Source organism: Oncorhynchus gorbuscha, linkage group LG05 (assembly GCF_021184085.1).
Source record: "Oncorhynchus gorbuscha isolate QuinsamMale2020 ecotype Even-year linkage group LG05, OgorEven_v1.0, whole genome shotgun sequence".
Lineage (NCBI taxonomy): Eukaryota > Metazoa > Chordata > Actinopteri > Salmoniformes > Salmonidae > Oncorhynchus > Oncorhynchus gorbuscha.
In genome coordinates, this window is record NC_060177.1 from 13,768,960 (window position 1) to 13,841,048 (window position 72,089).

The window sequence follows — 72,089 nt, forward strand, 5'->3', positions numbered from 1 at the left end:
ACAGTGAAAATCTCTATTCCCAGAGTTTGAGGCCTAACTATGACCCATGAGGAGAAGTCACAGGAACATAGTTGCAATATGAGACACGGTACAGAAAACAACAGGGGACATGTAGCGTCGAAGCGTTGAGGCAACACTGATGATTGTAATCCACTGAGTGCACTGCAGACTTACGAGCTGAAGCCTTGCCAAGTCCAAGTCACAGTGTCCAGTCTGTTGGGATATCTCATGACCACAGGCTGCACCGGGACCCCAGGGACGAAGGCACCTGACGGGGAGAGAGGGACAAAGTGAGACCCTACTGACCTCCAGCACCAGCACTGACTACTATTCTAACTTACTGAGCACACACACACACACACAACCTTTTTGTGAAAACACAGGAGCACAGACAGCCTACTAATTGGACAGAGTGCAGCCGATGACAACTCATTTACCCACAGCACACGTCCTACCAATAACAAGACCTGAAGCTGGATTCATCTAACCCTGATCAATATACCAATCAGCACTGTAAGGAAGCCACTAGTATTAGGTATGTTGGTTTGGCTATTGGCACTGTAGTAGAACAAAGTAATTCAGTTGGATGCAAATGTCCATGCAAAACCTGTAACATGCCATAGAGTGTAATTGATGGTCTTGTATGCTGTTATTTGCATTGATTATTAGATGCATTCTCAGGTTTACAGCTTTAGGATTGAACCATAGCAATTGCTACTGTATAATTCCCTCAGATCCTAATAGCCTAGTTCTTGGTATTGAGTGAAGATGATCAGTCAGTCATTTCCTTCTGAAGTTAATTATCACATCGTGCAATCTATTAAATGTCGCTATGACTACTGTTCTGTTTCAGGAAGTAATGGATTCACTCAGGCCCCTTCACTCTGGAGATGCCCATTGAGTGTGCATCAGGTGACTGACCACACAATGAGGCAGATAGCATGTAGCATACTGGGAGTAAATGAAGAGGTGTTGTGTCAAAACAACTATAACAGTGTTACTTCCGTCCCGCTCCTCACCCCAGCCTGGGCTTGAACCAGGAACCCTCTGCACACATCGACAACAGTCACTCTCGGAGCATCATTACCTATCGCTCCACAAAAGCCACAGCCCTTGCAGCGCAAAAGAAACAACTACTTCAAGGTCTCAGAGCAGGTGAAGTCAGTGATTGAAACTCTACTGGCGTGCACAGCTAACTAGCTAGTCATTTCCCACCGGTTACACAAGCACCCCAGAAAGAAGCTAAATGAACACCATTCTGCAACCGCATGATGGCCCTATCTCTGCCATTAGTTTACGAGTGAATTTGCATTAAGTAAATGACACCACTAGTGTGGATGGTACTGTGTGTCTCTCCCAGCAGACTCTCTGTCCCCACTATAAACAAATGACAACCAGCCTGTTAAGTGGGAATACAACATGGACATTGTAGGGTCCCACATGATTTTCAAACCCTATCAACAGTACACTGTTTGGTATAATATTGATACCTTGGATCCACACCTAGGTGTTTCTACTTCTATTTAAAAACAAGCATGGTAGTGAAGTTCAACCTACCTTGTTTGAAAGTGATGAGACATGAGCGATTTGTACAAGTCCCCTCAGGGAAGACCAGGATCTGGAACATAAATAACTAAATGTTTCTTTTAGGAAAGGGAGATACCTAGTCAGTTGTACAACTGAAATGTATCTCCTGCATTTAACCTAATCCCTCTGAATCAGAGAGATGCGGGGGGTTGCCTTAATCAAATCCACGTCTTCGTTGCCCAGGGAACAGTGGGTTAACTGCCTTGCTCAGTGGCAGAACGACAGATTTTTACCTTGTCAGCTCGCTGATTTGATCCAGCAACCTTTCGGTTACTGGCCCAATGCTCTAACCACTAAGTTACCACCACTGACAATGTAGATGGATCTAGTCCAGTGTTTCATTCTATGCTGAATGAAGCAGACTTTCTGTCACAAAGAAGAAGCCGCAGAAATTGTGTTTGAAGGATATGTCATGTGAGAGGAAGTTGACAAGCTAGACAAGACATGATACATTATGATAAAAAATATCAAATGGCCGTGTGCATGTGTGTGTGTGTGCATGTGTGTGTGTGTGTTTTTAACTATACTTGTGGGGAACAGAAGTCCCCCACATGAATAGTAAAAAAAAAAAAAGGACCCCAGTTGGTTAGGCCCCATCAAATGGTATTTATGGGGGGTTTAGGGTTAAGGTCAGAATTAGTGTTAGAATTAGGTTGAGGGTTAGGAGCTAGGGTTAGAGTTAGGGGTTAGGGAAAATAGGATTTTGAATGGGACGGAATTGTGAGGCCCCACAAGGTTATTCAAAACTGTGTGTGTGTTTATGCATGCTACAGACCTGTGGCCAGCGGCCTCCAGACTTGGCTCTGCTGTCTATCTCCATAATGGTGTTCTTACGGGAGTCTGGGTCCTGTCTGGAGACCAGCACCGGCTGGAGACACCGGACAAACCCTGGATGGAGAAAGGAAAGACACATCAGATAAACTCACACAATAGTGCTGAGCAATTAGTGTTTTTTAGCGTTTCGAATACGATTATTTTTTAAAAGATTAAATGCACTATGCATTATGTGGGTTGAATGCTGTTACACATAATAAAACAATTAATAAAAGTATCATGATGGTAGTGACTGTCCATTACTGCTTATCACTTAACCATCATTTATTCACATTACTTTACATTAATTTAATAAAATATTGCAGTTGTGTATATTACATCTGTTTTATTTGATGACTTTATTATTATTATTATTATTGTTTCATCTCTATAGAGTTGCTACATATGCTGTCTGACAATATCACTATTTTTTTGTAGTTCTTCAAAGTAAATAAGGCATACTTTATGACTGCTGAATACCAACTATTGATCCCTAAGATCATGTATTTTTAGTTAGAGATACTGCACAAAGCAACATCTGCTCTCTAAATCACCTCACGATCTCGCATTCTTCTGTCTTCCGTTGCAGGTGTAAAAAAACACAGACTGGACAAGCAGATGCGCAATAGATTATGGTCATTGTAGTTAATTACCATGTTTTATGCACTAAACTAGGTATAATATTGGCCTGTTGGAAACTACAACATCACACAGTTCAGGCTGGAGCTGATTTATCTCTAGAGAATGTGTGCAATATACGCATTGAGCTCACAGAATAAATGGATGTTTTTAATGGAAATTAAATAATTGAACCACTGTTGGTCAATTAGTTGTTTAAAAATGTCAGTTAATCACTCAGCACTAACACACACCATTAGAGGCTGGAGGCCTGTAACCCTGGAGAGAGGAAACAACACATCAGATAAACACTAACCGATATTAAATCTGCAAACAGAAGCAGCACAAACACCCACACTTATCGTTGACAGACCCACACACACTTACCGTTGACAGACACACACACACACACACTTACTGCTGACTCACAAACACACACTTACTGCTGACTCACAAACACACACTTACTGCTGACTCACAAACACACACTTACTGCTGACTCACAAACACACACTTACTGCTGACTCACAAACACACACTTACTGCTGACTCACAAACACACACTTACTGCTGACTCACAAACACACACTTACTGCTGATTCACAAACACACACTTACTGCTGACTCACAAACACACACTTACTGCTGACTCACAAACACACACTTACTGCTGACTCACAAACACACACTTACTGCTGACTCACAAACACACACTTACTGCTGACTCACAAACACACACTTACTGCTGATTCACAAACACACACTTACTGCTGATTCACAAACACACACTTACTGCTGATTCACAAACACACACTTACTGCTGACTCACAAACACACACTTACTGCTGACTCACAAACACACACTTACTGCTGACTCACAAACACACACTTACTGCTGACTCACAAACACACACTTACTGCTGACTCACAAACACACACTTACTGCTGACTCACAAACACACACTTACTGCTGACTCACAAACACACACTTACTGCTGACTCACAAACACACACTTACTGCTGACTCACAAACACACACTTACTGCTGACTCACAAACACACACTTACTGCTGACTCACAAACACACACTTACTGCTGACTCACAAACACACACTTACTGCTGACTCACAAACACACACTTACTGCTGACTCACAAACACACACTTACTGCTGACTCACAAACACACACTTACTGCTGACTCACAAACACACACTTACTGCTGACTCACAAACACACACTTACTGCTGACTCACAAACACACACTTACTGCTGACTCACAAACACACACTTACTGCTAATTCACAAACACACACTTACTGCTAATTCACAAACACACACTTACTGCTGATTCACAAACACACACTTACTGCTGATTCACAAACACACACTTACTGCTGATTCACAAACACACACTCTAAACAAAAAAATCCCTCTACTAAAAAACAACAGAGAGAAACAACACTCACTGCCGAATATAGGAGTGGCGAGGTTCTCAGTGCGGGACACAGTGGAGGGCAGGCCTGCTACGATGCACACAATGCCATCAAAGAAGGTGGAGTGTGGGGCCACAGCCAGAATGGGGGCCTCTGCACTGCTCACCTGTTGGCCCTTCACCACCACCCTGAAGCCCATGAAGAAGTAGTAGGACCTCCCCAGGAATGCCATCACACGCCGACACATGAACCTGGGGAACCAGAGAGTCAAACAACAGAGATTTAGCATGAAACTATACAGATTAAACTAACAGTTGTATACTGTCAGGAATATTCACCTAGAGACACTGAACATGGATACATATAGCCTACATCTGAATGGACCAATATTACAGTCAACATAGATCTGTGTGTTGTCAGGACCTCAGCTTAGCCTTTTGATGGTCAGTAGTACTGTACTAAGTTGGTGCTCCATGTTCATCAGCTAGTTAGTGTTATCAACTATCAAATAAAACAGACCTGAACACGAGCGATAAACAACCAGCAGCTGCATGTGTAACAGTATAACTTTAGACCGTCCCCTCGCCCATGCCCGGGCGCGAACCAGGGACCCTCTGCACACATCAACAACAGTCACCCTGTAAGCATCGTTACCCATCGCTCCACAAAAGCTGCGGCCCTTGCAGAGCAAGGGGAACCACTACTTCAAGGTCTCAGAGCAAGTGATGTCACCGATTGAAACACTATTTAGCGCGCACCGCTAACTAAGCTAGCCGTTTCCCATTCGTTACACATGTAGCTGTGGTCATATCAACACATACAATCAAAGAGAGAGGGAAGTGGGCTGCTTTTGAGTCACAGAAGAACACATTTGGCCTCATGCAACATATCTCTATGACCCCCTCCATTCTGAGGAAATAAAGAGGTAGATAGTGTTTCGTTCGATACAGACAAGATCTAATGAAGACTGCTTCAGCTACACACAAACTGGACAGTTTTATCTCCATCTCTGCATTCAAAGACTCAGTCACTTACACTTACTGACACTTGTGGCTGCTTTGCATCATGTATTGTTGTCTCCTCCTTTTTGCCCTTTTGTGCCGTTTTCTTTGCCTAATAATGTTTGTACCGCGTTTGTGCTGCTACCAGGTCATGCTGCTGCCATGTTGTGTCGCTATCGTGTTGTTGTCATGTTGCGTTACTACCATGCTGCATTGTCATGTGTTGCTGTCTTAGGTCTCTCTTTATTTAGTGTTGTGGGGTCTCTCTTCTCATGAGGTGTTTTGTCCTACTTTTGTATTTTATATCCCAGCCCCTGTCCCTGCAGGAGGCCTTTTGCCTCTTGGTAGGCCGTCATTTTAAATAAGAATCTGCTCTTAGCTGACTTGTTTTGTTAAATAAAAACAAATAAATAAACACACAAAAAGGGCTTATGTAGGCTACATTCCTTTTAACAGCTTGACAGTTTCATTTTTAGTTGAGGATGAACAAGGATTAGTGTGAAATTGCATAGTTCTTACTCCTTCGTCCTTCCTGCATTTCTCAATGTGTGAAAATCCCACAGCTCTTGATGTATAGGGGCAATTCCATGGTAACAGAGTGATGCCGAGACAGATTTTTCACTTTAAAATCTAGGTCAAACAACAACAAAGACTGCAAAGTCAAAGTTGCACTATGCAGGAATCTCTATGCCATTTCCTGGTTGCTAAAACAAATATCTAGCCTAATTTCAGTTTATGTGACAAAATAAGCTAGTTGTGTGGTTTGTTTACAGTGAAAATATGTATATTTTTGGGCAACGGTCCAAATTCACATAGAAATATGAGTTATAGATCTATCATTCTACATGAAAGCAAGTATAGGAATCGGTATAGTGTAGAGGATAATTATACCATCGAAACCTCTGTGAAATATAGTTTCCATAATCAAAATAATTGTTTTTTCAGCTGTTTGAAAGTTGTGTACAAAACCGAAAGTAAAACACTCAAAAACAAAAATTAACAGGAAGCATGGAAATAGTGCACACAGAGCAGATTTACCTATATGCACAATGACTACTTTGAACAATTTACGCAGAAAATTTAACAAAAACACACAGTGCACATGCAACATTTGTTAAAAGAATGATGGTTTGTGCTGTTTGTGCAGTTCTGTTAATGTGGAAGTGCCCCTACGCATCAAGAGCTGTGGGATTTTCACACATTGAGAAACGCAGGAAGGAGGGAGGATTTGATTTGATTTGATAACAACTACGTAATTTCACGCTAGTTTAACTCTTGTTCATCCTCAACTAAAAACTAAATGTCAAGCTGTTAAGGACTGTAGCCTACATCAGCTCGTTCTGTGTAGCTGAAGCTGTCTTCATTAGATTGTCTGTATTGTCCAAAACACCAGCTAGCTCATCTTCTTTCCTTTCTCAAAACTCTGTTACCGTGTTACTGCCCATAGGCCTAACTACTTAAGTCAGAAACAACAATGCTCTGTACATCCTCTGGAACTAATGATTAAAGTACTCATAGTGGATGCATAGTTGAAATATAGTTATACATACAGACCAGTAGTGGCACAATATGGTGTTTTGCAGTATATTTACCGTCTCCATCCGGTCATGGGTGCCACTGCTCCTTTGAGAGGGTGCATGAATGTTGTTATGACAGCAACAGGCCATGTTACCATGAGAACCAGAGTCAGGAAGATGGCACGGATAGGTACCAGGAAGATTCCCCGGAATACACACTGCAAAAAGAGAGAAAAAACATCACACACACACACACCAGTTTTTTTTTTTACAGATCTACAACGTGTTAAGGTTACTGACTTCATGCCACTGAAAGGACTTTAAAGAGCCATTTTTAAACCAACATATATACATTTCCTAACCAACATATATAATGCGCAACGATACAACCATCGACCAAGCGATACGCACGTTAGACTTTTCATTCTAGAAATGCACATGGTTGGAGGCATTTCTAGAAGGGTACACAAATGCCTCCATTGTTTGTGTTACACAATAACAAGGCATTACAAAAGGATTGTCAGGGTTTCATCGGTTTAGATTAGCTATGTACCTGTACTGTATGCTATAGTCACGCACCACCAGACACACACACACAGCCGAGGAGCTATAAGAGGACAACTACCCGGCTGCGCTCATCGGTGGGTAGTGGAGTAGAACTGTTTACGTTTGAATACCAACCCCAGTTCCGTGACCGATAAATTAATGAGTTATTCGATTTATTTTACATTTTATACTCACTTTGATAATGTCAGTCTTTGGCAATTTCACCTCCTGCACAAAAGGATTAAGGACGGCCGGAAGAAACAGGGATTGCTGCCTGGGTAGCGCGAACACTCTCCGGGGAGTCATTCTTCTCGCTCGGGTCGCGGTATGGCGTCAATAAGCTTTAGAATTGCACAGTAGTTCTGCAATCACCCCACTTCCTCGATTCGAATGTTGCGATAACATCGGTCACAACAACCGTAGAGTGAGGACGAGAGTCATCTGGCACTCTGCCTCCGATTACTTTTAGGCCCCACCTACTGCACTGGGTTTACGTGGGATTGTAACCTTTTGCCTGGTGAGCAGTGGTGGGGTGAAACCACAAATAAAATTACTTGACACATTGGAAAGAATTTACACAATAACAGAGCAAACTAGAATCCGTTTTGAGCCTAAACAGAGTACACCGTGGCAGAATAACTGACCACTTTGACTGACCTAAAATGAAGGAAATCTTTGACTATACACGCTGTACGGACTCACGGAGCGTAGCATTGCTGCTTTTGAGAAAGGCCGCCGAAGGCAGACCTCTCAAGAGAAGACAAGCTATGTGCACACAAAATGAGTTGGAAACTGAGCTGCACTTCCTAACCTCCAAATGTATGACCATATTAGACACATATTTCCCTCAGATGGCACCGACACACAAAGAATTCGAAAACAGTGTGCCATCACAGCAGCAGGATTTGTGACCTGTTGCCACAAGGACAACCAGTGAAGAACAAACACCATTTTAAATACAACCTATATTTATGTTGATTTATTTTCCATTTTGTACTTTAACTATTTGCACACCATGCCAATAAAGCCCCTTACATTGACATTGATTGACTGAAATAAATGGTGTTGAATTACAAAATGTATAATTTTGAAGCAACTTTACAAGATTAGGGTTGCATTCAATAGACTAGATATAGGGCCTAAAGAAAAGAAAACACAGACATACCCATAGAAGAATAAGAAGTTATTGGGGTTTATTTTCACAGTTTAGCAATTGGGGTGAAATTGTTGTGTTCATTTGTATGAAATGAACTAAGTCATATCTCAAGTCAAAAGGCATACATACTATGGCTGCGTGATGTGCTCTGCTCCATAATAAAAACCACAACAAAGCGTTTTTCAGACCTTCATCCATCCACAAGATGTCCCCTGTTAGTCACATATTGCATTTACATTGACCACAGAGGTACTGTATGTAAGGGCCCTCAGAACGGCTCAACAAGGACCTGAATACAAATGTACAGTATGAAGTGTACTTGAGAAAAAAATGTTTTAGAACTACACCTATTTATAAACTATTCATTTGCTGATTACAAATTGTGTGCTAGTAGGCTACAGAAAGGCATTGTCATATCTAGTGCTTTTGTCTCTCTCTCACACACAATGTATTGACCATCCATCTTTATTATTTTACAGACAGAGAATGACACATTGCACAAAACATAAAAAAGCATACAAATCAAAACAAAATGACTAGTATCAAAACAACAAGATTATTACACAATACTTCTGTGGTACTTCTCTTGTCATGACTCCATCATGCAACAACAAACCAGATAGTCTCTAGGCAGTCCGTGCCTTTCATCTCCCTGTACCATCAGTGAAACAATAGACAGATCCTACAAAATGGAGAATTTGGTCTCCATATTTGTGCAGTATCCCTGTATAGTCTAATACAAAGTGCTAGCCCTATTTGAAGAATAAGGTGTGTCTATAAGTACTTACTTCTGAAAATAGTCTGAAAAAAATGTAGAAAAACTGCATATCAAATATAGGATCATGCAATTAAGCATTTTCTATAAGCACCATTATCTGTCCAGACATATTGTGCAAATTCATATTTTCAAATGTATTCCACAACACTGAAATTACTATTGACTATTTCACATTCTATTGCAGTATCATGTAGTCTCTAGATTGCAGACATAGCAGTAAATATAGACAGCATTCATTCTCCAGATGATGCAATACTGCTCAGGTGAAGGTACATTTATATAGGAGAATATCTTCCAGTACAACACTGCCTGTCTCTATGTAGTGTGGACATACCAGATGTCTGAGTTTCTAATAACAAACAACGGGGCAAAGAGATCAAAGTAAATCTGCATCATCATAACATAGAAACTGATAATATCACACAGTAATATAATACAAAATCCTGATGCCTATGTTCAGCCTGTGTAGATGGTCCCACGGTGTGTTAGAGGGTGTCTTTAGTTTCTAGGCTAGGGTGCAGGATAGGCTGGTTGGACAGGGATGGGGGAATCAGTCTGCTGAGAGCTTAGCCAACGTCTATGCGTCTCACTGTTGCTTAGTGACAACCCAGCCAGTCCTTTGTGATCTCGCCCAGTTTGACGATCTTCAGGCTACTGTCATCCATTTTGAAGTAGTGGGCACCTTTGAAGAAGTAGGTGTAATCTGGAAAACACAAACATTATTATGAGAGACAAGGTACATCAAAATCATCACATTCAGTGCATCAAATATACATCTAATTTCACCTTGAGCAAGCCACGAGGCCTTACACACTAGAAGGGAAAATGTGAGATATTTTACACTATGTCCCCTAGAAGCTTAGAAGCCAGAGGAAGAGGACATGATGATGTCACTCGTCTCCTCAGTAAAAACACCCAATCAGGAATCAGCGGTGGAGGAGCTCAGGCTAATTAGAATGAAGACAGAGGTACCTCTGTGAAGCAGCACAGGCTGGCTCTATCTAACACGGTTTCTTAGTCGGGAAGCGCGGTGTGTGATGTATAGTATATGTGTGTCAGAAGCAAGGGTATAAAAAACCCTGGTTAACTGCCATAGACTTAAGATTTACCTCCTGTGTTATACTACTCTCACTGCTTGCTCTCTACTCTCTCTCTCCTCCCGCCTCTACTCTCTCTCTCCTCCCGCCTCTACTCTCTCTCTCCTCCCGCCTCTACTCTCTCTCCTCCCGCCTCTACTCTCTCTCCTCCCGCCTCTACTCTCTCTCTCCTCCCGCCTCTACTCTCTCTCCTCCCGCCTCTACTCTCTCTCCTCCCGCCTCTACTCTCTCTCCTCCCGCCTCTACTCTCTCTCCTCCCGCCTCTACTCTCTCTCCTCCTGCCTCTACTCTATCTCCTCCTGCCTCTACTCTCTCTCCTTGCTCTCTATCCTCCTGCTTCTGCTCTCTCTCCTCCTGCCTCTACTCTCTCTCCTTGCTCTCTATCCTCCTGCTTCTGCTCTCTCTCCCCTCCTGCTTCTGCCCCCTCTCCTTGCCCTCTCTCCTCTTGTCCCTACTCTCCCTCATTGCTCTCTCCTCCTGCCTCTCCTCCTGCCTCTACTCTCTCTCCTTGCTCTCTATCCTCCTGCTTCTGCTCTCTCTCCCCTCCTGCTTCTGCCCCCTCTCCTTGCCCTCTCTCCTCTTGTCCCTACTCTCCCTCATTGCTCTCTCCTCCTGCCTCTACTCCTGCCTCTACTCTCTCTCCTTGCTCTCTCTCCTCCTGCCTATCGGGCGTGCAATGATGTGCAGTGCAATGATGTCAGAGGGAATGAAACAGTTTTGGTTGTTTTAAGTAACGTCTTGTTGTTGTTGTAATATCTAAACAGACGTGGCAGTTTCACCACTAAGGATTCCAGCTTTAAGGCCAGGTGCCAGTTCATAATGAGAGGACTGGCTGGGTCAGGTTGGGTTCTAACTGCCAGGAATGTAAGCCTGCAGCCAGTGGTGTGTCAGTACAGCTCAGACTGAAGCAGGAAGCAGTGCTCCCTCCATGTTCACACAGGCCCCAGCTACCTCTCCAGTTGACATCTCTCTCTCCATTTCTCTCTTCAGTAGATATCCCACTGGGCACACACTGGTTGAAGCAACATTGTTTCCACATCAGTTCAATGAAATTACATTGAACCAAAGTGGAATAGACGTTGAATTGACGTCTGTGTCCAGTGGGTATCTCTCTATACCCCCCCCCTCTCTGTCTCCCCCTCTCTCTCCCTCTCTACCCCCTGCTCTGTGTGTGTGGTGATGTCACTCTAAGTGATGTTCAATAAAGTATCTATTCAACAGTATTGTATTCTAGTATGCTTACCGATGCCATTCAGACTAAAGGCAGAGTCAATGCCGTCTGGGATTCCGTTCCAGGAGTCAGCGATGAGCTTGGGGAAGCCAGGGTCCATCTTTTTCTTGGCTTCATTGTACCTGGAGGGGCATGATAACACAGAGGCCATGATATCAATGTTTAGTCATGAGTACATGATACTATGTTAGTCTGTTAGGTACGAGAAAATTGGGACGTTTTGGTTGACAAATCACAGCAGTCATGCAAGAGTTAAGTACATACAGCAACAGTATCTTACATTATCCCTGTATTAGGTAAGAGCAGAGTGAGCTGTTTTAACAGTCCATTGGAAGCTAAGGTCTCTCATTAAAAGCAGACATGGCTCAGCACAGCAACACATCAACACACAGTGACGTCTATAGAATTCGATTTTAAAGTAATTCTAATTCTTTAGCGATGTCATCGCTACAATCCTGAGTGGATCAGACACAGGCTTTGGTAGGGGTTGTGTTGTGGTGACTCACCTCCAGAACTGGTCTCCAGCGAACAGGTAGGTCTTCTGGCTCTTTCCAAAGGAGAAGGCTGCGTCAATGCCTTTCAGGTCTGTGGGCAGGCCTATAGAGGAGATTCTCTTGGGGTAGCCTTTCTCTATCTGGTCTGCATTGAAGATCCACATCTCATTGCCTATATGAGAGAGAGGAGGGGAGAGATGACAAATGAGCACAGGTCAAGATGCTCACAGGGAAGGGTTTGTGAGGATAGAGTTTCTCTAAACTCTTACCTTTTCATTAGCCACAGAGAGACAATGATCATAGGAGTTGGCAAGACAGCACAAACAGATCTGGGGCCATGCTAAAACATTTGATCATATCTTGTGGTTAGGGAGGACTGGATAAATGATTGAGGAAATGTGACTCATGGCTTTACAATTAAAGGGCTGGATGGAAAATAAATGGTTCTGTTCTACAAGGCCAAGCATTCATCTTCTTAAATAGAGACACTATGTTCTGGAAGAGCTCTGATTTCATGGAGCTTTTCTAAAGGAGAATAGCATGCTTCTACAATGCATGGCATGTATTATAAACCACTAATAACTACTTACAGTACTAATGTCCAAAATGTCCAAACCACATACTAGCAATATACTTGACTGAAATACTAAAAGACACACTTATGATTCTCCTAATGGTGAACTTCTTAGAAATAGGATGTTATTTACTGGAAATTGTCACAGCCGTTTAACGGTGATAGAGAGAGGAAACAGCCATTAAAATGTCATTGTGTGTTTTTCTGATCAAGTCAATAAGCACAAGAATGAAATGCATATATGCAAGTGTGCAGTCCTGGATTGTTCTCCTGGGTAACAACAGTGAATGACAACTAATCTACATACTATCCCATTCATACATACCAAAAAAACTCTATGTATGTATTAGGGTTGAATGGCGGGAAACAGGTTACTGAGATTTACCACACCCCTTTCCCGGGATAAATACAGTAACTGAGAAACCGGTTACTGAGATTTACCACTCCCCTTTCCCGGGATAAATACAGTAACTGAGAAACCGGTTACTGAGATTTACCACTCCCCTTTCCCGGGATAAATACAGTAACTGAGAAACCGGTTACTGAGATTTACCACTCCCCTTTCCCGGGATAAATACAGTAACTGAGAAACCGGTTACTGAGATTTACCACTCCCCTTTCCCGGGATAAATACAGTAACTGAGAAACCGGTTACTGAGATTTACCACTCCCCTTTCCCGGGATAAATACAGTAACTGAGAAACCGGTCACTGAGATTTACCACTCCCCTTTCCAGGGATAAATACAGTAACAGAAACCGGTTACTGAGATTTACCACTCCCCTTTCCCGGGATAAACACAGTAACTGAGAAACCGGTTACTGAGATTTACCACTCCCCTTTCCCGGGATAAATACAGTAACTGAGAAACCGGTTACTGAGATTTACCACTCCCCTTTCCCGGGATAAATACAGTAACTGAGAAACCGGTTACTGAGATTTACCACTCCCCTTTCCCGGGATAAATACAGTAACTGAGAAACCAGTAAATTATAATAAATTATTTAGATAAACAGTAACTGTGAAATGGTTACTGAGATTTAATCCCCTTTCCCAGGATAAATACAGTAACTGAAATCTGGTTACTGAGATTTACCACTCCCCTTTCCCGGGATAAATACAGTAACTGAGAAACCGGTTACTGAGATTTACCACTCCCATTCTAAATACAGTAAATGAGAAACCGGTTACTGAGATTTACCATCCCCTTTCCCGGGATAAATACAGTAACTGAGAAACCGGTTACTGAGATTTACCACTCCCAGCCCATAAATACAGTAACTGAGAAACCGGTTACTGAGATTTACCACTTCCCTTTCACGGGATAAATACAGTAACTGAGAAACCAGTAAATTATAATAAATTATTTAGATAAACAGCATGGCGTGAAATGGAATTGTTAAATGATTAGCAATTTCTAAATCTGGCTATTCTACGGCCTCTGCATGATGAATCAACGCTCAGGGTGGGGACAGACAGCCCATCTCAGGGTGGGGACAGACAGCCCATCTCAGGGTGGGGACAGACAGCCCATCTCAGGGTGGGGACAGACAGCCCATCTCAGGGTGGGGACAGACAGCCCATCTCAGGGTGGGGACAGACAGCCCATCTCAGGGTGGGGACAGACAGCCCATCTCAGGGTGGGGACAGACAGCCCATCTCAGGGTGGGGACAGACAGCCCATCTCAGGGTGGGGACAGACAGCCCATCTCAGGGTGGGGACAGACAGCCCATCTCAGGGTGGGGACAGACAGCCCATCTCAGGGTGGGGACAGACAGCCCATCTCAGGGTGGGGACAGACAGCCCATCTGAGAGTGGGGACAGACAGCCCATCTCAGTTTGGAGCGTAGTTCACTGTGCATATAGACCTATCATCTCATCATGGTAACTTTTCTTCTTGTGACAGGTGGGCCTACATTTGCTACAGCATAGTCTATGCTCAGTAATAGAACGAATGAATGCACCTCTAATTTACCCATCTCCATCTGGTTTCCAGGGGTCGCCTTGTTTTTTAACTGTAAAGATAGAACATGTTTTGTATTGCAGCTGCAGAGTTTTAAATCAGTGCCCGCGCAGTCTCTCTCTCTCCATCAACTCCATTCAAAATAGATCATCCTGTTCTAGATTGACATACAGCCCTATATATAGATGTCCTCACCTACCGCTATCAGGTAATACATTCAATAAGGTATTAACCTTATATTTAGCCAATTAATGATGGGTTATGCATAATAGGCTTATAACTTATAGCCTCTGTCTCTTGTGCAATACCCAAGCACCAAGCACCTTAGCTCTTGGAGTCCCATGCAGGAAAAGCCAGACTAGAATAGCTTGCTGGACAATAGACAATTATACCAGTAGACTATTAGAGGAGGGACACAAGCTCTTGTTTGCTGAATGTTAAATACAGCAGCCAATAGAACTCAGGTAGTTTGAAAGAAGAGTGAACTCACGATGGTGGTAGGTTATAACAGTTATTTATTCAGACCCATAACCATTCAGTCTTCATGAAGAGAAGTGAAAGCTGTCTGCATCTAATTCTGGTCCTATATTATTCAAGGATATCATAAGAATGATGAAGATAAGGACATCAAAACTAATTTAATTTAACTGTTGAAAGCGAGAAAGAAATGAAGCGTCAGCCTACTAATTGTACAAATTCCAAAATTAAAACCACATTTCTAGGCTATACTTTAAATTTGTAGGCCGCATGTGATGCTTCAGAATTGCATGTTCTATTCTGCTTTATCATGGTTTGAATGGTGTGTAATTCCAGCCCATATAATACAGTATAATACAATATAGTACAGTAATACTGTTCACACTCAAAAATATTAGCCTACGGGAGATAGTTTCATTTATCTACCAAAGAGAGCATATAGCTAGCTACAACTATGGGCATTTATTGGATAACGGCACAATTATTTGGGCTTTTTTGGGTTTGGGTTCATTAAATGTGGTTAATGTAGGGCTCATAAAATGTATTTAATATATGTCTCATTACATGTATTTAATATATGTCTCATTAAATGTATTTAATATATGGCTCGTCAGGCTCAGGTAGCATCAGGTTTTAAGCTCTAATCAAATCCAGACATATTTATATTCCTTATAATGCTTTTCAATGACACTTCTGGTTTTAGCCAAATTACCGGGTTACCCGGGAGAAAAGTGATTTATTCTAGGGATGGAACATTTGTAAAATACAGGGAAAATATTCAACCCTATTATGTATGTAATGTATGTACGTATGTACAGTGCATTCGGAAAGTATTCAGACCCTTTGACTTTTTTCACATTTTGATACGTTACAGCCTTATTCTAAAATTGATCAAATTGTGTTTTTTCCTTAACAATCTACACACAATACCCCATAATCACAAAGCAAAAACAGGACATTCAGAGACTTGTCCTGAAGCCACTCATGCGTTGTCTTGGCTGTGTGCTTAGGGTCGTTGTCCTGTTTGAAGGGGACCCTTCGTCCCAGTCTGAGGTCCTGAGCACTCTGGGGCAGGTTTCCATCAAGGATCTCTCTGTACTTTGCTTCATTCAACTTTGACTCGATCCTGACTAGTCTCCCAGTCCCTGCCACTGACAAACATCCTCACAGCATGATGCTGCCACCACCATGCTTCACCGTAGGGATGGTGCCAGGTTTCCTCCAGATGTGACGCTTGGCATTCAGACCAAAGAGTTCAATCTTGGTTTCATCAGAACAGTGAATCTTGTTTCTCATGGTCTGAGAGTCTTTAGGTGCCTTTTGGCAAACTTCAAGCGGGGTATCGTGTGGCTTTTACTGAGGAGTGGCTTCCGTCGGGCCACTCTACCATAAAGGCCTGATTGGTGGAGTGCTGCAGAGATGGTTGTTCTTCTGGAAGGTTCTCCCATCTCCACAGAGGAACTCTAGAGCTCTGTCAGAGTGACCATCGAGTTCTTGGTCACCTCCCTGACCAAGGCCCTTCTCCTCCATTGCTCAGTTTGGCCAGGCAGCCAGCTCTAGGAAGAGTCTTGGTGGTTCCAAACTTCTTCCATTTAAGAATTATTGAGGCCACTGTGTTCTTGGGGACCTTCAATGCTGCATAATTGTTTTGGTACCCTTCCCCAGATCTGTGCCTTGACACAATCCTGTCTTGGAGCTCTATGGACAATGCCTTCGACATCATGGCTTGCTTTTTGCTCTGACATGCACTGTCAACTGTGGGACCTTAAATAGACAGGTATCTGTCTTTCCAAATCATGTCCGAAATGGCACAGTGATGCCGAAACGTTGGTGATTTACCCAATAAATGACTGGGAGTTTATATATGGAGTGTGTGACTCTCTTTATTTTGATAGTTTATTTGCCGTTAGTCAGCACCACCACACAAAAATAAAATGATGGGTGTGTGTGTGCCAGCTCATGTTTTTCAATCAATTGAATTTACCACAGATGGACTCCAATCAAGTTGTAGAAACATCTCAAGGATGATCAATATAAACAGGATGCACCTGAGCTTAATTTTGAGTCTCATAGAAAGGGTCTGAATACTTTTATTTTTAATACATTTCCTCCAAAATCTAAAAACCTGTTTTCTCTTTGTCATTATGGGGTATTGTGTGTTTAAAAAAAACTATTTTAGAATAAAACTGTAGCGTTACAAAATTTGGAAAAGTCTGAATACTTTCTGAAGGCACTGCATCTCAACAGTGGATGACACAACTCAGTCTCAAATACATACATTACCTGCAAAGAACACAGTCTTCTCCTCCAGTGGGTTCTCATAGGCAGCGTCGATGGTGACCGGGAGCTCAGGCCAGTAGGTGGCTACCAGCATGGGACCTGAAGGCTTGCCCCGGAAGTTGGTTGACCTGAATATGAACCTGATAGAGAGAGCAGAGAGAGAAGTTACCTACTGGTTCAAATCATGTAAGAGGGGGTTGATGAAGGGAGAGTAGAGGGCAGTGGGGAAGAGAGGAGAGGGGGGAAGGGGATAGGGGAGATGGAATAAAAGAAGCGAGGAAGGGGAGAGGAATGAGGGAAAGAGAGAGGGGAGAGGAGGGAAGAGGGGAAGAGAGAGGGGAGAGGGGAAAGAGGGAAAGAGAGAGGGGAGAGGAGGGAAAGAGAGAGGGGAGAGGAGGGAAAGAGAGAGGGGAGAGGAAGGAAGAGAGAGGGGAGAGGAGGGAAAGAGATAGGGGAGAGGAGGGAAAGAGATAGGGGAGAAGGGAAAGAGGGAAAGAGAGAGGGGAGAAGAGAAAGAGGAGAGAGGGCAGAGGAGGGAAAGAGAGAGGGCAGAGGAGGGAAAGAGGGAGGGCAGAGGAGGGAAGAGAGAGGGCAGAGGAGGGAAAGAGAGAGGGCAGAGGAGGGAAGAGAGAGGGCAGAGGAGAAAGAGGGAAAGAGAGGGCAGAGGAGAAAGAGGGAAAGAGAGGGCAGAGGAGAAAGAGGGAAAGAGAGGGGAAAGAGGAAAGAGAGAGGGGAGAGAGGAAAGAGAGAGGGGAGAGAGGAAAGAGGGGAGAGAGGAAAGAGAGGGGGAGAGAGGAAAGAGAGGGGGAGAGGAAAGAGAGGGGGAGAGAGGAAAGAGAGAGGGGAGAGAGGAAAGAGAGAGGGGAGAGAGGAAAGAGAGAGGGGAGAGAGGAAAGAGAGAGGGGAGAGAGGAAAGAGGGAAGAGGAGAAAGAGGGAAAGAGAGGGGAGAGGAGGGAAAGGGAGAGGGGAGAGAGGAAAGAGAGAGGGGTTCTGCTCACACTGCCCTACCCTGTGCTCTGACTTCTTTCTCCCCTCTCTCTCCAGATGAAATCTCGCGTCTTGTGACGGCCGGCCGCCCAACAACCTGCCCGCTTGACCCTATCCCCTGCTCTCTTCTCCAGACCATTTCCGGAGACCTTCTCCCTTACCTCACCTCGCTCATCAACTCATCCCTGACCGCTGGCTACGTCCCTTCCGTCTTCAAGAGAGCGAGAGTTGCACCCCTTCTGAAAAAACCTACACTCGATCCCTCCGATGTCAACAATTACAGACCAGTATCCCTCCTTTCTTTTCTCTCCAAAACTCTTGAACGTGCCGTCCTTGGCCAGCTCTCCCGCTATCTCTCTCTGAATGACCTTCTTGATCCAAATCAGTCAGGTTTCAAGACTAGTCATTCAACTGAGACTGCTCTCCTCTGTATCACGGAGGCGCTCCGCACTGCTAAAGCTAACTCGCTCTCCTCTGCTCTCATCCTTCTAGATCTATCGGCTGCCTTCGATACTGTGAACCATCAGATCCTCCTCTCCACCCTCTCCGAGTTGGGCATCTCCGGCGCGGCCCACGCTTGGATTGCGTCCTACCTGACAGGTCGCTCCTACCAGGTGGCGTGGCGAGAATCTGTCTCCTCACCACGCGCTCTCACCACTGGTGTCCCCCAGGGCTCTGTTCTAGGCCCTCTCCTATTCTCGCTATACACCAAGTCGCTGTTGGCTGGGCTCCCTGCCTGTGCCATTAAACCCCTTCAACTCATCCAGAACGCCGCAGCCCGTCTGGTGTTCAACCTTCCCAAGTTCTCTCACGTCACCCCGCTCCTCCGTTCTCTCCACTGGCTTCCAGTTGAAGCTCGCATCCGCTACAAGACCATGGTGCTTGCCTACGGAGCTGTGAGGGGAACGGCACCTCAGTACCTCCAGGCTCTGATCAGGCCCTACACCCAAACAAGGGCACTGCGTTCATCTACCTCTGGCCTGCTCGCCTCCCTACCACTGAGGAAGTACAGCTCCCGCTCAGCCCAGTCAAAACTGTTCGCTGCTCTGGCCCCCCAATGGTGGAACAAACTCCCTCACGACGCCAGGACAGCGGAGTCAATCACCACCTTCCGGAGACACCTGAAACCCCACCTCTTTAGGGAATACCTAGGATAGGATGGGTGTTCCCTCTCACCCCCCCCCCCCTTTAAGATTTAGATGCACTATTGTAAAGTGACTGTTCCACTGGATGTCATAAGGTGAATGCACCAATTTGTAAGTCGCTCTGGATAAGAGCGTCTGCTAAATGACCTAAATGTAATGTAAATGTAATGTAAATGTAGGGGAGAGAGGAAAGAGAGGGGAGAGTGGAAAGAGAGAGGGGAGAGGAGGGAAAGAGGAGGGGAGAGGAGAAAGAGGGAAAGAGAGGGCAGAGGAGAAAGAGGGAAAGAGAGGAGAGAAAGAGGGAAAGAGAGGAGAAAGAGGGAAAGAGAGGGGAGATGAGGGAAAGAGAGGGGAGATGAGGGAAAGAGAGGGTAGAGAGGGGAAAGAGAGAGGGGAGAGGGGAAAGAGGGAAAGAGAGGAGAGAGAGAGAGAAAGAGAGAGGGGAGAGGAGGGAAAGTGAGGGTAGAGAGGGGGAGGGGGAAGAGGAGGGAAGAGAGATGGGAGAGGAAGGAAGAGAGAGGGGAGAGGGAGGAAGGGAGGGGAAGAGGGAAGAGGGGGAAGAGGAGGGAGAGAGGGAGAGAGGGAGGGAAGAGAGAGGGAGAGGAGGGAAGAGAGAGGGGAGAGGAAGGAAGAGAGAGGGGAGAGAGAGGAAGGAAGAGAGGGGGAGAGGAGGGAAAGAGAGAGGGAGAGAGGAGGGAAAGGGAAGAGAGAGGAGGGAAAGAGAGAGGGGGAAGAGAAAGAGGAGAGGAAGGGAAAGAGAGAGGCAGAGGGAGAGGAGGGAAAGAGGAGAGGGGGAGGGAAGAGAGGGAGAGAGAGGAGGGAGAGGAGGGAAGAGAGAGGGAGAGGGAGGGAAAGAGGGGAGAGGAAAGAGAGAGGGAGAAGAGAGAGAAAGAGGGGGGAGAGGAGGGAAAGAGAGGGGAGAGGAGGGAAAGAGAGAGGGAGGAAAGAGAGGGGAGAGGAGGGAAAGAGAGAGGGGAGAGGGAGGGAGAGAGGGGAGAGGAGAAAGAGGGAAAGGAAGAGAGAGGAGAGAAAGAGAGGGGGAGAGGAGGGAAGAGAGAAAGAGAGGGGAGAGGAGGGAAAGTGAGAGGGGTCCTTCTGAGCTCAGTTGGTAGAGGGGCGAGGGAGAGAGGGTAGGGGTTCGAGGGAGAGGAACGGAAGGTATGCAGACTGTAAGGGAAGGATAAAAGGGAGAAATGGGGAGAGGAGGGAAAGAGAGAGGGAGAGGAGGGAAGAGAGAGGGGAGAGGGAAAGAGAGAGGGGAGAGGAGAAAGAGGGAAAGAGAGGAGAGAGGAGAGAAAGAAAGAGGGGAAGAGAGAGGGAAAGAGAGAGAGAGAGGGGAAAGAGAGAGGGGAGGGGAAAGAGAGGGGAGAGGAGAGAGGGGAGAGAGAGAGAGAGGAGAGGGGGAGAGCAGGGAGAGGGGAAGAGAGAGGGGAGAGGAAGGAAGAGAGGGTGGGTTCGATCCCGGGACCAGAGGGGAGAGGGAAAGAGAGAGGGGAGAGGGGGATGACTGTAGGTCGCTTTGGATAAAAGAGGGCTAAATGGGGAAAGATAGATAAAAGAGAGAGGAGGGCAGAGAGGGAGAGAGAGGGGAGAGGGAAAGAGAGAGGGGGAGAGGAGAAAGAGAAGGACAGAAGAGAAAGAGAGGCGAAAGTAGAGGGGAAGAGAGAGGGAGGAGTGAGTGAGAGGGAGTTTCAGAGAGAGGGGAGAGGAGCCAAAGAGCCTGATTCAGAGCAGGGGTTCTCGAGGGGGAGAGGGGGAAGAAGAGGGAGAAGACCCGGCCCAGAGAGAACAGGCAGGGAAAGATGAGGAACAACAGCAGCAGCAGCTCAACAAGTCTTGTCCAGATTTCCAACAGGCAGCTGCATGAACAACAGCAGCAGCAGCTCCACAAGTCTTGTCCAGAGGGGGAAAGAGGAGGGGCAGAGGAGGGAAAGAGAGAGGGGGGAGGGAGAGGGGAAAGAGAGGAACAGGAGGAGAGGGAGGAAAGAGAGAGGGGAGAGGAGGGAAAGAGAGAGGGGAGAGGGAAAGAGAAGGGGAGGCAGCTGCATGAGCAACAAAACAGCAGGGGAGAGGAGAAAGAGAAGGAGAGTTCCAACAGGCAGCTGTGAGAGGGGAAAGAGCAGCAGGGGGGGGAAACAAGTCTTGTCCATTGACCTAGTTTTCAAAGAGAGAGGGGAGATAGATAAAGCCTGTTAATGGTTATAAAATGCTCTGAGATATGGACAAAGTGAAGGACATAAGAGATCTGGTTCAAAGTATTCAAGGACCGAGGGGGCAGTTGAGAGGGAGTTTCAGCAGCCCAGGCAAAACAGACCAACCTTGCCCTGATTTCAGGAAGACAATCTGTCCTCGAATTGTGAGATTACAGGAAATACAGCAGGTCACAGAGATTTCATCTTGTCCAGATTTCCAACAGGCAGCTGCATGACTTCCTGCAAAGATGTAGCAGCAGCAGCTCAGACAAACCTAGCTAGTCTTGTCCAGATTTCCAACAGGCAGCTGCATGAACAACAGCAGCAGCAGCTCCACAAGTCTTGCCCAGATTTCCAACAGGCAGCTGCATGAGCAACAACAACAGCAGCAGCTCCACAAGTCTTGCCCAGATTTCCAACAGGCAGCTGCATGAGCAACAACAGCAGCAGCAGCTCCACAAGTCTTGTCCATTGACCTATTTTTCAAAGAGCCAGATATTTCTCAGATAGATAAAGCCTGTTAATGGTTATAAAATGCTCTGCAGATATGGACAAAGTAGTCATATGATGATCTGCTATAGCAATCTATTCAAGGTTGAGGTATGTTGAATTAGCCCCACAAAACAGGCCAACCTGACCCTGAATCAGACAGGAAGACAATTCATGTCCACCTCGAATTGTGAGATTACAGGAAATACTATATCTGGGTCACAGAGATTTCATCATTACACTCACTCCTTTCACATTCTGGATGCATATGTAATACACTTCCTGCATAAGATGTAGCCAGAGAGGTTAGAGAAACCTAGCTAGCAGGGCTGTCTGTGTTCAGTGTCTCGATCCCATACAGGTCCACCTCATCACCGGCCGAATAGGGCGGATGCTACCTACCCCAGCGTAGTCTGGGTTTGGCTGATGTAGGCCGTCATTGTAAATAATAATTTGTTCTTAACTGACTTGCCTAGTTAAATAAAGGTTAAATAAAAAAATCACTAGGCCAGTGACAGTGAACAGTAGGTTCAGTTCAGTGGATTATTCTGCAGACTTCCCACCCAGCCCTGTGCTGAGCCATTGACTGTAAATAAAGTGCTGAGCACACAGTGAAGTTAGACCACCAGCATGTCTTACTCATCCTTCATGTCCAGATCTGCTTTCCATCAACATGCTGAGACAGGAGAGATTAGAGAGAGGATGCTACCTACACCAGAGAGATTAGAGAGAGGATTCTACCTACACCAGAGAGAATAGAGAAAGGATTCTACCTACACCAGAGAGATTAGAGAGAGGACTCTACCTACACCAGAGAGATTAGAGAGAGGATTCTACCTACACCAGATATTTGAGAGAGGTTTCTACCTACACCAGAGAGAATAGAGAGAGGATTCTACCTACACCAGAGAGATTAGAGAGAGGATTCTACCTACACCAGAGAGATTCTGAGAGAGAGATTTCTACCTACACCAGAGAGATTAGAGAGAGGATTCTACCTACACCAGAGAGATTAGAGAGAGGATTCTACCTACACCAGAGAGATTAGAGAGAGGATTCTACCTACACCAGAGAGATTAGAGAGAGGATTCTACCTACACCAGAGGATTAGAGAGAGGATTCTACCTACACCAGAGAGATTAGAGAGAGGATTCTACCAACACCAGAGAGATAAGAGAGAGGATTCTACCTACACCAGAGAGATTAGAGAGAGGATTCTACCTACACCAGAGAGATTACAAAGAGGATTCTACCTACACCAGAGAGATTAGAGAGAGGATTCTACCTACACCAGAGAGATTAGAGAGAGGATTCTACCTACACCAGAGAGAATAGAGAGAGATTACAAAGAGGATTCTACCTACACCAGAGAGAATAGAGAGAGGATTCTACCTACACCAGAGAGATTCTACCTACACCAGAGAGATTGAGAGATGAGAGAGAGGATTCTACCTACACCAGAGAGATTAGAGAGAGGATTCTACCTACACCAGAGAGAATAGAGAGAGGATTCTACCTACACCAGAGAGAATAGAGAGATGATTATACTTACACCAGAGAGATGAGAGAGAGGATTCTACCTACACCAGAGAGATAAGAGAGAGGTAAGTCGCTCTGGATAAGAGCGTCTGCTAAATGACTTAAATGTAAATGGATTCAAACCCACACCAACACGTTTAAACTGATATACACTGTGTCCAGTCACCAGTCTCCAGACTCCAGACATTACATTGACCCACTAGACTGGTGACTGCCCTCCAGACATTACATTGACCCACTAGACTGGTGACTGCCCTCCAGACATTACATTGACCCACTAGACTGGTGACTGCCCTCCAGACATTACATTGACCCACTAGACTGGTGACTACTGTCCAGACATTACATTGACCCACTAGACTGGTGACTGCCCTCCAGACATTACATTGGCCCACTAGACTGGTGACTGCCCTCCAGACATTACATTGGCCCACTAGACTGGTGACTGCCCTCCAGACATTACATTGGCCCATTAGACTGGGGACTGCCCTCCAGACATTACATTGGCCCATTAGACTGGGGACTGCCCCAGATACTGAATCTCTCCTCTCCTCACTCGCTCTTTCTCTCTATATTGAATCTCTCCTCACTCTTTCTCTCTATATTGAATCTCTCCTCACCTCTTTCTCTCTATATTGAATCTCTTCTCACTCTCTCTATACTGAATCTCTCCTCACTCTCTATATTTCTCTCTATATTGAATCTCTCCTCACTCTCTCTATATTGAATCTCTCCTCACTCTCTCTTTCTTTCTATATTGAATCTCTCCTCACTCTCTCTATATTGAATCTCTCACTCTCTCTCTATATTGAATCTCTCCTCACTCTTTCTCTCTATATTGAATCTCTCCTCACTCTCTATATTGAATCTCTTCTATATTGAATCTCTCCTCACTCTCTCTTTCTCTCTATATTGAATCTCTCCTCACTCTCTCTATATTGAATCTCTCTATATTGAATCTCTCCTCACTCTCCTCTCTCTATATTGAATCTCTCTATATTGAATCTCTCCTCACTCTCTCTATATTGAATCTCTCCTCACTCTCTCTATATTGAATCTCTCCTCATATCTCTCTCACTATATTGAATCTCTCCTCTCTCTCTCTCTATACTGAATCTCTCTCACTCTCTCTATATTGAATCTCTCCTCACTCACTCTCTCCTCACTCTCTCTATACTGAATCTCTCCTCACTCTTTCTCTCTATATTGAATCTCTCCTCACTCTCTCTTTCTTTCTATATTGAATCTCTCCTCTCTCTATATATGAATCTCTCCTCACTCTCTTTCTCTCTATACTGAATCTCTCCTCACTCTTCTCTTTCTCTTCTATACTGAATCTCTCCTCACTCTTTCTCTATATTGAATCTCTCCTCACTCTCTCTTTCTCTCTATACTGAATCTCTTTCTCTCTCTCTCCTCATATTGAATCTCTTCACTCTTTCTCTCCTCACTCTCTCTCCTCTCTCTTCTCTCTATCCTCACTGAATCTCTCCTCACTCTTTCTCTCTCATCTTTTCTGAATCTCTCCTCTCTTTTTCTCTCCTCTTTCTCTCCTCACTCTTTCTCTCCTCATCTCTCTCTCTCACTCTTTTCTCTATACTGAATCTCTCCTCACTCTTTTTCCTCTCTCTTTCTCTCCTCACTCTTTCTCTCCTCACTCTTTCTCTCCTCTCTCCTCATCTCTCCTCACTCTCTCTCTTTCTCTCTATACTGAATCTCTCCTCACTCTTTTTCTCTCCTCACTCTTTCTCTCCTCACTCTTTCTCTCCTCACTCTTTCTCTCTATACTGAATCTCTCCTCACTCTCTCTCTATACTGAATCTCTCCTCACTCTCTCTCTATACTGAATCTCTCCTCACTCTCTCTCTATACTGAATCTCTCCTCACTCTCTCTCTATACTGAATCTCTCCTCACTCTCTCTCTATACTGAATCTCTCCTCACTCTTTCTCTATACTGAATCTCTCCTCACTCTCTCTCTATACTGAATCTCTCCTCACTCTCTTCTCTCTATATTGAATCTCTCCTCTTTCTCTCTATACTGAGTCTCTCCTCTACTGAATCTCTCCTCACTCTTCTTTCTCTATACTGAATCTCTCCTCACTCTCTTTCTCTCTATATTGAATCTCTCCTCACTCTCTCTATATTGAATCTCTCCTCACTATATTGAATCTCTCCTCACTCTCTCTATATTGAATCTCTCCTCACTCTCTACTCTCCTCACTCTCTATATTGAATCTCCTCACTCTCTCTATATTGAATCTCTCCTCAATCTCTCTCTATATTGAATCTCTCCTCACTCTCTCTATATTGAATCTCTCCTCACTCTCTCTATATTGAATCTCTCCTCATATTGAATCTCTCCTCACTCTCTATCTCTCTATATTGAATCTCTCCTCACTCTCTCTCTATACTGAATCTCTCCTCACTCTTTCTCTCTATATTGAATCTCTCCTCACTCTTTCTCTCTATATTGAATCTCTCCTCACTCTTTCTCTCTATATTGAATCTCTCCTCACTCTTTCTCTCTATATTGAATCTCTCCTCACTCTTTCTCTCTATATTGAATCTCTCCTCACTCTCTCTATATTGAATCTCTCCTCACTCTCTCTATATTGAATCTCTCCTCACTCTCTCTATATTGAATCTCTCCTCACTCTCGCATCTCTGTTCCATCTCTTCTCACTCCTCTGCTCCATGGCTCTGATAGCTAAACCATCTGGTGACCTAGAGCCAACAATGAATAACTAGGGACCCACGTCATCCCACCACTGAAACCTGAGATACAGCCTAACTGGCCCTCTGAGTCCAGATATCTTTCAGCTATGGGTTTGGTATTGTAACTCCTCCATAGAGATGTAGGATCTTAATTTGACCACTCTTTTGTTGATGAGAATTTTCCTGCACAGCAGTTTATTCACGTTTTTAAAAGGCATCTAAAGTTTGTAATTTCCACTAACATTTCAGACTCGATTTTCACGAACTTAAAATGTATCAACACCTACAAAAATATCCATGAATTATGATCCACATCATAATTCACATTTCCTTTCTGCAGCAAACTGGCTCAAATTAAGATTTTACAGCCGTAACTCCCTCCGTAATGGCATTTCCCTCCATCTGAGAGAAACACCCCATAATTATAGCCATCATTGAATATGTGTCATTGTTAATGATATCATGGTATATGTGATATCTAGAACTAGAACACCGCAAATCATTTTGAATGAGACAATGATCCTGATGAGGAAATGGAGAATCTCTCCAGGAATCCCCAGGTCCAGTGTCTTGGCCACAACACATCACTGTATAGGTATTCTCTAGGATGTTTGAGCAGCAGACAACAGATGATATACCTAGAAAATAACCAAACTAACCCAATCAAAGATACTTACAGGCATAGTCAAATCATTTCTAAACTAACTATTGAGACTGTTAAAACCATACTCCGGTTTTAATTGGCAGTACTCCCTCCTTTAACAGTGAATATTACGTTGACACATCAACCAAACACGACACTGTTTATACAGTAGTTTATAGTTCACAGAACAGCCTTCAGCATGATGTTTGTCCCTGTTCCCTGAACAGTGTTAATGCATGGTGAACCACAGCAAGTAAAGACTTAACGCTTAACTAAAGCAGGATTCCATGAACTAAAGCAGGATTCCATGAACTAAAGCAGGATTCCATGAACTAAAGCAGGATTCCATGAACTAAAGCAGGATTCCATGAACTAAAGCTGGATTCCATGAACTAAAGCAGGATTCCATGAACTAAAGCAGGATTCCATGAACTAAAGCAGGATTCCATGAACTAAAGCAGGATTCCATGAACTAAAGCAGGATTCTATGAACTAAAGCTGGATTCTATGAACTAAAGCAGGATTCCATGAACTAAAGCTGGATTCTATGAACTAAAGCAGGATTCCATGAACTAAAGCTATGAACTAAAGCAGGATTCTATGAACTAAAGCAGGATTCCATGAACTAAAGCAGGATTCCATGAACTAAAGCAGGATTCCATGAACTAAAGCTGGATTCCATGAACTAAAGCTGGATTCTATGAACTAAAGCAGGATTCCATGAACTAAAGCAGGATTCCATGAACTAAAGCAGGATTCCATGAACTAAAGCTGGATTCTATGAACTAAAGCAGGATTCTATGAACTAAAGCTGGATTCTATGAACTAAAGCAGGATTCTATGAACTAAAGCTGGATTCCATGAACTAAAGCAGGATTCCATGAACTAAAGCAGCATTCCATGAACTAAAGCAGGATTCCATGAACTAAAGCAGGATTCCATGAACTAAAGCAGGATTCCATGAACTAAAGCAGGATTCCATGAACTAAAGCAGGATTCCATGAACTAAAGCTGGATTCTATGAACTAAAGCAGGATTCCATGAACTAAAGCAGGATTCCATGAACTAAAGCAGGATTCCATGAACTAAAGCAGGATTCCATGAACTAAAGCTGGATTCTATGAACTAAAGCAGGATTCTATGAACTAAAGCTGGATTCTATGAACTAAAGCAGGATTCTATGAACTAAAGCTGGATTCTATGAACTAAAGCAGGATTCTATGAACTAAAGCAGGATTCCATGAACTAAAGCAGGATTCTTTGAACTAAACAGGATTCTATGAACTAAAGCAGGATTCCATGAACTAAAGCAGGATTCCATGAACTAAAGCAGGATTCCATGAACTAAAGCAGGATTCCATGAACTAAAGCAGGATTCCATGAACTAAAGCAGGATTCCATGAACTAAAGCTGGATTCTATGAACTAAAGCAGGATTCCATGAACTAAAGCAGGATTCCATGAACTAAAGCAGGATTCCATGAACTAAAGCAGGATTCCATGAACTAAAGCTGGATTCTATGAACTAAAGCAGGATTCTATGAACTAAAGCTGGATTCTATGAACTAAAGCAGGATTCTATGAACTAAAGCAGGATTCTATGAACTAAAGCAGGATTCTATGAACTAAAGCAGGATTCCATGAACTAAAGCAGGATTCTTTGAACTAAACAGGATTCTATGAACTAAAGCAGGATTTGTAAGCATGATTTGAGGGTGGTTTCCCTCCAGCCCCTGACTCAGGGTGTGCAGGGGGCAAAGCCAGGCAGTCTACTTGTTTGCTTTGGACACCGTTCCAAGTCAGCAATGACAGCTATATAGTAAAGCTCACCTTAAAACCTTGATGGCTAAAAGATGTGGCAGCAAAGTCTGAGAAGGAACATATAAATGTCCAATGAATCCTAATCTAAACCTGCTTTTCAGTCAACATTTTCTCATTTGGATGGCATGCAATTGCTTATTGTTTAGGTTGAAAGTGTTCCTAACATCATTTGTCCCAGACAGGATTAATCTGTTGTGGTGAAGAGTTCATGTTTCAGAGGGAAAGTACACTGAGTCATGGAAAGCTGAGAATGAACCACAACAGATAATGTAAGATGGAGAGATACAGAAAGCCTATTCCTTTTCTACACTACATAGGACAATCCCAGTTGAAGTATGTACCCTGTACTGTATAGTAGGCTCTGGTTTACAATCTTAATAACAGGCAGCCATTTTGGTTTACCATAGTTGATACAGGATTGTGAGAATGGTTATTATTACCAGTTCTTTCATAACTTTATAATTATATTAAGCATTAGAGCTCATACAAACAGATAACACCACCCCCTTCATTCAAACAAAACACCACCCCCTTCATTCAAACAAAACACCACCCCCTTCATTCAAACAAAACACCACCCCCTTCATTCAAACAAAACACCGCCCCTTTCATTCAAACAAAACACCACCCCTTCATTCAAACAAAACACCACCCCCTTCATTCAAACAAAACACCATACCCTTCATTCAAACAAAACACCACCCCCTTCATTCAAACAAAACACCACCCCTTCATTCAAACAAAAAGAAAACACCACCCCCTTCATTCAAACAAAACACCACCCCCTTCATTCAAACAAAACACCATACCCTTCATTCAAACAAAACACCACCCCCTTCATTCAAACAAAACACCACCCCCTTCATTCAAACAAAACACCACCCCTTCATTCAAACAAAACACCACCCCCTTCATTCAAACAAAACACCACCCCATTCAAACAAAACACCGCCCCTCATTCAAACAAAACACCACCCCCTTCATTCAAACAAAACACCACCCCTTCATTCAAACAAAACACCACCCCCTTCATTCAAAGAAAACACCTGATTGCCAAGAGAAAATAATGCATTCGGAGACCAAACAAAGCCCCCTATTTAACTACCCATTGTTTGTGGTGAAATGATTTAGTTGTGGATTGTGAGGTCTAACTTGTGGACTGGTCTGCTCCAATGACTCTAACCACAGAGTCTAAAATAAGAGTCTTCAGGTTAAATGTTCCTTCTGCCGGTTTTCTTTCTGCCTGTTTAGACAGATCAGTGGTCAGATTGGTAACATGCTTTTTGAGAAGAGCAAACAAAAGTGAATTACCTGTCCTTGAAGAAGAAGGTCTCTCCTCTGATCTGGGCCACAGCATCAAACACCACAGGTTCATTACAGATGTCCATAGGAGTGACTGGGCCCTGGGTGGGAGGCACGGGCTTGTCTGTACCAGTACCTGAGAGGAAAAGGAGAGGCAACATGGTGAGCATTGAGTAGATGAGATTGATATCCTTCAACAAGGAGAAATACATTTGTTACCTGCAGGACATTCACCAAAGTACTCTGGTTACGAACAGCGGGTGAAGTCATGGTTACACGTTATTTTAAAAGGTACCTACATAATGACTTCATAACACATTCATAACCCATACATAACCCATACATAACCCATAAGCAGTACATAAGAATTTCAAACTGACCATAGAGCTCCTGGATTCCCTTGATGTCGTCGTTGGACAGTCTAAAGTTCTTGGTGAAGGTGTACATGGGGGCCATCAGAGCACCAGGGTCCTGGGAGTGTTCCAAGCCCAGGGCGTGGCCAAACTCATGGGCCGCAACCAGGAACAGACTGTAGCCTGGACAACACCAATAGGAGTGAGAGATAGAGCAACACATATTCAAAGCATAACAAGTCAAGTTATATTCAGGTGAATGAAAATAGTTTCCATGTTGGGAAATTCCTGTTGGCCACTCTCCCTTCAGTCTGCATAGACAATGACTGAATACAATAATGAATAAAACAGAATAATAATACAAATGATTCAAATAAACATGAATTGTCATTGTCCACTAAACTGCTAAAACCACCTACAAACAAGCATAATGTCAAAGGTCATTGATGACATATTTACCTTGATCAGGACAGAAGCCCCACTTGCGGTCGTCGTCGTAGCTCTTGGTGGAGGCGCACCACATCTTACCGTCGCTACGTCCAGAGGTGGTGCAACTGTCATAAGTGTCTCCAAGGAACGTGAAGGGGAACACACAGGGGGAACCCTCAGAGTTTCCTCCAACGGTGGACATGGCTGCATGGGTGAACAAAAACACATATTTTAGGACCAAATGGACTTTTCTTTGTGTGCCGATGAGGTCGTGCTAAAGGTTATCAACTTGATTTGGGTTGAATTGCTAAATGGATTTGCTTGAGAAACTATCATGACTGTAACGACATTGACATCAGATGTATTTTGTATCTACGGTATATCCAAAACAAAACCAAATACCACTCTCCAAAAAGTGGCTTTTCTTTTCCTGCATGATAATATTATATCTGGGTTGGTACAGCACAATACTGGGCCTGTGCAATTTTTTTTTTAAGCAGCCTGTTTCTTATACACAAGACTACACTGCACGCCAGCATTCCCAACCAATTAGAACCAGATGAAAACCTCAGCCTTCAACCCCCACTCTCTCCCTTTCTGCCTCTCTTTCTCTCCCGATATCCCACTCTCCCGACTCTACCTCAAACCCCTGAGCCAGCCCCACTGACACAATGGAAAATAACCCCGCCAGCAGCCACTCAGTAAAATACTTTTACAGTCATTCAGGAGACTAGCTGCTGCAAGATTGGAAACCATACGTCTGGAACATTATAACATTCTCCTACACCAATACATGGAGGCATCAGCACAGCACACCTTGACTAATAAATGCAAGCACCCACACTAGTGATGCACAGGTTGACTCATAACCTGCAGTCCCGGGAGGATGGGTTTAGGGTCATTAAATATTGTGTGGCTGAAGGGTGGGTGGGTAGACGGTTGGGTTGAATAAAGAGAAACAATACCTTAAAAAATCCATAAATGTATAAATTCTTGTGCAATATATATATAGGTTACACTGAGGTTTTTCTTGGATTATTTTAGGCTATCTGGTATTAGTGCATGAACCTAAACTTCAGGGCTTAACTGTACGTGTGCCAAATAGCCTACACCGCCAATCACCAAATAATGCTTTTGGGAATGGGCAGAAAGCCAAATAATGCTTTTGGGAATGGGCAGAAAGCCAAATAATGCTTTTGGGAATGGGCAGAAAGCCAAATAATGCTTTTGGGAATGAGCAGAAAGCCAAATAATGCTTTTGGGAATGAGCAGAAAGCCAAATAATGCTTTTGGGAATGAGCAGAAAGCCAAATGATGCTTTTGGGAATGAGCAGAAAGGCAAATAATGCTTTTGGGAATGAGCAGAAAGGCAAATAATGCTTTTGGGAATGAGCAGAAAGCCAAATAATGCTTTTGGGAATGAGCAGAAAGCCAAATAATGCTTTTGGGAATGAGCAGAAAGCCAAATAATGCTTTTGGGAATGAGCAGAAAGCCAAATGATGCTTTTGGGAATGAGCAGAAAGGCAAATAATGCTTTTGGGAATGAGCAGAAAGGCAAATAATGCTTTTGGGAATGAGCAGAAAGCCAAATAATGCTTTTGGGAATGAGCAGAAAGCCAAATAATGCTTTTGGGAATGGGCAGAAAGCCAAATAATGCTTTTGGGAATGAGCAGAAAGCCAAATAATGCTTTTGGGAATGAGCAGAAAGCCAAATAATTCTTTAGGGAATGAGCAGAAAGCCAAATAATGCTTTTGGGAATGAGCAGAAAGCCAAATAATGCTTTTGGGAATGGGCAGAAAGCCAAATAATGCTTTAGGGAATGAGCAGAAAGCCAAATAATGCTTTTGGGAATGAGCAGAAAGCCAAATAATGCTTTAGGGAATGAGCAGAAAGCCAAATAATGCTTTAGGGAATGAGCAGAAAGCCAAATAATGCTTTTGGGAATGGGCAGAAAGCCAAATAATGCTTTTGGGAATGAGCAGAAAGCCAAATAATGCTTTTGGGAAAGATAGTAGCTACTAAACAATTGGATACCACCAAATTGGGGAGAAAAAGGGGTAAAAAAAAAATATATATATATATATATATAAAAAAAAACATTATTTATAACCTTGTCAACATCTTGACTATATTTCCTATTCATTTTTGCAACTCATTTCATGTATGTTTTCATGGAAAACAAGGACATTTCTATGTGACCCCAAACTTTTAAACATTACTGTATGTAAATAAGGTATTTCAGATTTGTATTTTTAATAAATTTGCACTAAATTCTAAAAACCTGTTTTCGCTTTGTCATTATGGGATAAACATATATTTTGTTTTTGAATAAGGCTGTAACGTAACAAAATGTGTGCACTGTATAATGACAGCTACATATATCTAATTATAGACAAGTTGACTTACAAATAGCCCACCAAAATGTCAAATTATAAGCAGACACATATTTTAAATCAGGCAAAAAACATATCCTGTACCCCGTCAAAAAATTGTTTTGCCGTCGTTGACTGTAGCCTATAAAACATTTTCTACATTCACGGTGCCACGACTTCTGCCGAAGTCGATGCCTCTCCTTGTTCGGCTGGTGCTCGGCGGCCGACGTCGCCGGTCTTCTAGCCATCGCCGATCCATTTTTTATTTTCCATTTGTCTTGTCTTCTTTTCCCACACACCTGGTTCTCATTTCCCTCATTATGTGTTGTGTATTTAACCCTCTGTTTCCCCCATGTCTGTGTGTGCTATTGTTTATTCTGTTTCATGTTATGCACACGTTAGTCTGTTGCTCTGGGTTATGTCAACCCGTATTGTATTTCATGTTATGCACACGTTAGTCTGTTGCTCTGGGTAATGTCAACCCGTATTGTATTTCATGTTATGCACACGTTAGTCTGTTGCTCTGGGTAATGTCAACCCGTATTGTATTTCATGTTATGCACACGTTAGTCTGTTGCTCTGGGTAATGTCAACCCGTATTGTATTTCATGTTATGCACACGTTAGTCTGTTGCTCTGGGTAATGTCAACCCGTATTGTATTTCATGTTATGCACACGTTAGTCTGTTGCTCTGGGTAATGTCAACCCGTATTGTATTTCATGTTATGCACACGTTAGTCTGTTGCTCTGGGTAATGTCAACCCGTATTGTATTTCATGTTATGCACACGTTAGTCTGTTGCTCTGGGTAATGTCAACCCGTATTGTATTTCATGTTATGCACACGTTAGTCTGTTGCTCTGGGTTATGTCAACCCGTATTGTATTTCATGTTATGCACACGTTAGTCTGTTGCTCTGGGTAATGTCAACCCGTATTGTATTTCATGTTATGCACACGTTAGTCTGTTGCTCTGGGTTATGTCAACCCGTATTGTATTTCATGTTATGCACACGTTAGTCTGTTGCTCTGGGTAATGTCAACCCGTATTGTATTTCATGTTATGCACACGTTAGTCTGTTGCTCTGGGTAATGTCAACCCGTATTGTATTTCATGTTATGCACACGTTAGTCTGTTGCTCTGGGTTATGTCAACCCGTATTGTATTTCATGTTATGCACACGTTAGTCTGTTGCTCTGGGTAATGTCAACCCGTATTGTATTTCATGTCATGCACACGTTAGTCTGTTGCTCTGGGTAATGTCAACCCGTATTGTATTTCATGTTATGCACACGTTAGTCTGTTGCTCTGGGTTATGTCAACCCGTATTGTATTTCATGTTATGCACACGTTAGTCTGTTGCTCTGGGTAATGTCAACCCGTATTGTATTTCATGTTATGCACACGTTAGTCTGTTGCTCTGGGTAATGTCAACCCGTATTGTATTTCATGTTATGCACACGTTAGTCTGTTGCTCTGGGTAATGTCAACCCGTATTGTATTTCATGTTATGCACACGTTAGTCTGTTGCTCTGGGTAATGTCAACCCGTATTGTATTTCATGTTATGCACACGTTAGTCTGTTGCTCTGGGTTATGTCAACCCGTATTGTATTTCATGTTATGCACACGTTAGTCTGTTGCTCTGGGTAATGTCAACCCGTATTGTATTTCATGTTATGCACACGTTAGTCTGTTGCTCTGGGTAATGTCAACCCGTATTGTATTTCATGTTATGCACACGTTAGTCTGTTGCTCTGGGTTATGTCAACCCGTATTGTATTTCATGTTATGCACACGTTAGTCTGTTGCTCTGGGTAATGTCAACCCGTATTGTATTTCATGTTATGCACACGTTAGTCTGTTGCTCTGGGTAATGTCAACCCGTATTGTATTTCATGTTATGCACACGTTAGTCTGTTGCTCTGGGTAATGTCAACCCGTATTGTATTTCATGTTATGCACACGTTAGTCTGTTGCTCTGGGTTATGTCAACCCGTATTGTATTTCATGTTATGCACACGTTAGTCTGTTGCTCTGGGTAATGTCAACCCGTATTGTATTTCATGTTATGCACACGTTAGTCTGTTGCTCTGGGTAATGTCAACCCGTATTGTATTTCATGTTATGCACACGTTAGTCTGTTGCTCTGGGTAATGTCAACCCGTATTGTATTTCATGTTATGCACACGTTAGTCTGTTGCTCTGGGTTATGTCAACCCGTATTGTATTTCATGTTATGCACACGTTAGTCTGTTGCTCTGGGTAATGTCAACCCGTATTGTATTTCATGTTATGCACACGTTAGTCTGTTGCTCTGGGTAATGTCAACCCGTATTGTATTTCATGTTATGCACACGTTAGTCTGTTGCTCTGGGTAATGTCAACCCGTATTGTATTTCATGTTCACTTTGCCGTGTGCTTTTGGTTCGCCTAAATAAAAGGCTCCGTTGGCTACCCAATATCTGTTCTCCTGCACCTGACTCCCTTACAGCCATTTACGCATACCTGACACACAGGTTAGGGTTGGGTGAGGGCCTCAGATTTTCACTATCACATATAGTCGGGCGGTTGCGGATGGGTTAATAGCAATAGTGGGCGGGTGAAGAAACAGCTGACCCGCACACCACTAACACACGCTAGCACACACACAACCTGGCTCAAGTATAATCGAAAGCACACACATATTTCAATATAATCCTCAGATGAAGGTTTTCCATGCAACAGTCAGGTCTGTTGGATGCATCAGTGCCCTTAGCTGTTTGGGTTAACACACCTGATGAGGCTTGTATGCTATATGGACGGAGAGACACCTTCGGACTTTGGCAGTATGAACTGGGAACCCACCTGTTTCAGGGCAGAACCCGTAGGACTTGTCATTGTCATAGTTCTCAGTCGTAGCACACCAGCGGTAGCCGTCGTCACGCCCCTGAGTGGTGCAACCATCATAGTTCTCCCCTTGGAACGTGAAGGGGAACTTACAGGGAGCTCCGTCCGCGTTTCCACCCAGGGTGAACAGCACTGTAACACAGGAAGTTGAAGGAATTATCTATACAGAGTTTACAGTTTCCATAATTTAATCAAATGCCATGGCAGTTACGTTGAGCCTGAGTTTGAGTGATTTCACAGACTCAATCTTAAGCTAACTGAACCGCAAAATCATTGTTTGTCAGGGTGTTACACATCCACTCTGTCCAGACTAAAATGTTTATTGCTACAGTATATCAGCAGTGTATAAAACTATCAACAAGAGAACTGTTTCACAAGACTTCACTGAGTAGGCCATTTTCTCAAGATCAAAGGATAACCAGTTAGGATGTTTCATAAGACTGTTGGTCTCATATGAGTCGACTGGAAGCCTATATGTATCAATATGTCTTTGCACTCATTTATGGTGAGTCTATACCCTAATGTCAGTACCATGGACAGCAGCACAAACAGACAAGACAAAAGGACCGATGAAAGGCTTCATGAATCTTGCCCAGCAACACAGAGAAGTGGGAGTATTTTATGACCCAGACAACAACACTAGTTTCCCAGAATGTACTCCCACCCATTTGGTCCCAGTCCAACAGCAACACAGCTTCTTCTAACTAATCACAAACCTCTCATCTGGAGTAACTCCTGGCCAACTCCTCGTCAGAAACTATAGCTAAAACACCACAATTGACGTTCCTTGAGGGACTGCTGAATGCAACACTCTTAACTTTATACAGTCCATGTAGATATCAAAATGCACACTATAACTGTTTTGCACAATACATTCACAGGAAGTCTTTAGAGTAAAAAGAACAGACATGTTGGCTCCTACTCACAGTCATGGGGACAGAAACCCAGGAAGTCTTTAGAGGAAAAAGAACAGACATGTTGGCTCCTACTCACAGTCATGGGGACAGAAACCCAGGAAGTCTTTAGAGGAAAAAGAACAGCCATGTTGGCTCCTACTCACAGTCATGGGGACAGAAACGCAGGAAGTCTTTAGAGGAAAAAGAACAGCCATGTTGGCTCCTACTCACAGTAATGGGGACAGAAACCCAGGAACTCTTTAGAGGAAAAAGAAAAAGAACAGCCATGTTGGCTCCTACTCACAGTCATGGGGACAGAAACCCAGGAACTCTTTAGAGGAAAAAGAAAAAGAACAGCCATGTTGGCTCCTACTCACACTCATGGGGACAGAAACCATATTTGCCGTCGTCGTCAAAGTTGTATGTGGTGGAGCACCAGAGGAATCCATCATCACGGCCCTGATTGGTACAGCTGTTGTACTCCTTCCCCATAAACATGAAGGGGAACTTACAGAACTCCCCCTCTGCATTACCAAACTTCACCTTCACAACTGTGGAGAGGAGGGGGATGGGGGTGAGGTGATGATCCAAAGAGCTCAAACAGAGCTGTTTCAGATACCGTGTGGTTCAGCTATCTCCATTTCATTGGTGAAATGTTAACCGCAGATTGCTTTAAAAATGTGTGACCATGAATAAATAGGTGATTAGTAAAAACAAGTAGGTTTATATATTAGATCAGGATGAACTCGTATTTACAACTCAGACAGTACAGTCTCCAGTACCTTGTCCTTCTCCCAGGGTCCACTGCTCGTCGTCATCAAAGTGGGAGTCTCCTCCGGTGCCTGGTCCAGGAGCGAAGGCATGAGCCAGAAGACCATCTTTACCATCGAAGGGGTAGCCATCACCATGCTCTGTGGATTCACATAACAAGGGTCAAAACAAAAGGACTCAAGGCACAGATCAGTATACAATTACAGCCTTACTAGATGGATTCAACTCAGAATAGAACGGTTTCTGAAGTAGCTAGTGTTAAGACTTCAACAGAGTAGATCACGTATGGGATGGTGCCGTGAAGACATGTAATGAAAACACGTCATTCTGGGCTTATTTTGACCACAGACAGTGACCTCTATATGTTCTTACTTGAGGTATGGCCTCGCCACGAGAATATTGACTTTATGTGAGACACAGGGAACCCAGAGAAAGAGGAACTAGTAACTCACACATAGGTAGGCCTACGGTACTACACTATACGATTAGCAGCACTGAGCACCCATCATCTAATCTAGTTCCCAGCCAATTCCGCCCTTTTGCGCAATAGCCGGATGACGAGTAGCCTGGTTAAACTAGTCTTAACGTAGGTGAGAGCAGAATTAAGTCCGGTTTAACTAGGCTACTCATCATCTGGCATTGCTGACGTTTCATACAGTACATTCAGCAGAATATAAAAGTCAAACCTGTGCTGTAATACCGTACCGTTGCGGCCAAAGTTAATCATGATGTCAGCCTCTCCATCCATGAGGCGGGTGAACTTGAGTGGGGTGACGTCACTCCAGACTTTGAAGGCCCTTAAGAAGGCGTCATCAATAGTCTCCTCGTCCAGGTCAGGAGAGTGGCCTAGAATCCTGAGAGGTGGAACACAGAGAGGAGAAGAAACTGAGGAGGAGACTCATTAAACAGCTCATCCCTGGATGAAGATGTGCTGCAGGATACATCTTACATAATGGAATATTACTGTGTGATTGACGAGGTATGCTTGAGGAAATACATGTACTACAAGCAGACGAGGGACCAACGTCAGCATTTAAAAACCCTCAAACGAGAGATTCACCGATGTCAAAATGCAGAAGGCAAAAGCTTGTACACCCATCTCTCTTCTATTTACAGGACAAAAGCAATAGAACAGAGCTTTCCTAAACTCCCCTTCTGGACATAAAGTCCATCAGTCTTCAGGCCTTGCCTATGACTCATGTGGTTAGAATGCTCCATGAGAGAGTCCAGCAACTAACCCCTGCTATGTGAGCCTGTCTGAGCAGGATAACGCTCTGTCTCTTGTTGTTTTGGTTAACTCCTACCCATCTTTGTTTTTCTCCATGGTACATACAGTGAGTCTGAGTGGTCATGAGGACACAGAAAGGGCTGATGTAAACAACAGAACTTTACTCTCTTCTTAACCTCAAATAAAGCATATCAAACAGGCACACATTGTACAAGAATCTTGGAGTTAGCAGATTGTGGTTGGGTTGGTGGGCAGCACATAGTTGAGGTTTTCAACTCCCCAAAACAAACTGCAGGGGCTGGAGGAGTCATTTCCTTAGTCATTTCCTTTGTTCAGCAGTCAGCACATTGCACAGCAACATAGGGAGTTATATGGAGTACAACCCGACTGCACATTGGGTTCAAAGCCTGTTGCACAACTCCCTATACCAGAACACTATTTGGGCCAAACGAACACGTTTTGACCACTGACCTGTAGGTGATGGCGTTTTGCTGCCACTTGGGTTTCCTGTGGAAGAAGTTGTATTGGGCAACATCAGGAACTCCACAGCGGGGCTTCTTCATGATCTCCACTGTCTTGGGGTCGATCTCGCCCGTCTCTTGCAGAGAGAAGAACTTCTGCATCTTCTTCAGGGTGTCTTTCAGCACCATGAGATTACATCTGTCTTGTGGGCAGCCATAGAACTTGTTCAGATAGTGCTGCAGAAGAGAATACAAGACAAGCCTATGAGTTGATATAGGATCTATTCTGATGCCTTCCTACTCTATATAGTGCATTCATCCATGTAGACATACTGTATCAATGAATGCATGAACATTTGTGTGCGTTACACAATGAAACATCCCCACTGGGCACAGATGTCAATTCAATGTCTATTCCACGTTGGTTTAATGTAATTGAATTGAAATGACGTGGAAACAGTTGGATACCCAGTGGGTATCTGAAGCCAAAACATTATGAATTTCATGAATGATTTGTCATTTTAAAGTAACTCACAAATGGTAGAATGGCATTTAAGTTTGCTATTCCTGAATTTATTGAAAATAACCGATAAAGTATTTTGAAGCAAAAGTCACATTACATTCCCACTATGAAAAGTTGTTTAAGGAACACTTACCAGAGCCACTTCTTTGTCTGTTTTTGGACTATCGTCTCCTGGGAACTTGATAATGGGCGAGGGGGCTGCAGAGGTTTTCTGGAGAAAGGCGATTAACTGTACCAAAAACACTTTGAGGACAAGGTGTCGGGGGCTAAATGCCGTCTGGCACCCCATCTTTCCCCGGTGGAGAATCGCTGTGTATGTAATCAGGATGGAGAAAAACAGAACGTTTCTGGGTTGGATGTAGTCCTCTTGCCTCTTCGGTTGCTTTATCTTCTCCTCAACGGGACATTCTGCACTGCAACCCAGGTCTGCTAACTCAGTTGTGCTTACACATGCAATTTTGTATGCTGCTTTCCACGGGAAGTGTAGGCTACAGACTGCGCAGTCTCCCCAAATCGTGGAAAGTTGGAGAAATGTAACCGGATACCTGTTCCAATTACGAGTTTACTGCGTAATTCCTAGCCTCTGTGGTCTGTTTTCTTTGCATTGTAGGCTAGGCCTTCAATGTTGTATCTGCGCATACATTGAAGCGGGTACAATGAAGGCACGAATCCAGCATAAATAGTAGATAGATTAACAATGAAACCAAAAACAGATAGGGAAAATTCAGCATAAATTGCAATGAACACAGTTGTAACCAAGGTCTATGTCATAGCATAAAATAACTCAACGCCGCAGGCGAACAGAGGCCATCGGTCGCGGGACTACAGGGAATGACTTGTGACGCTTCGATCACATCGACAGGGATTTGCACACAATAGTACGCAGCATCATCTGGATATGTATTCAACAAAAGTTCAACAGACTTCTGCTACCATTTCTGTCAGGCCGCTGTACATATAGTTTGACCGCATATGTTCAATAAATCCAACACGCTGCAAGGCATAGGCAAACGCAGCTTTAATGTAACTCTGGTGTACCAAAATGCAATGACTATGTCGGTGTGTTCGAAGCGGAAGTGTTAGAAAATGTTTATGAACTCCTATACACCGCATTCATCCACTCAGGACCAAACACCAGATAATGACATGAATTAAGGAAAGAGACAAATGTTGCGGCAAGGAATCAAAACAACCACTTTAACAGTGACAATGAAATGGTAACGTGTGTAGTAGCCTAATATCGCTAGAAATGGTTAAGTTTAACAACATGTTAAAACCACTGAAAAAGTTGGAACATGAGTTCAGCAAAGTTGCTCTCTAACCAGGCCCTGAAGTTGAGAGTTCACCTGTTCTGTCCTGGCTACAAGGTGAGCAGCGCCCCTCTTAAGACCTTTCTGATTATGTTAGCAAAAATGTTTCCCTGACACCTGTTGCTGCAAGGAACAGTACATTTAGTATCCTAGACCTAGGTGTGGCTTACTACTTCATTCATAGAAGAAAATATGCTATATTGAAACTAATAGTTATTCAGCTGTCCCCATAGCAGGACCCATTGAAGAACCCTTTTTGGTTCCAGGTAGAACCCCAGAGAGAGAGTTCTACATGGAACCAAAAAGGGTCCCACCTGAAAAAAAGTGTTCTCCTATGGGTCAGCTGAAGAACCCTTTGGGAACCCTTTTTCTAAGAATGTACCTTAGCAAGCTTAGACTGTCTCCTAATACTATATCTTACCATAACCCAAAATACTATTAAAACAAAATGTTATGTTAACTAAAAAATGATGTATAGCTCCAAATCATGATAAGAATAGTAATGTTGCTCTCATGGACGAGGCTACATCAATCACCAGCTATATCAAGCACTAGTTCCATGTGAACATGTCATGGAATGCACTTTATTGTGGTATTTTTCTTCTGAGAGTTTACAATTGGACCGTTTGCTGTTCGGACTCTGATGGTGAACAGTGTTGCCAATGCCAACCAATGGATGCAAAGTAAATCATCCCTTAATCTCTTCACACAGCCTCTATACTGATCTCGTGGGACTGTCTTTTTATTCTAAAATGTGCCTCTTGGAAAATGTATTATGGAAAACAAATGGTAATCTTGGAAAATAAGTAGTCTATGGCAAAACGAAGGCAATTTCATAATTCAACCACAATGGTGACATTACATCATCTCTAGTGGTGTCATGGAGATTAGAGCTGATATATCGATATCGTGTGACAATCCCATCGATAACCGATATTCAAAAAATGTTAGTCTCATGCTTATCATTCTCATGATGTGTCATTATTGTCACTGTGTAAGAAATCAACATTTTAAACTAATTTCTTGGACAATTGCGCTTTGGGATGGCAATTTAAGAGAACTCAGTGTGGAACAACGGCACTTTTTAATTTCCTGCTGTAATTGGCAGATATATCGGTATTGGTAGATTTTGTCCTCCCAAAAATCGCAATCTGACCCACAAACCCAATTTCAGTCGAAATTCTAATGACGATGGTACTAGGACCCATTGGCCCAATAATAGGCCTATGTTCATAGGCTGCTCAGTATGACAGGGTTGGTAGAGTATAGCAGCCTATACAACATAATGGCGGTTTGTTGAATGTGTCGAATGGCTCAACAACAGACATTGAGCAGCTTCTGCTTTGATCTTTTCCTTTCATTAGGACTTAAATTGTATTTGTATTCATTGTATTTATTTAAATTGTAGTAGACCAAGGTAACCACCAAAGAAAGTCATAAAATGTAACTCATTCAACATTGCATATATGGAGGTCCTCTCAGCCTGGGCCAGATTATGCACCATCTCTAAACTCTGTGATGCAATATGAGGTGAAAGGCTGACATCTGGTGGTCATGCGGTGTAAATACATTATGTACTGAAATAAGTGCAGTCAGGAAAATCATGGTGAACTATTTAATTGGGCACCACACAAGGCACCACAGACTTTGGCTTTTTGTCATTATCTCACTTAGAAAATGTGTTTTGTTTAAAGACATAGGTGTTTCTTGACTCATGTTTGCTACCTCTGTTTCCATACAGTATGCTACTGTACATTGTGCTGTATTGAACCAATGGAAATCTTGGCCCATATCATCAAGCTGAATGCAGTCCCTTTAACATCATATCCATGAGCTGTTGTTATACTCTAGAACAGATATATAGTAAGTAGCCTTCCACAAGCCAGAGCAGCTCATAGTAGCAGGAGCCTGTCCTGTTTGATGAGGCAGCTTCATCATGAAAGGGTTGTGGATTTGTATCATTTCCCTCTAGTGGCTGAACAAGGCCATGCATCTCTTTCTCATCAGTAGCTCACACAGAGCAACGCTAGGCCAGCCACATCACATAGGCTCAGGATCTCTAAGAGACATCCTAACTCCATTTGACATCTCTTTGTTTCTCCTATCACCGTGGATTACCCCTGACAGTATGACTGTGGACTGACTCCTTAATAGAGGAAGCCAAAGGACTTTACCCAGAGATCTGACTGACAGACAGGCGGATATACTGGAGCTAGCAAATAGGATTTCTGTGGCTTATCTCATAAACCAATTTCCTGTGCTTTTAGCCAAGAGTCCAGTTAATGTTTCATAGCATAGGCCTGTTTGTGGCTGAAGCAGAGTAAATGTAACATCCATTTGCCTACAATATCCTGGGCCTGTCACTGCAGAGCAGGGCTTCATTTCATGCACTGATACATGCAGCCATCTGCGCAGACTGACACGCAGGGAGTGGGACACGCACGCACTGACGCAGGTGCACACACACACAGACTCATGCGCACACACACACACACACACAGATTTCTCACAGCTCTGACAAATAGAGAGGGATGCCCATTAAATGTACATGCACCCTGCCTTTTCCAAATAGAAAATGCTGAGGCGTGTAAACTTGGGTAACAGCTAAGTGAATGCCTTTGTGCATATGAATGCACATTTGCAGGGGATACGGGCATAAAGAGATTGAGATGATAAACTTTGATTTGCATGTAAATTGTTTTTTTTATTCTCTGTTTACTGCCACAGCTCCTTTAGATTGAAGGCAGCGACTCTGAAGTTCTCGCTCCTCCGTGTGTGTGTGTGTGTGTGTGTGTGTGTGTGTGTGTGTGTGTGTGTGTGTGTGTGTGTGTGTGTGTGTGTGTGTGTGTGTGTGTGTGTGTGCGTGTGTTCTTGTTGTTTTGATTGCAAATGTCTGCATGTGTTGATCTCCTCCTTTGTATTTTATGTCGTCCTGATGGTTGACTTTTAAAGGGAAACAAACCTGATTGTAATAGAATATGCCGTATAGTACTTCTATAATTTACAGTATATAACTTCATACACAGCACAGGGTCTAAACATAATCATAAACATCCCACATATATTTGATTTAATGACTAACAGATGTATTTATTTTTCCATAGGGAAGATGTTCAGTTTGTGTGCAATATGCTTTACTCAAATCAAACTGTATTTGTCACATGTACCAAATACAACACCTTACCATGAAATGCTTACTTACAAGCCATTAACCAACAATGCAGTTCAAGAAATAGAGTTCAGAAAATATTTACTAAAAAACCTAAAGTACAAAATAAAATGAAAAGTAAGTAAATCAAATATCAATAACAAGGTTATATACAGGGTTACAGCTTAGTCAAGGTAAATTGTACAAGTAGGTAGGGGTAAAGTGACCATGCATAGATAAAACAGCGAGTAGTAGCAGTGTAAAAATGGGGAGTGTCAATGTAAATAGTCCGGGTGGCCATGTGATTTATTGTTCAGCAATGTTATGGCTTGGATGTGAACCGTCTAAGAAGCCTTTTGGGCCTAGACTTGGTGTTTCGGTACAGCTTGCCATGCGGTAGCAGAGAGAACAGTCTATGGCTTAGGTGACTGGGGACTTCAACAATTTTTTTGGGCCTTTCTCTGACACAGCCTAGTATATACAGTGGGGCAAAAAAGTATTTAGTCAGCCACCAATTGTGCAAGTTCTCCCACTTAAAGATGAGAGGCCTGTAATTTTCATCATAGGTACACTTCAACTATGACAGACAAAGAACTATGACAGACAGAGAAGGAAAAAAATCCAGAAAATCACATTGTAGGATTTGTAATGAATTTATTTGCAAATTATGGTGGAAAAGAAGTATTTGGTCAATAACAAAAGTTTATCTCAATACTTTGTTATATACCCTTTGTTGGCAATGACAGAGGTCAAATGTTTTCTGTAAGTCTTCACAAGGTTTTCACATACTGTTGCTGGTATTTTGGCCCATTCCTCCATGCAGATCTCCTCTAGAGCAGTGATGTTTTGGGGCTGTTGCTAGGCAACACGGACTTTCAACTCCCTCCAAAGATTTTCTATGGTGTTGAGATCTGGAGACTGGCTAGACCATTCCAGGACCTTGAAATGCTTCTTACGAAGCCACTCCTTCGTTGCCCGGGCGGTGTGTTTGGGATCATTGTCATGCTGAAAGACCCAGCCACGTTTCATCTTCAATGCCCTTGCTGATGGAAGGAGGTTTTCACTCAAAATCTCACGATACATGGCCCCATTCATTCTTTCCTTTACACGGATCAGTCGTCCTGGTCCCTTTGCAGAAAAACAGCCCCAAAGCATGATGTTTCCACCCCCATGCTTCACAGTAGGTATGGTAGGTTTGGATGCAACTAAGCATTCTTTTTCCTCCAAACACGACAAGTTGAGTTTTTACCAAAAAGTTATATTTTGGGCGCTTTGCTGCTCCTTCAGGATTATCTTTGGTCTCTTTGTTGCCTCTCTGATTAATGCCCTCCTTGCCTGGTCCGTGAGTTTTGGTGGGCGGGCCTCTCTTGGCAGTATTGTTGTGGTGCCATATTCTTTACATTTTATAATAATAGATTTAATGGTGCTCTGTGGGATGTTCAAAGTTTCTGATGTTTTTTATAACCCAACCCTGATCTGTATTTCTCCACAACTTTGTCCCTGACCTGTTTGGAGAGCTCCTTGGTCTTCATGGTGCCGCTTGCTTAGTGGTGTTGCAGACTCTGGGTCCTTTCAGAACAGGTGTATATATACTGAGATCATGTGACACTTAGATTGCACACATATGGACTTTATTTGACTAATTGTGTGACTTCTGAAGGTAAGTGGTTGCACCAGATCTTATTTAGGGGCTTCATAGCAAAGGGGTGAATACATACATATCCACGCACCACTTTTCACTTTTTTATATTTTAGACTTTTTTGGAACAAGTACGTTTTTTAATTTCACTTCACAAATTTGGACTATTTTGTGTATGTGCATTACATGAAATCCAAATAAAAAATATATTTAAATTACAGGTTGTAATGCAACAAAATAGGAAAAATGCCAAGGGGGTGAATACTCTTGCAAGGCACTGTATATAAATCACTGGATGTGACAAGGGATGGGAATGGGACAGACTGGACATTAAGAGTTTCTTCTACTGTATCAAGCCTCTCCAGTGGTCCTTGGTCTGCTCGAGTACTACTGATTGACCCCAGTCCAACAGAAGACACACACACACACACACCAACACACCTTCCTTTGGTCCTCTGGCTGTTCTTAGAAGCCTGATGAATCACCAAACCTCTTCATGATTCTCTAAATGTCCAACCTGGTAAAAGTCACAGTTCCTCTACATACACTTCCACCCTCTCCTCTCACTCAAAGTTGTAGAGAGGTTCTGGTTGTAGTAGAACTTAGAAGGATGGAGTGGCACACACAGCTTTGAGTGAAACAGACTGGAACTGGAAAAGCCATGTCCCTCCTTGCATGCCTTAGTATTCAAGTCGATGTGGTGGAATGGAATTGTAGTTGTTATGTTGAGAGCAATTAAGACTGACGCAGAGAGGTTGATAATCAGTCTGGTAGGATTGGTTGTTTGAAATGATTAAGCAATGGTTGCTGAGTAAACAAAACCCAACATCTTATCCCTGACCAATTAATTTATTTTAATTTGGCAAAGCACTGTGTTAGCGAATAGTATGACACATATTATATCACTCAGTTTGAAACATTGTGATGATGAATTATAGAACATACATCCATTATCTTGGACATTTATAATTTATAAGCACGCTAAGACACTTCAGCACTACTGGGTCATTATTGTTCCATATTGTGTCACTGCTCCTCTCCACACCTGGGTTCAAATATTATTTAAAAACATTTAAAATCCTTAATATGTACTTGGTAGACTTGCCTGTCGTAATTAACCAATAGAATAGTCTCAAAAGTGTAAACCCTTCCCATCTGGCACTTTTATATAATACACTTTTATTAATATTTCACTTGTTTGAAATATTTCAAATAGTATTTGAACCCAAGTCTGCTCCTCTTGGATGCTTGCAAACTACCAAAGTTAGTTGAAATGCAATGAATCACAGCTTTACTCGCTCAGTTTTGACTGACTGACGTGTTGTATGTGAAATCTGAGAGCCTGGCCCAGAGAGCAACATGAACAGAATGGTTTTATTTAATGCTTTTCCCCTCCATTCTGTTTCTCTTTTAGTGTTGCTGTGTAAACACTGATGCAATAACGCATTCCATTATAGCGCTGAGAGGAAGAGACTTGCGTCTCGTCTCCCGTGGCTCCTCTCCATCTCAATAATAGGTCAACAGCTGTATTTGAAAAATGTCTTAACATTTTGGGCGGTTGCAAAGGTTAGCAGCGGTGGCGGCGCTCCGAGATGCAATTGGATCAGCAGTGAATCCCTATGGAGATGAGGGAGGAAGAGGTGGCTTTGATGAGTGCAGCATGTAAATGATTTGAATTGTGTTTATAGGACATGAGGCCGACCCCGGCCGTGCGTCACTACAAGGCGGAGATCCTCATGCTCCTGCTGCTCCACTCTGTGGTGGGGCCTCGCAAATACACATCATAAAAATGACCAAGAGAGAGCAAGGCATCAGAACCCAGTCTTTGGCCTTTATTCTCTCTCTCATTTATTTGTTTTCTTCCTTAACCTCCATGAATGTCAGACAACAGGGATTTAGATTAGGCATCAGAGTGTTTAATGTGAAGTAGTACATATATCATTTTGTCATCTCAATAGAAGACAGCTAAACCATCAGTTTGTAAAAGAATCAGCACCACTAGGCAATGATGGCACCGTTGGGTATACAGTATATGTTTTAGAGAAATTCAAATATTGATGCCTTTTTCACATCTCAGACAAATTACTCTCGAAAGAGAGGTACATACCCGGACATGGAAATTAAATATGAATGTTTACCTTGAATTGCTTTTAGTAATTGTAAAATATTCAAAGTGGTATTTATGGAATGAAAGCCTCACTCCCCTGCTTGCTATGCACAAGCTGGCAGGTTGACAGTAGGGGATTACTTTGTCAGTGGTTGTTCTGATTCGGCCGTCACAGAAGAAAATGAATAGCCTTGATAAATCATGTTCAGGTTTGGATGTACCTGCACCGATGGTGAGGGATGTGAATGAAATATGATGTAAGTGAGTGAAAGCATTCAGTCTGACAGCTCTAAGAGCTCTGCTGCAGATTAGCTCCTGGTGCTGTTTGTACATGTCAGGTGGGGACAGGGACCATTGTGTTTCTAGTGATTACTGTTTGTTAAGGAAATTAGCATGATGAGTATAAATGACATGTAGTCAATCAATGTGTTATGCAGGTGAGTGAAGACCCAAAAGCGACTTAACAGAGTTTATTCAAGTCCAAACAGAAAACGACAAATCCTGAATCCTTAACAGGAAATGTCCAAACGGGGAATAACTGAAATCCTCTAGTCTGTAGAGGGGAATAACAGGAGAAGCGGCCACAGACTGCAGGTCGCTTCGGGTAGGCGCAGGACGTAGCTGACCGATACACCTGCTCACTCGCAGCATCTGATGAAGGCAAAAACACGACAGGACGGAACAAGAACACAGCACAGCAAACAAGGATCCGACAAGGACAGAAGCAGAAACAGAGAGAGAAATAGGGACTTAATCAGAGGGCAAAATAGGGGACAGGTGTGAAAGAGTAAACGAGGTAGTTAGGACGAATGAGGAACAGCTGGGAGCAGGAACGGAACGATAGAGAGAGAGAGGGATAGAGAGAGGGAAAGAACCTAATAAGACCAGCAGGGGGAAACGAATAGAAGAGAAAGCACAGGGACAAGACATGACAATATATGACAAAACATGACACAATGGTCTTAATTTCTTTACCCGTGGCTTGTGTATGATTTAAAGAACATATCACGTTTTGTTTTAAAGAGCTATAATGTATTTTTCCAGAGTCCTATTTCTCATCCCAAGCTAGTAATTTAGCTTCCTTCCTTCTTCCGAAAGATTTACATTTTTCATAAGTGCTTTGTGAAAAAAGAACATGTGAGATTCCTTATTTTAGTAAATGCGCTCCAGTTGTTAGGATTGACCTATAGTAAATCTCACGAGAAAAAGAAAATGATGGTAGAATAGTAACTACCTGATGACTGACTCTTAATGGAGGGTATGTATAGGCACTTTAGAAGGACATGTTCCCAGGCCCCATTACCTTGTCTCTGGGGAGAGGGAGAGCAGATGCCAAGGCCCAGGCTAGGAGAACACAAATCCCTCTTTGAACATGAGGTGGTGGAGCGTCTCTCTAATCCATTCTCCCTTCTCTCCTTCTTTCCAGGGGGCTCGTGTCATCACCTTCCTGGCACTAATGTATTCCAACCCTAGTCTGTCGTCTTAATAATGTGTTGTTTTTTGTGTGTGTGTGTGACACTGTGTGTGCGACACAGTGTGTGTGATTGTGCTGTGATTGTGATGTGTGTGACACTGTGTGTGTTTAGCTGAGATGACCTCATCATTGAGTATAGCCTGTCTGCCTCTCTCTAGTCTACTATGAGGTCTCCAGCAGCTTGTCCCTCAGGCTCGGCTCTTAATTCAGAGAATGTGTAATACACCCAGGTAAGCAGGTTTAATCTGCTTTGGGCTTGCATACAGAGCAGACAGAATTTGATTTGATTTGATGTGTATCTACCCACTTTACATCAAACAGCACATTTCAACAGCTGGCCTCGATATGAGTTTTGACATGTTTTGACATGTTTTATTTTAAACTTAAATCTCTCTCACAACCCGAACTGCTTTTTTTACAAATGTCCCTCAGTCACCTTATTGGTCCGGCTTCCTGGAAAAACGTAATGGCTTTAAAGCTCAATATGGCATTGTTATGGTTTCGTACCCTCTGTCACAAATTCCAGACAGAAGTGAATTTCCTATTCCCTGTCAATAACACCCAGAGTATCACCTCTGAAAATGAGGAAGCATGATTCAATAAACCTGTCACTTATTTATTTCACTTTGACCCCGTGTTACCCTTGTTAGTCCAGGGGAGTTGGATTACCGTTGCTTTTCCACCATGTATGTAACCTTTATAGCCTTCCCAAGAAACAGAAACACATCAGACTGGCTACATCAGTTCCTCTTTGGCCCACACTGTCCACAGACCCCAGTCATTGTGCAGCTGTTTTCAAGCCCCTCTCAGAATCACACGCTGGTAAAGAAGTCGCCTGTGCTGGACATTTTTAATGTTTGTGCTTTTCTATTAACTCATTTCTGTGTTCTATTCATGTACTTTTCTAATAACCATTTTCTATGACTGAACGAATCCTCACTATCAGTAGCTGCAATTTGGCAGTACGCCCAGACCTTTGTTTTGAGAACAAAAGATATCTCAGTTTCAAGGTCTCGGCTTAGAGAGAAGAATCCTTGTGAGGTATTGGTCTGCCACATGAATGAAACAAAACGGTAATGATGAATTAATTATGCTAAATCATGCAAAAATAAATTGTCTGTGTATTGCCGTATATAGTATAAGACAACTGCTGGGACTGCCACAGCAGAGCTCCTGATTGACATGTGTACTATGGTGCATTGAGTTGGTTGGAACCTCTCCAGCGCACTGATAGTAATAAAGAATGATTAATTTAAGATTGACTTTGAGTGTAGCCGGTTGTAATATCCATGAAATACAGTAAATATATATATTTTTTTTAAACATTTATTTTACTAAGTCAGTTAAGAACAAATTCTTATTTACAATGACTGCCTACCTCGGACGACACTGGACCAACTGGACCAATCACAGCTGGATGTGATGCAGCCTGGATTCAAACCAGGCACTGCAGTGATGCCTCTTGCACTGAGATGCAGTTCCTTAGACCACTGCGCCACCTTATATCACTGATTCACTTTTAGTCACATAGCCTTAAACTAGTGACTTTGTTGATCCAGATATGAAGACACTATTACTCATCGTGCAGGTCTTCAGACTGCAGAGGCATGCTACTGTATGTTGTCACCACAGAGACTCTCTCCTGGCCTGGCCTGCATGGTAGGCTATGAAAACAGCATTGTGTTGTGATGCGTGTTAGCAGGCGGCGGCCCGGAGGTGGTTCCATTTATGAGCCAGTCATGGTCATGGAAGCCCACGCCTCCTCCTATTTCTGCAGCCTGTGATCTAGGATCTGGGTCCTGTTGTATAGGCCTGTCAGTCTGTGGCCCGTAGGCCCCCTCTCTAACTAAGCACGCCACCTCTCTCTCCTTTCTTCGCCCACCCGCCCACCCACCAGGGATGTTAGTTTACAGGATATTGGAAAAGACCTGTGTCAGGAAGTGGAGGCCCACAGGCCATTGGGGAGCGGAGGTGGTGTTGCTCTAGATTACTGTATCATCTCTCTCTCCAGGTAACAGCAGAAGTTGTGTCAGGTTTGTGTGTTTGGGGGTTTGTAAAGCACTGGGATCAGAGCCTTGTGTTGAGCACAGGAGGTTGGTGGCACCTTAATTGGGGAGGACGGGCTCGTGGTAATGGCTGGAGAGGGATTTGTGAAATGGTATCAAACACATGTCTTGATGCCTTTCCATTGGCTCCGTTCCATCCATTATTATGAGCCGTCCTCCCCTCAGCAGCCCCCACTGGTGTTGAGATACCCAAATATAAGGATGTCAAGAATGAACTCTCTATCCATATAATAAAGATGGGTTTGTGTAGTGGGTGTGTGTAATAGGTTTGTGTAGTGGGTGTGTGTTTTAAGTTTGTGTAGCAGGTTTGTGTATTAGGTTTGTGTAGGAGGTTTGTGTAGTGGGTTTGTGTAGTGAGTTTGTGTATTAAGTTTGTGTAGCAGGTCTGTTATCCTCTAGTTTTCAGTGCATGTTTCTTAGTTGGGGTATGAACATTTCATTTCTATGTAAAATAACTAAAGGCACATGACAGGCAGTCACAGACAGAGTGTATTTTATCTTTAATATGGGAATGTGACCGGGAATGAAATGAATCAGTGCTCTGTGCTAACCCCAGCAGCATTAATATGCAACCCGGATAGACGGCCTAACTGTCATTTATATGATATTCCCAGAATAATCATTATTATTCCCAGGTCTTGGCAGGAACATTTGGCCTATAAAGAAATTAACTTTGTCTCTTTGCTAAGTACACCAATACATCAGGCTGTAATCTCTCCCATAGATGAATCATATTTCATATTACGCAAGGCAAATGTATTCATATTGCATATTTTTCTAATTTCTCCTGTCTGACCCTCTGTATGTATTTAGTCTTACCAAGATGAATCCTCTGATCCTATTGGGTCAGGACTGGAGGCAGGTGTTTTTATTATACCAATAGGAGTAAGTAAGAGCTGGTATCAGGACGTAATCCTACACATCATTTTTTATATCTCTGTAATATATCAGGGACAATGATTTCCCTCACCAACAACATTGTTAGACCCGCTTTGGTGATTACGGTGTGTGTTTATGTTTGTGTGTGTGTGTGTGTGTGTGTAGTGTGTGTTTATGTTTGTGTGTGTGTTTATGTGTGTGTGTGTGTAGTGTGTAGTGTGTAGTGTGTGTTTATGTGTGTGTGTGTGTGTGTGTGTGTGTGTAGTGTGTGTGTGTGTGTGTGTAGTGTGTAGTGTGTGTTTTGAACAACGGTGAATAGGTGGGGGTGGACAATATGCCCTGAAATGTCCTACAGCTTTGTGAATATCACTGACGTATGAAATTGCAGTCTGTTTCCTCAGATCAGAATGGGGAAGGGAGGGGTCTGAGAGAGGGGGGATATTGAGGCCTTTTGGGTTTGAGAGAGGAAAGTGCAGAGGTCACCATTCTACATTGCCTCTGTTGACCCAAATTCTACAATACCCTGATTATAATTTTCCCAGGAAATGGAAGTATTAATTCTGATCTCTTTTCTCTGGTTAAATGTGTAACCTGTTTGATAATAGTACTACTCAAGACGACTAGATGATGAAATTGGTCAGGTCAGGTTATGTATGATTTGAGGTTTACTTGACACAGGTTGTGCACACTCACCTAACAGCAAACAACACTAACTGCAGGTACACAAACAGGTACAGATTGTTACTGTATGTACGCAGTCTTACAGTACATTTGCACTCTGCAATTCACTGATGTTCTACACTTGTCTGGTCTTCCCTAAGGCATCTCTCCTAGTTGTTAGACAGGACATGTAGATGGAGGTACAGACAGATTGCTACTGGTGTTAATGTTAATGTAAACGATCGGCCTGTCAGGCAGAGCTTGTGTTTCTTAATCTCCTGCTTCTGCCTTAACATGATCAAAGTGATGCAAATAGAAGCCTGCATTGATTTACGGCACCAGGCCTGTTTATGCATTTATGTCACCTATCTGTAGTTCCCATCTGTTTTTTAAAAGTCCTGTGAAACTGCCTGGAACCCATAGATGTCAGTCTCCGTAAAGCAGTGATTCTCTGGCCCCATGGGTCGCATGTTCCTGTCACAATTAGGTTCTGAGTGAGGATTGAGATACAGGCAGATTATTATTTTGACCTTATGTTTGGTTTGGGTTACAGATGGGATGCTATTCAGACTATAATCCCCCAGTTCCTCATCCTGTCAACCTTTACTCATACCCTACTTTCTGTCTGGTGTGTTACAACATACAGTAATGTGCCCATGTTGGGTCTTCATTTGAGCCAGTTTGCTATAGCAGGAAAATAATCCTGCAGCAACAGGAAATATGAATTATTATGTGGATTAAATTTAATGGACATTTTTTTTTTTTAGGGGTTGACATTTTTTCATAAGGGAAAATCCCCCAAAAAATGTTTGTGTAATTTACAAACTTCAGAAGCCTTTATACACTGAAATACACTACACGTTTGACATTTCCTGCATTACAGGAAAGTTTTAACTCCCAGGCCCAGCGATCTGAACAGCACCCATAGGCCCCTCTAACTCCCAGGCCCAGCGATCTGAACAGCACCCATAGGCTCCTCTAACTCCCAGGCCCAGCGATCTGAACAGCACCCATAGGCTTCTCTAACTCCCAGGTCCAGCGATCTGAACAGCACCCATAGGCTCCTCTAACTCCCAGGCCCAGCGATCTGAACAGCACCCATAGGCTCCTCTAACTCCCAGGCCCAGCGATCTGAACAGCACCCATAGGCTCCTCTAACTCCCAGGCCCAGCGATCTGAACAGAACCCATAGGCTCCTCTAACTCCCAGGTCCAGCGATCTGAACAGCACCCATAGGCTCCACTAACTCCCAGGCCCAGCGATCTGAACAGCACCCATTGGCTCCTCTAACTCCCAGGTCCAGCGATCTGAACAGCACCCATAGGCTCCTGTAGCACCCAGGAAATCTGAACAGCAATAATGAACCCTCTGTCACAATAAGGCATGCTGATTAGGACAGCCATTGCAGGAAAATGAAAATGAATTCATATGGCTCTGGATAAGTGTCGTATGGAATTGTTGCCAGCCAGGGTCAGCCTTCCAGACGGCTAGTGTATGCAAAGTAATTCATCCACTCGCATTATCCCAATAATGATATATTTCAGGGATTATGAATTGGGATGTTTCCTCGCTACATCACTTTAAATTATATTTAGGAGAGGGGCGTTAAGATTACTACTGCCCTTTCATTTCAGAGACGGAGCACATTGTCACCATCTGCATGAAATCTTATTCTAATAGCAAAGAGCAATTTGTGGGGTATAATCACCTAGGCGACCATTACACCAATGACCCGGCCCGCCCGCCTTCCAATCACATTCTTCAACAGAGCGTTTAGTGCCTTTGTGGGGGAATGTTTCGTGCGTTAAGACTGGTTGAATTAGAAAAGAAAAATGAAAGGGCGGAATGATATTTATTCATGTGAGTTCCTCTCATGGAACATTACTGCACTTCATTGCTACCTTTGAAAATGTATGCAGAATGAGAAACGTAGTCATTTCCAACTGCTTCTGCATGATTGTATAGCCTCTCCTCTTCTGTTTTTTCAAGTATTAACTAACAAATGTGTTTTTCTCTTTGCAATATATCCTGTGATCAATCATTGATTATTTTAACAGTCACACTTTGTTGCAATATGTTTTCATTTCTGCAAAAAAGTAGCTGAGTGTAGGTCTGACATGTGAAAGTAGTACTGTACATGTCAAAGTAGAACGTCTATTCCCGCTATAGCTCTGTGAGTGGGCCCCAGTGTATAGCCTTCTATATCAGATTTCCAGCTTCAGTAAAGGTATGTATTTTCCACACGCTAGGTCCGTCAGTCGGGTAGTGTGTGTGTGTTTGTTTGTGCGTGGATGGATGGTGGCCGTCAGGTTCCTAATTGATGACTGGTGGATGAGTATCGGAAGCAGTCAGCTGGCAGCTGAGGAGAGATCCGCTGGTAGGTTGGTACCCCCTTCTATCAGAGGTTTCTTTGAACCTCCAGATTAGTAGGTGCAGACACACGTTTAGACGCCACATGGGGGAGCACAGCAGTGTCGCCCTGCACCCCCTCTCCTTCCTTCCTCTGGTCCAAAATCCAGGGACCCCGCGGCATACTACAAAGCCAACAGTTGAGGCTGAAGACGGGAAACGTCCCACTGTTTTTCTCCCAGCAAATATGTCTACCCTGTGATTCTTGGCTTTAGTCTCTAAATGGAAACAGTGTTGTTTCTTTTCTTTCACACTACAGCCAGCAGCTAGAGTAGAATGTCAGGGTAGTTTCCCCAGGACCCTCTGCCCCCGCCTGGCCTTCATTAGGCCTGCTTATTGGTCACAGACTAGACTTGTGTGTTATTCCTCACGCGAAAGGTGCCAAGGAAATTGCTGAGTTCTATCGGTCATAAGACATCTCCTGGCTGCGATTTCCTGGGCTTGCTTTGCACGCGTGGCCGGCGTCTGCCTGCCCGATGGCAGGGGGGATAAAGAGAGCTTACAGAGAACTGGGGCTCAGACTGGCCCTGGCAGGCCCCTCACACACCACACAGGCCTCAGCCTCACTGGAACCTGATCGCCACATCATCAGTGGGCCGGACACACAGCCCTGAGGGGCTCCACTCACTCTGTCCTATGGAAGTTTGGCTTTGCTAACCCTTGTACCTTTGAAAGTTCCTGTGCTCACACAGGAAAATACAGGAACAATATATAAATTGATGTGCTGAATGGAAACATGTTTTAATGTAGTTAGTAGATTATTGTTGGATGCTTTTCAAGCTCACACACTGCATTATTTATTTACTGCTAATGCAGTCTGCTATCCATACAAAATGTGCTCTAACAACTTTAGGCCTATTCATCATGGGAACATATAACATCGCTAGAACATGCAATCAGCTGACAGTAGATACACAGTGTATCTACTGTGTTCCACCCTGTGTCAAGACTATTTGTGTACTGTGATCCAGTAACGGAAGTATGTCATGTCAATGCTATACTGAGCATATGGTGTGTGTGTGCGTATGCGTGTGTGTGTCTGTATGTCTATGTGTGTGTGTGTGTGTGCGTGTGCGTGTGCATGCGTGCGTGTGTGTCTATGTGTCTGTATGTCTATGTATGTGTGCTCTGTGCCCTGGACGAAGATGAAACGTTGTGTGGACTTGTAACCCCTCTTCCCCCGCCGGTAATCACCCGGGAGCCCTGTAATCCCTGGTGCATGCAGATGCTGCTGCCAGGAATATTACTGTTCGTAATATTCATCTGCTCTCATATTCCTTTCTTTTACCAAGATGAGGCTTCCTCACGCGCCATGTTCTTATGGGAATTAACTGTACTACAAGGGGATTCATCCAGAGGTAGATTTCTCCTCCTCGTCAGAGAAGGGATCAAGCCTTAACCCAGCCTGAGGTCGTTTCAGTATCAGTGCTTAAAGGAACGAAACACCCCCTCGCTACACCGTCCTCATGTCTCCATATCCTCATAAACACTCCTCAGAGACATGAAATACAACGTTCCTCCACAGTAGGGACTCTCTCCAATCCACGTCCCGGCCCACATGAATCATGTCAGCTGAATGCCGATCCAGAGGGAGGTGGGCTAAAGCTGCTTTAAGGTGCTATGTCGTCCCCCAGCAGGCTGTGATACCTGGCTTAGCAGCAGGTAAACCCAGTACCACAGGCTGGGGACAGCTACTATTGTCTCCATCCAGCTGATCAAAGACACTGACACAGCACCCGTATCACTAGAGCAGGAATGAATGGGAATCATCATCAACCAGGCAGATGGGTTCAGTTCAGGCATGTGGTTGAAACCTCTTTCCATCAGTCTTGAGACTATCATTTGGTTGGGTACTATCTGTCAAACATGTCTCCCGGAGGCAAGGTGGATTTGTGCTTTTTCATGTATCTTTGAACAACTGCCGGTCGAATGGTAACACATAAATGTATGAAGAATTAGTGACACTAATGACTTAAATGAGTTTAACCATGGAGTGGCTTTCATTGAGGTGTGATTACACTCATACTGGTGACGGCAGGGTATCTAGTGGTTAGACTGTTGGACTCGTAACGGAAAGGTTGCAAGATCAAATCCCTGAGCTGACAAGTTAAAAGTCTGTTGTTCTGCCCCTGAACAAGGCAGTTAACCCACTGTTCCTAGGCTGTCATTGAAAATAAGAATTTGTTCTTAACTGTTAACACTATTGTCTTCACGATATATTTGACCTCTTGGGGATGTCATTCGAAAATATAATGTTAACTTTCACTGCTATGCGGATGACACACAGCTGTACATTTCAATGAAACATGGTGAAGCCCCAAAATTGCCCTCGCTAGAAGCCTGTGTTTCAGACATAAGGAAGTGGATGGCTGCAAACTTTCTACTTTTAAACTCGGACAAAACAGAGATGTTTGTTCGTCCCAAGAAACAAAGAGATCTTCTGTTGAATCTGACAATTAATCTTGATGGTTGTACAGTCGTCTCAAATAAAACTGTGAAGGACCTCTGCGCTACTCTGGACCCTGATCTCTCTTTTGACGAACACATCAAGACTGTTTCAAGGACAGCTTTTTTCCATCTACGTAACAAAAAAAACAAAAAAATAAATACATTTAAAAAACTACTGTTTGCATTACTCAGTGTTGTACCTCTCACTCCCCCTCTCTCTCTTGTTTTGTCACTGTAGTGGAGTGAGTTCATCCACAGTCCTGCTTCACATCACAACACAGTAACTAATCATTGTGAGTGGATCTGTAGTCTTGTGAGCTGGAACAACAACCACAATCCCACAGCCCCACCGTCCTCAAATGGCTTCCTACTGTTTATTAGTTGATGGTTTCCTTCCTCTGATGGCCTGTGCATGTACTTGCATGAAATGTTTGAGTTGCTGTGGAATTGGATGCAGTCAGTCCACTGTGGAACAGACTGGCGGGTGTATATATAAATGCAATCAGGAAGTGGAGGTGAGATGCAAAGTGTGTGTGTGTGTGTGTGTATATGTGTGTGAGTGTGAGTTGCGACTGTGGAGCAGAGGTGGCAGTGGCGTGTGAAATCTGTTGGGCAGGATTGACAGCAGGATGACTGATACCTGTAAAATAAAATATACCTCTGAGAGAGGAGATGATTCTCCTTTGTGTTTTACAAAACACCCTCCATGACACCACTGAAGGATTGCTTCATCCCTGAGGAGAGAGAGGGAGAGGAAGAGAGGAGAAGAGAGAGAAAACAAAGCCTATCCGAAGTTAGGCTGATATGATGAAGAGAGAGAGAGACAGAGCGGCCCAAAGCCGACACATTCTGATTGTTTTGATGTCTGGGAAAGACACAGTCAATTATAAAGGCTCAGTGCATAGTAGAGCTGTTTGTTCTGGTTCCAGACAGAGCAGAACAACTCAACTGATAACTTGTAATGGAAAATCATTCCATTGAAACAGTGGAGCATTTACATGGCTCTACGTTGATGTATCGACTTCACTATGTAAAACCTAGGGAGTCGATTAGAACATCGACATTATTTCTACATTACCAGGATGTGTTTCCTCACTAGATTTTGAAGGAATGGGACAAAGAAGAAAGGTGGAGGGATGTGTAATTTCCCCTATTGATCCATGATGTGAACTCGTGTTGGTCTGGGTGTAAATGGCCTGGCACCTGGTAACCCCTGGCTTCTCTCTACAGGCGTATTAGTCACCATTAGGTACTCTGGGGTCACCTTGCTATGAGCTTCTTTATCCCCGATGGAGGTGACATAGAGTGCCACTTTGCATAACATTAGACTAGTGTCTTAACCTTGAACCAGGAAAATCTATTTCCCCATAGTTAGTGAAGATTTCCAATGCACTGCTATAAGGCCTTTGAGATTTAACCATCACCATCGTCACACCATCTGACCCCCCATCTCCCTTTTATGCATATCCTGGCTGTAGCGTGGGTGGGTGGGCGGGTGTCCTGTTAGCTATCAGTATAAATGCAGACCACCAGCCATGCATCCACTGGGTAATTATTCAATTTCCAAGATAAATCTGGTGTATAGTGTCATATCCATCATGTCTGTCACCTCTTATACAGAGAGGTAGGGCACTAAATGGAAGGCTTTTTGCTCATATGCACTTCTATATAGTCATCAATTCTGAGCAGTCCATTCATTGTTTCGTTTGACAGACGGGAGCTAATAATGAACGATCAGCTAATGCCCCTCAAACTGAACAGAGGAGTGAGAACACAGAGGCCTGTGTATGTATGTGCGTGCGTGTGTGCGTGCGTGCGTGTGTGTGTGTGTGTATTTCTGTGGGCACATACAGTATTAGACAGGGCCTGTTCCCGTTCCTCTCTTCCATCCAGAGAGAGAATCCTATCCTCGTCGCCACTTTCACGTTTGCTGTCCTGTGTCCTGTATACATGCAGACAATGTCCGAAATGTGTAACGATCAATATTTTGACCAGCTATCTAATCAAGAGGAACCACCTATAAACAAGTGTTAACAAAGGTTTCCGTCTGATACCAGCGTGGGTTTACAGCGTGTAGACATTGGGAATGGATGTGAAAACAGTGGTTTGGTCTTCAGACCGTGTCTACAGGGGGATCCTAAACCTTGTCCCTGCCTTGTTTGACAGTAATAAACATTGCTTGTCCACTCAGGAGCAACATGGGAAATAGATTTAGGCGGAGGCGGTGGGATGATGTTATTGTGATGTGTTATTTTGGTGGACATCAGATTAGGGATGTTACTCTTGATATAAAGCTAAGGAAAGGCTTTTGGGCTGATTGGGGTCACGGCAGGTTATGTGATGTACTGAACAGCTATATTCAGGCAATATTGGGGAGATTTGGGGTAGGATAAAAGATGACAACAACATTTCCTCTTTCCTCAATGTTTTTTAGGCTCTTAATGTTCTGAAATGTTTTCAAAAGACACTGAACTGAATCCTATTCTCAGTAATGTTATGTTGTGTCTTTTGAAAACATTTTGGGACTATAGTGCATCAATGACAAATTATAATCTATTGTACAGGCATCAAAATATTGATGTAAACATAATAAACTAAACAATGTTATTAATACAAACATTGTATGACCACATAAAATTATAAGCAAACCATGATTTCCTTTTTTACAAGGAAGACAAATGTGATTGGCTCAGTCAACGACTTTCGTTTCTCAGAAAGATGGGTTTGTGTTGAAAAGGGGGGGGGGGTCATTTTACTCCTATGATTGAAAAACAGCCTGAAAACATCCACCATACAACTAATGTACTATTTGGTGCCAGATACAAGACATCTCATCTGACACTCTTTGATAATAGTTGTTCAACAAAAGGTGGAGTGACAATTCATCGTAAAAAGTGTAATTTAATGACATACACTTGCCTATATATTAGGGATATTAGTTTAGAATATGGATACCCTCCACATCTACCACCTCCACAATCACACAATAGATAGCAATAGCCCCTGTGATTGTAGTCCAGGAGGCCCAGGCTGGCTGAAATGCTAAGATATGTCATGTGTTTCATGCATGGCTCCTCCTGATGTATTTACAGTAATTGATTCTTTTCACTGATTTCCAAAGCCGCCTTGAGATCCCGCTGGCTCTAGCTCTCTCTTGCATGTTTTAAAGGGGAGTGCAGTCACGTCACGCATGGCTTAATTCCAGAGATACGCACGCCACGTTGAGCCACCTCTCCGGTAATTCAGTCTGGCCTTTTCACACGGAGGTGATCACTTCACCCCTAGACAGGACACAGGGGTAACAGACACAGGGGTGCAGGGGGGCTGGGACTGGCCCCTATAGAGCCCCATACTGTGGCTAATGCCCACACCACTCACACACACTCCTGGTCTCTAGTTAATCTTTACACACACACACACACGCACACACTGATACACACACCCACACATATACACTAATACAAACAGACCTAGATACCCAACCATCTTCAATAACAAAACCTGTCCTCATATTTTCCTCTGTGGCATATTAACATAGGTTGAGTAGTGACACTGGAAGGAGGTTCTTTCTCTAGATGTGCATTGTGTTGGGGTCCCATGTAGCAGGTGAGATAAGATGGCCTGCTGGATCTTGACTGTTCCTCCTATGTGCATGAGAGAGGCCAGTTCAGAATCTTGACTTATCAGAATGTCGATGAGTGACTTGAAGTTTTTTGTGACTCTTACATTCACTCAAATAAAACTGAGCTATGAATATCATCAACATAAATGATCAAATTTAAATTCAATCAAAATCCAAGATTGTTTTGTTTAGCTTTTGTTTGAAATGGCACACCTATATGTCATATTTTTCTAGTCTACAGTAAACTATATGTCATATTTTTCTAGTCTACAGTAACCTATATGTCATATTGTTCTAGTCTACAGTAACCTATATGTCATATTGTTCTAGTCTACAGTAACCTATATGTCATATTGTTCTAGTCTACAGTAACCTATATGTCATATTGTTCTAGTCTACAGTAACCTATATGTCATATTGTTCTAGTCTACAGTAACCTATATGTCATATTGTTCTAGTCTACAGTAACCTATATGTCATATTGTTCTAGTCTACAGTAACCTATATGTCATATTTTTCTAGTCTACAGTAAACTATATGTCATATTTTTCTAGTCTACAGTAAACTATATGTCATATTGTTCTAGTCTACAGTAACCTATATGTCATATTGTTCTAGTCTACAGTAACCTATATGTCATATTGTTCTAGTCTACAGTAACCTATATGTCATATTGTTCTAGTCTACAGTAACCTATATGTCATATTGTTCTAGTCTACAGTAACCTATATGTCATATTGTTCTAGAGTCTACAGTAAACTATATGTCATATTGTTCTAGTCTAGTAACCTGTTGTCATATTGTTCTACAGTAACCTATATGTCATATTGTTCTAGTCTACAGTAACCTATATGTCATATTGTTCTAGTCTACAGTAACCTATATGTCATATTGTTCTAGTCTACAGTAACCTATATGTCATATTGTTCTAGAGTCTACAGTAACCTATATGTCATATTGTTCTAGAGTCTACAGTAACCTATATGTCATATTGTTCTAGTCATATTGTCTACTATATGTCATATTGTTCTAGTCTACAGTAACCTATATGTCATATTGTTCTAGTCTACAGTAACCTATATGTCATATTGTTCTAGTCTAACAGTAACCTATATGTCATATTGTTCTAGTCTACAGTAACCTATATGTCATATTGTTCTAGTCTACAGTAACCTATATGTCATATTGTTCTAGTCTACAGTAACCTATATGTCATATTGTTCTAGTCTACAGTAACCTATATGTCATATTGTTCTAGTCTACAGTAACCTATATGTCATATTGTTCTAGTCTACAGTAACCTATATGTCATATTGTTCTAGTCTACAGTAACCTATATGTCATATTGTTCTAGTCTACAGTAACCTATATGTCATATTGTTCTAGTCTACAGTAACCTATATGTCATATTGTTCTAGTCTACAGTAACCTATATGTCATATTGTTCTAGTCTACAGTAACCTATATGTCATATTGTTCTAGTCTACAGTAACCTATATGTCATATTGTTCTAGTCTACAGTAACCTATATGTCATATTGTTCTAGTCTACAGTAACCTATATGTCATATTGTTCTAGTCTACAGTAACCTATATGTCATATTGTTCTAGTCTACAGTAACCTATATGTCATATTGTTCTAGTCTACAGTAACCTATATGTCATATTGTTCTAACAGTAACCTATATGTCATATTGTTCTAGTCTACAGTAACCTATATGTCATATTGTTCTAGTCTACAGTAACCTATATGTCATATTGTTCTAGTCTACAGTAACCTATATGTCATATTGTTCTAGTCTACAGTAACCTATATGTCATATTGTTCTAGTCTACAGTAACCTATATGTCATATTGTTCTAGTCTACAGTAACCTATATGTCATATTGTTCTAGTCTACAGTAACCTATATGTCATATTGTTCTAGTCTACAGTAACCTATATGTCATATTGTTCTAGTCTACAGTAACCTATATGTCATATTGTTCTAGTCTACAGTAACCTATATGTCCTATATGTCATATTGTTCTAGTCTACAGTAACCTATATGTCATATTGTTCTAGTCTACAGTAACCTATATGTCATATTGTAACAGTAACCTATATGTCATATTGTTCTAGTCTACAGTAACCTATATGTCATATTGTTCTAGTCTACAGTAACCTATATGTCATATTGTTCTAGTCTACAGTAACCTATATGTCATATTGTTCTAGTCTACAGTAACCTATATGTCATATTGTTCTAGTCTACAGTAACCTATATGTTCATCTATAACCTGTTCATATTGTTCTACAGTAACCTATATGTCATAACCTTATGTCATATTGTTCTAGTCTACAGTAACCTATATGTCATATTGTTCTAGTCTACAGTAACCTATATGTCATATTGTTCTAGTCTACAGTAACCTATATGTCATATTGTTCTAGTCTACAGTAACCTATATGTCATATTGTTCTAGTCTACAGTAACCTATATGTCATATTGTTCTAGTCTATAACCTATATGTCATATTGTTCTAGTCTACAGTAACCTATATGTCATATTGTTCTAGTCTACAGTAACCTATATGTCATATTGTTCTAGTCTACAGTAACCTATATGTCATATTGTTCTAGTCTACAGTAACCTATATGTCATATTGTTCTAGTCTGTAACCTATATGTCATATTGTTCTAGTCTACAGTAACCTATATGTCATATTGTTCTAGTCTACAGTAACCTATATGTCATATTGTTCTAGTCTACAGTAACCTATATGTCATATTGTTCTAGTCTACAGTAACCTATATGTCATATTGTTCTAGTCTACAGTAACCTATATGTCATATTGTTCTAGTCTACAGTAACCTATATGTCATATTGTTCTAGTCTACAGTAACCTATATGTCATATTGTTCTAGTCTACAGTAACCTATATGTCATATTGTTCTAGTCTACAGTAACCTATATGTCATATTGTTCTAGTCTACAGTAACCTATATGTCATATTGTTCTATCTACAGTAACATATTGTTCTAGTCTACAGTAACCTATATGTCATATTGTTCTAGTCTACAGTAACCTATATGTCATATTGTTCTAGTCTACAGTAACCTATATGTCATATTGTTCTAGTCTACAGTAACCTATATGTCATATTGTTCTAGTCTACAGTAACCTATATGTCATATTGTTCTAGTCTACAGTAACCTATATGTCATATTGTTCTAGTCTACAGTAACCTATATGTCATATTGTTCTAGTCTACAGTAACCTATATGTCATATTGTTCTAGTCTACAGTAACCTATATGTCATATTGTTCTAGTCTACAGTAACCTATATGTCATATTGTTCTAGTCTACAGTAACCTATATGTCATATTGTTCTAGTCTACAGTAACCTATATGTCATATTGTTCTAGTCTACAGTAACCTATATGTCATATTGTTCTAGTCTACAGTAACCTATATGTCATATTGTTCTAGTCTACAGTAACCTATATGTCATATTGTTCTAGTCTACAGTAACCTATATGTCATATTGTTCTAGTCTACAGTAACCTATATGTCATATTGTTCTAGTCTACAGTAACCTATATGTCATATTGTTCTAGTCTACAGTAACCTATATGTCATATTGTTCTAGTCTACAGTAACCTATATGTCATATTGTTCTAGTCTAGTAACTACAGTTCTAACCTATATGTCATATTGTTCTAGTCTACAGTAACCTATATGTCATATTGTTCTAGTCTACAGTAACCTATATGTCATATTGTTCTAGTCTACAGTAACCTATATGTCATATTGTTCTAGTCTACAGTAACCTATATGTCATATTGTTCTAGTCTACAGTAACCTATATGTCATATTGTTCTAGTCTACAGTAACCTATATGTCATATTGTTCTAGTCTACAGTAACCTATATGTCATATTGTTCTAGTCTACAGTAACCTATATGTCATATTGTTCTAGTCTACAGTAACCTATATGTCATATTGTTCTAGTCTACAGTAACCTATATGTCATATTGTTCTAGTCTACAGTAACCTATATGTCATATTGTTCTAGTCTACAGTAACCTATATGTCATATTGTTCTAGTCTACAGTAACCTATATGTCATATTGTTCTAGTCTACAACCTATATGTCATATTGTTCTAGTCTACAGTAACCTATATGTCATATTGTTCTAGTCTACAGTAACCTATATGTCATATTGTTCTATCTATTATATGTATTGTTCTAGTCTACAGTAACCTATATGTCATATTGTTCTAGTCTACAGTAACCTATATGTCATATTGTTCTAGTCTACAGTAACCTATATGTCATATTGTTCTAGTCTACAGTAACCTATATGTCATATTGTTCTAGTCTACAGTAACCTATATGTCATATTGTTCTACTAGTAACCTATATGTCATATTGTTCTAGTCTACAGTAACTACAGTAACAGTATATGTCATATTGTTCTAGTCTACAGTAACCTATATGTCATATTGTTCTAGTCTACAGTAACCTATATGTCATATTGTTCTAGTCTACAGTAACCTATATGTCATATTGTTCTAGTCTACAGTAACCTATATGTCATATTGTTCTAGTCTACAGTAACTATATATGTCATATTGTTCTAGTCTACAGTAACCTATATGTCATATTGTTCTAGTCTACAGTAACCTATATGTCATATTGTTCTAGTCTACAGTAACCTATATGTCATATTGTTCTAGTCTACAGTAACCTATATGTCATATTGTTCTAGTCTACAGTAACCTATATGTCATATTGTTCTAGTCTACAGTAACCTATATGTCATATTGTTCTAGTCTAACAGTAACTATCTACAGTAACCTATATGTCATATTGTTCTAGTCTACAGTAACCTATATGTCATATTGTTCTAGTCTACAGTAACCTATATGTCATATTGTTCTAGTCTACAGTAACCTATATGTCATATTGTTCTAGTCTACAGTAACCTATATGTCATATTGTTCTAGTCTACAGTATATATGTCATATTGTTCTAGTCTACAGTAACCTATATGTCATATTGTTCTAGTCTACAGTAACCTATATGTCATATTGTTCTAGTCTACAGTAACCTATATGTCATATTGTTCTAGTCTACAGTAACAGTTCTAACCTAACCTATGTCATATTGTTCTAGTCTACAGTAACCTATATGTCATATTGTTCTAGTCTACAGTAACCTATATGTCATATTGTTCTAGTCATAACCTTGTTCTAGTCTACAGTAACCTATATGTCATATTGTTCTAGTCTACAGTAACCTATATGTCATATTGTTCTAGTCTACAGTAACCTATATGTCATATTGTTCTAGTCTACAGTAACCTATATGTCATATTGTTCTAGTCTACAGTAACCTATATGTCATATTGTTCTAGTCTACAGTAACCTATATGTCATATTGTTCTAGTCTACAGTAACCTATATGTCATATTGTTCTAGTCTACAGTAACCTATATGTCATATTGTTCTAGAGTCTACAGTAACCTATATGTCATATTGTTCTAGTCTACAGTAACCTATATGTCATATTGTTCTAGTCTACAGTAACCTATATGTCATATTGTTCTATGTCATATATTGTTCTAGTCTACAGTAACCTATATGTCATATTGTTCTAGTCTACAGTAACCTATATGTCATATTGTTCTAGTCTACAGTAACCTATATGTCATATTGTTCTAGTCTACAGTAACCTATATGTCATATTGTTCTAGTCTACAGTAACCTATATGTCATATTGTTCTAGTCTACAGTAACCTATATGTCATATTGTTCTAGTCTAAGTAACCTATATGTCATATTGTTCTAGTCTACAGTAACCTATATGTCATATTGTTCTAGTCTACAGTAACCTATATGTCATATTGTTCTAGTCTACAGTAACCTATATGTCATATTGTTCTAGTCTACAGTAACCTATATGTCATATTGTTCTAGTCTACAGTAACCTATATGTCATATTGTTCTAGTCTACAGTAACCTATATGTCATATTGTTCTAGTCTACAGTAACCTATATGTCATATTGTTCTAGTCTACAGTAACCTATATGTCATATTGTTCTAGTCTACAGTAACCTATATGTCATATTGTTCTAGTCTACAGTAACCTATATGTCATATTGTTCTAGTCTACAGTAACCTATATGTCAATTGTTCTAGTCTAACCTATGTCATATTGTTCTAGAGTCTACAGTAACCTATATGTCATATTGTTCTAGTCTACAGTAACCTATATGTCATATTGTTCTAGTCTACAGTAACCTATATGTCATATTGTTCTAGTCTACAGTAACCTATATGTCATATTGTTCTAGTCTACAGTAACCTATATGTCATCTAGTCTAGTAACCTATATGTCATATTGTTCTAGTCTACAGTAACCTATATGTCATATTGTTCTAGTCTACAGTAACCTATATGTCATATTGTTCTAGTCTACAGTAACCTATATGTCATATTGTTCTAGTCTACAGTAACCTATATGTCATATTGTTCTAGTCTACAGTAACCTATATGTCATATTGTTCTAGTCTATAACCTATATGTCATATTGTTCTAGTCTACAGTAACCTATATGTCATATTGTTCTAGTCTACAGTAACCTATATGTCATATTGTTCTAGTCTACAGTAACCTATATGTCATATTGTTCTAGTCTACAGTAACCTATATGTCATATTGTTCTAGTCTACAGTAACCTATATGTCATATTGTTCTAGTCTACAGTAACCTATATGTCATATTGTTCTAGTCTACAGTAACCTATATGTCATATTGTTCTAGTCTACAGTAACCTATATGTCATATTGTTCTAGTCTACAGTAACCTATATGTCATATTGTTCTAGTCTACAGTAACCTATATGTCATATTGTTCTAGTCTACAGTAACCTATATGTCATATTGTTCTAGTCTACAGTAACCTATATGTCATATTGTTCTAGTCTACAGTAACCTATATGTCATATTGTTCTAGTCTACCTATATGTCATATTGTTCTAGTCTACAGTAACCTATGTCATATTGTTCTAGTCTACAGTAACCTATATGTCATATTGTTCTAGTCTACAGTAACCTATATGTCATATTGTTCTAGTCTACAGTAACCTATATGTCATATTGTTCTAGTCTACAGTAACCTATAACCTGTCATATTGTTCTAGTCTACAGTAACCTATATGTCATATTGTTCTAGTCTACAGTAACCTATATGTCATATTGTTCTAGTCTACAGTAACCTATATGTCATATTGTTCTAGTCTACAGTAACCTATATGTCATATTGTTCTAGTCTACAGTAACCTATATGTCATATTGTTCTAGTCTACAGTAACCTATATGTCATATTGTTCTAGTCTACAGTAACCTATATGTCATATATTGTTCTAGTAACCTATATGTCATATTGTTCAGTAACCTATATGTCATATTGTTCTAGTCTACAGTAACCTATATGTCATATTGTTCTAGTCTACAGTAACCTATATGTCATATTGTTCTAGTCTACAGTAACCTATATGTCATCTATAACCTATATGTCATATTGTTCTAGTCTACAGTAACCTATATGTCATATTGTTCTAGTCTACAGTAACCTATATGTCATATTGTTCTAGTCTACAGTAACCTATATGTCATATTGTTCTAGTCTACAGTAACCTATATGTCATATTGTTCTAGTCTACAGTAACCTATATGTCATATTGTAACCTATATGTCATATTGTTCTAGTCTACAGTAACCTATATGTCATATTGTTCTAGTCTACAGTAACCTATATGTCATATTGTTCTAGTCTACAGTAACCTATATGTCATATTGTTCTAGTCTACAGTAACCTATATGTCATATTGTTCTAGTCTACAGTAACCTATATGTCATATTGTTCTAGTCTACAGTAACCTATATGTCATATTGTTCTAGTCTACAGTAACCTATATGTCATATTGTTCTAGTCTAACAGTCATATTGTTCTAGTCTACAGTAACCTATATGTCATATTGTTCTAGTCTACAGTAACCTATATGTCATATTGTTCTAGTCTACAGTAACCTATATGTCATATTGTTCTAGTCTACAGTAACCTATATGTCATATTGTTCTAGTCTACAGTAACCTATATGTCATATTGTTCTAGTCTACAGTAACCTATATGTCATATTGTTCTAGTCTACAGTAACCTATATGTCATATTGTTCTATCTATAACCTGTCATATTGTTCTAGTCTACAGTAACCTATATGTCATATTGTTCTATCTGTAACCTATATGTCATATTGTTCTAGTCTACAGTAACCTATATGTCATATTGTTCTAGTCTACAGTAACCTATATGTCATATTGTTCTAGTCTAGTCATATTGTTCTAGTAACCTATATGTCATATTGTTCTAGTCTACAGTAACCTATATGTCATATTGTTCTAGTCTACAGTAACCTATATGTCATATTGTTCTAGTCTACAGTAACCTATATGTCATATTGTTCTAGTCTACAGTAACCTATATGTCATATTGTTCTAGTCTACAGTAACCTATATGTCATATTGTTCTAGTCTACAGTAACCTATATGTCATATTGTTCTAGTCTACAGTAACCTATATGTCATATTGTTCTAGTCTACAGTAACCTATATGTCATATTGTTCTAGTCTACAGTAACCTATATGTCATATTGTTCTAGTCTACAGTAACCTATATGTCATATTGTTCTAGTCTACAGTAACCTATATGTCATATTGTTCTAGTCTACATATTGTAACCTATATGTCATATTGTTCTAGTCTACAGTAACCCTATATGTCATATTGTTCTAGTCTACAGTAACCTATATGTCATATTGTTCTATCTACAGTAACATATATTGTTCTAGTCTACAGTAACCTATATGTCATATTGTTCTAGTCTACAGTAACCTATATGTCATATTGTTCTAGTCTACAGTAACCTATATGTCATATTGTTCTAGTCTACAGTAACCTATATGTCATATTGTTCTAGTCTACAGTAACCTATATGTCATATTGTTCTAGTCTACAGTAACCTATATGTCATATTGTTCTAGTCTACAGTAACCTATATGTCATATTGTTCTAGTCTTCCTATATGTCATATTGTTCTAGTCTACAGTAACCTATATGTCATATTGTTCTAGAGTCTACAGTAACCTATATGTCATATTGTTCTAGTCTACAGTAACCTATATGTCATATTGTTCTAGTCTACAGTAACCTATATGTCATATTGTTCTAGTCTACAGTAACCTAGTCATATTGTTCCTATATGTCATATTGTTCTAGTCTACAGTAACCTATATGTCATATTGTTCTAGTCTACAGTAACCTATATGTCATATTGTTCTAGTCTACAGTAACCTATATGTCATATTGTTCTAGTCTACAGTAACCTATATGTCATATTGTTCTAGTCTACAGTAACCTATATGTCATATTGTTCTAGTCTACAGTAACCTATATGTCATATTGTTCTAGTCTAAGTAACCTATATGTCATATTGTTCTAGTCTACAGTAACCTATATGTCATATTTCTAGTTCAGTAACCTATATGTCTATTGTTCTAGTCTACAGTAACCTATATGTCATATTGTTCTAGTCTACAGTAACCTATATGTCATATTGTTCTAGTCTACAGTAACCTATATGTCATATTGTTCTAGTCTACAGTAACCTATATGTCATATTGTTCTAGTCTACAGTAACCTATATGTCATATTGTTCTAGTAACCTATATGTCATATTGTTCTAGTCTACAGTAACCTATATGTCATATTGTTCTAGTCTACAGTAACCTATATGTCATATTGTTCTAGTCTACAGTAACCTATATGTCATATTGTTCTAGTCTACAGTAACCTATATGTCATATTGTTCTAGTCTACAGTAACCTATATGTCATATTGTTCTAGTCTACAGTAACCTATATGTCATATTGTTCTAGTCTACAGTAACCTATATAT

General features: G+C 41.6%; 2 protein-coding genes across 2 annotated transcripts in view; both read right to left on the reverse strand.

Moving 5' to 3' along the window:
• LOC124035550 (lysophosphatidylcholine acyltransferase 2-like) overlaps positions 1-8,239 on the reverse strand; it is a 12,255-nt gene extending 4,016 nt beyond the window's left edge. The window contains exons 1-6 of the mRNA XM_046349019.1: positions 7,712-8,239; positions 7,046-7,188; positions 4,486-4,703; positions 2,363-2,475; positions 1,558-1,618; positions 175-268 (exon numbers count right to left, since the gene is read on the reverse strand). Of these exons, the coding sequence (XP_046204975.1) occupies positions 175-268; positions 1,558-1,618; positions 2,363-2,475; positions 4,486-4,703; positions 7,046-7,188; positions 7,712-7,822 (740 nt within the window). The 5' untranslated portion in view covers positions 7,823-8,239. The remainder of the gene's footprint in view (positions 1-174; positions 269-1,557; positions 1,619-2,362; positions 2,476-4,485; positions 4,704-7,045; positions 7,189-7,711) is intronic.
• An 882-nt stretch (positions 8,240-9,121) lies between these two features.
• On the reverse strand, positions 9,122-40,832 carry LOC124035551 (72 kDa type IV collagenase-like). Its single transcript, XM_046349020.1, has 13 exons — positions 40,458-40,832; positions 39,812-40,038; positions 38,818-38,966; positions 38,124-38,252; positions 37,719-37,892; positions 36,404-36,577; positions 31,214-31,387; positions 30,782-30,937; positions 30,411-30,537; positions 17,570-17,706; positions 12,285-12,444; positions 11,791-11,900; positions 9,122-10,153 (listed from the first exon to the last, which is right to left on the reverse strand). The coding sequence occupies exons 1-13, from the start codon at positions 40,611-40,613 to the stop codon at positions 10,047-10,049; spliced, it is 1,980 nt and encodes a 659-aa protein (XP_046204976.1). The 5' UTR covers positions 40,614-40,832; the 3' UTR covers positions 9,122-10,046.
• Positions 40,833-72,089: the final 31,257 nt, after the last annotated feature.

Excerpts from the sequence above, each read along its gene's own strand:
- LOC124035551 (XM_046349020.1), bottom strand. The coding sequence starts at position 40,613 with ATGGGGTGCCAGACGGCATTTAGCCCCCGACACCTTGTCCTCAAAGTG. Across the intron at positions 38,967-39,811 it reads CAAAACGCCATCACCTACAG|GATTCTAGGCCACTCTCCTG; the intron begins GTCAGTGGTCAA and ends TCCACCTCTCAG. Across the intron at positions 11,901-12,284 it reads GCTGGAGACCAGTTCTGGAG|GTACAATGAAGCCAAGAAAA; the intron begins GTGAGTCACCAC and ends ATGCCCCTCCAG.